The sequence below is a fragment of the Malus sylvestris genome, chromosome 6, assembly GCF_916048215.2.
Source record: "Malus sylvestris chromosome 6, drMalSylv7.2, whole genome shotgun sequence".
Classification (NCBI taxonomy): domain Eukaryota; kingdom Viridiplantae; phylum Streptophyta; class Magnoliopsida; order Rosales; family Rosaceae; genus Malus; species Malus sylvestris.
The window spans coordinates 20,195,782-20,267,870 of NC_062265.1; the positions used below are offsets into that span (position 1 = coordinate 20,195,782).

The 72,089-nt window shown below is 38.7% G+C and overlaps 3 protein-coding genes and 1 long non-coding RNA gene across 5 annotated transcripts; 2 read left to right on the plus strand and 2 right to left on the minus strand.

Annotated features, from left to right (window-relative positions):
* Positions 1-11,854: 11,854 nt before the first annotated feature.
* On the plus strand, positions 11,855-16,500 carry LOC126624943 (transcription factor EGL1-like). The gene is made up of 8 exons (XM_050293996.1): positions 11,855-13,180; positions 13,612-13,866; positions 14,104-14,200; positions 14,348-14,362; positions 14,527-14,583; positions 14,677-15,543; positions 15,623-16,066; positions 16,210-16,500. Exons 1-8 carry the CDS (start codon positions 13,080-13,082, stop codon positions 16,276-16,278), a joined length of 1,905 nt encoding a protein of 634 aa, XP_050149953.1. The 5' UTR covers positions 11,855-13,079; the 3' UTR covers positions 16,279-16,500.
* Positions 16,501-29,244: 12,744 nt separating this feature from the next.
* LOC126626416 (uncharacterized) lies at positions 29,245-30,326 on the minus strand. The gene has a single exon (XM_050295743.1). It carries the CDS (start codon positions 30,214-30,216, stop codon positions 29,368-29,370), a length of 849 nt encoding a protein of 282 aa, XP_050151700.1. The 5' UTR covers positions 30,217-30,326; the 3' UTR covers positions 29,245-29,367.
* Positions 30,327-35,227: 4,901 nt separating this feature from the next.
* Positions 35,228-38,385, minus strand: LOC126626415 (uncharacterized). The gene is made up of 6 exons (XM_050295741.1): positions 37,674-38,385; positions 36,763-37,013; positions 36,278-36,653; positions 36,042-36,173; positions 35,775-35,950; positions 35,228-35,622 (listed from the first exon to the last, which is right to left on the minus strand). The coding sequence occupies exons 1-6, from the start codon at positions 38,217-38,219 to the stop codon at positions 35,499-35,501; spliced, it is 1,605 nt and encodes a 534-aa protein (XP_050151698.1). The 5' UTR covers positions 38,220-38,385; the 3' UTR covers positions 35,228-35,498.
* A 2,908-nt stretch (positions 38,386-41,293) lies between these two features.
* LOC126626417 (uncharacterized) lies at positions 41,294-43,528 on the plus strand. 2 transcript variants are annotated; one of them, XR_007624677.1, is made up of 5 exons: positions 41,294-41,633; positions 41,717-41,794; positions 41,888-41,967; positions 42,072-43,009; positions 43,188-43,528. It is a non-coding gene; the product is annotated as an uncharacterized LOC126626417 (long non-coding RNA). The 2 variants fall into 2 exon arrangements; XR_007624678.1 differs by having other exon boundaries at positions 41,302-41,633; positions 42,072-42,690.
* Positions 43,529-72,089: the final 28,561 nt, after the last annotated feature.

Genomic DNA, 72,089 nt, shown 5'->3' on the forward strand with positions numbered 1-72,089 from the left:
TTTTCACAAAATCACCCAAATGTTAATCCTCAGATTCAGTATAGGGGTTGCAAAGTGTATGTATAGAGTTATTGATCCACAGTGGCTTGTTCTCGAACCAATGAACGCTACAAGAGTTAGACTTATGGCGATGGAAGAAGTATAGCACATGTTGGGGTGCTTGATGGTTCTTCATGAGGTGGCAAAGAATGCAGAGAGTTTTCTAAGTTTTCTGAATGCGTAGAGTGTTTGAGCATCTAGGAAAGTGTGGATGTCTAAGTATAGAATGTGTATCTGAAGACCCCTTCTTTGTCTTGGAGCTTCATATTTATAGGCTCTCCAAGTCTTGATTAAGGCTTGATTTAATTTTGATTTGGGACTTGATTAATTGACGAAAGAACCCATACTTGATTTAAACTTGGTTCGTGATTTAACTTCACAAAATAGTTTTGATTTAATCAAATAATCTTTTATTTAATCAAAGATTTGGCCCAAATCTTTCCCGATTTGACTTTTTTTTTTATAGATTTACCCCAATTAATTAATTTGTTTAATTTAAATTAAAATTAGTTAAAAGTTTAACAAAGATAATTCTTTAATTATTTTCATCCAAATGTCAACGCGGGTCACTTTTGATGACTCATCTGGTTTTGAGGAATCACATATCATGTATATGATTTGTGAGACACACAGTGCATACCATGTAAATACTGACATATTGAACTTTTAATGTATTGGTAAGTCTTTATTCACCAAAATTTGCATGCCCAACTTCAATGCAATATGAAGGAATCAAATTTTGAACAGAGATTTGATATTACAAGTTTATATACATGGACATCATTAATTTGCAAAAGTACTGCCGGCTTCTTGTGGATTGATTAAACATTACTGCCTGCTACTTGTCTCACAATCATAATGAAAGGGATTAGTCCTAAAAATTCCACTTAATGCTGTGAAAAGAATGGTACTAGCGTTTTTGTTTTATTTTTTATTTTTAAACAAACGATATTATCTATCTTGAGAAGTTGGGGTGGGTTTAACCTCACAATGAACTAGTAATAATTATTTGATTCAAATTCACTTTTAGCAAGAATCGAACCTAAGGATGATACTAGTCTAACATAGAGGGGGTGAATAGATTCCAACTTAAAAACCCAGTGTCAATTTTAATTCTCAAGTTAATTTCCACATGCCCAACAGAGAATAGGAGTAGGATTCTCCCCCTTCTTTTTTCCCTCCCCTTCTATTTGAAGGGCCACGATCAAGTCATGTCAATATCTTATATTAATTTTTTTTTATAGAGAGAGAAGGACAAAGTAAAAAGTGTGAGAGGAGGAGATGGAAGGGGAGGGGAATAAGAAGGGAGAGAATCCTACTCCCAAAAAATATCCTACACATATGAAGATAAATAAACAAATAAAATGTGCATACATGATGTAGGATTAACCGAGGCAACTAGAAAAATTTTCGGGCTCTTGAGCCAAGATAAACACTAAGAGAAAAAAGTACAGAAAGAAATACAAAACTCATCAACTAGACACACGTATTAGTAGGCAATTTTGTCTCATGATTTGCTACTTGATCTGTCTTCAACCTTCGAGTAGAAGTGACACGACATTAACATGGTCGTCAATTACTGTCTTCTCAAACTTTGCAAGATACTAACACGAACATGTAAAAATTATGAATGGTATGAGGAAATGATTATGAAAAACAATCAACTACGAAAATCACAAGGCATATTTCTAATGATTTCCAATTAAAGCTTAAATGAAAATAACATGAAAAATATTATTTTCTTTAAAAACACATGTTGACAAACAAAAAACCATAGGCAACAGTAGCACCAATTTGTTTTTGTATTCAAAACCTAAAAGCAACAACAACCTTTTCTTTTAAAACAAAATAGCAGCAGCAACTTAAAAAAAAAAAAAAAAAAAAAAAAAAAAAAAAAGGTCTTGGCTAGGCTCTATAGGTTTTCTTTCTATCCCTAAAAGAGATGCTGGCGACGAACGGAAATCTTGGGATTTCATTAAAGTTTCTGGTTGCTGTTTCAGTGCAACGGCAAAGGAAAGATTCGGCATTCTTACGGATTCTGGTTAATTCATGGTTTGGGGAAGGATCCACAAGGGTATCGTGTGGTGTGTTCAAGTCAGTGTGTGAACATGGGATTTGGTTACGAACAGTTTCATGGTAATGGAGGATCTAATGGCAAAGTTTACAGGACATTTTGCGATCACGAAGGAAGAGAAAAAGGTCATTGTCGTGGAGAAGTTGGAGGTGGCTACCTTAAAGTCTTCGAGAGTCTTCCTCGTGGGAAGGGTGTTATCACCCAAACCGGTGAATAAGGAAGGGTTTAATCGACAAATGCGAAACCTCTGGTAGCCTAAAGCAAATGTCATAGTGACAGATTTGGAGGATGATCATTTTGCATTTGGATTAAATTCCATGCAGGAACGTAATGCCATTCTCCGTGAAGGGCCTTGGTTGTGTAATAAACAATACTTATTGGTGCTAGGAGAGGCAGATAACCTGGCTTCCTTGACTCGGATATCGCTCAATTCTCGGGAATTTTAGGGGCATTTCAAGGGTTTACCCTTGTGCTACATGACTCAGCCTATGGGGAAGTTTTTGGGATATCCTGATAGACCAAAGTCGCAAGGAGTAACAGTTTAGAGGTATCATTCGAGTACGAGTGCGACTGGATTTAAGGAAGCCCTTGAGAAGGTTTGTGAATATCCAGTTGGAAGGCAGGCCGATGCAGATTGATGCTAGGTACGAGAAATTACCACTTACCTGTTTTCTTTGTGGAATGATGGACCATGTTGAAAACCAATAAGAGTGCTATAAAAGACATTAATTTGATGATAAGGAAAAATCGTATGGTAGATGGTTCCAAATGGATGTGCTAGATAAGGATTATTGATGGTCTACTGGGAAATGCTTTGGTTTAGATGCGGAAGGTGGCTGGGTTATGAGGGCTTCGCCAGTGGAAGAGGTAAAGGAACCCATGGATGAGGATAAGAGCGAACTGGTGGAGACAATGACACCGGGGATAGGAATGGACTCAATACTGGACTTGAATGAGGCAGTGTACATGGAAGACAGCGAGGTCAATAATTTGGCATTGATACCTTTTTTACCAAGAGAACATGATGGACAATGCATAGGGCTTATGAATGCTATGAGGGAGGGGAGTGTATCAGAGTTAAGGCAGCCAGTATGATTGTTTGGGTCCAAGATTGAACCAAATGAGGGTGATGAGGGAGCAAGTTAGGAGTCGCCGATGGGGTGGAGAGGAAAATATTGTGCTAACCTTGATAAGTGGTGACGGTGGGGAATTGGCAAGGAAACGGGGGGATTCCCCTCTGTCCATAGACTCCAACTCGTTTAATTTGGCACCATTCATCTTTGGCATGGGCTCAAAATATGGTCATCAATCATGAGGAAGGGTAACTCGCAAGAACAAGTATAGACAGTAAAAAAACAAACGTGTTATTATCCCGGAATTAGGAAAAAGGGGACAGCGTGAGAAAGATGAGAGGGGGTTACTCCTGGCCACAAAGAGGCGTGTAGTTTCTGGTTCATTGAATTTTACAGCGGCGGAGGCTGACGGAGATCAACTCCGTCGAGTCCAATGAGTTGTATTAGCTGGAATTGCTGGGGGCTTGGGAACCTCCGGGCAATTCGGACGAATGAGCATATGGAGAGGTTAAAATCACAGTTGAAATTTGATTTTTTGTTTACTGTTCCGAGTTCGGGAAGTTCCAGTGGGCTGTGTGCTATGTGGCGAGAGGAGGCTAACTTTATGCTAAGGTCATATTCGCCTAATCATATTAATTTGGAGGTAGGAGGTATAGGTGATGTTAATCATTGGAGACTTACTTTCTTTTATGGCTTTCCAGCATAAATGGAGAGGCATAAATCTTAGAGTTTGCTTCAAAGGTTGGGAGATAATTCGGAGTTGTCGTGGTGTTGTATGGGGGATTTCAATGAGATTCTGTATGCACATGAGAAGGAAGATGGTGATATCCGTAGTGAACGTCAAATGGAAGGTTTTCGAAATGCCTTAACTGGTTGCCAACTACAAGATTTGGGGTTTGTCGGAAATAAATTTACATAGGTTACTACAAAGTGTGGGGGGAATTAAAGTAAGGTTAGACAGGGTTGTAGCGACGCATAAATGGATGGATATGTTCTCTAGGTTTTGTGTTTCTCATTTGAAGCCAAATTCGTCTGATCATGTTCATATTCTAGTAGAATTGATGCCAAAAAAAACCAAGTTAAATTCAGTCGCAGAAATGGATGGATATGTTCTCTAGGTTTTGTGTTTCTCATTTGAAGCCAAATTCGTCTGATCATGTTCATATTCTAGTAGAATTGATGCCAAAAAAAACCAAGTTAAATTCAACAAAACCTTTTGGTATGAGGAAGGGTGCTCAGTGGAAAAAGGTTGTGGAGCAACGGTACAACAAGGGTGGGCGACAGAGTTTCTTGACTTCCCAAAGTTTCGAGTCACGGAGAAGATTAAGGCAACTCAAATATAGTTGGCTAATTGGGCCAAATCAACAAAGCGTTCAATTCTGGGGGAAATTTCTGAAACGGAAGATAAGTTGAATGCATTACTTAGAAGACCATTTACTTAAACAACTATAGCACAAAGGCATGAGTTAAATACTCGGTTGCAATCCTTGTTGCACAGGAAGAAGTATTCTAGAGGCAGAGGTCAAAAGAGAATTGGCTAAAACTGGGGGATCAAAACACAAAATTCTTTCACCATAAGGCTACTAGAAGACAACGAAGGAATACTTTGCCAGGGGTTATTTGATGAGGCCGGGGTATGGCATGAAGATAAGAAAGGTATGGAAACGGTGATTGTGGATTATTTTTCAAATCTCTTTGAATCCCAAGGTGCAGTGCATATGTCGGACATCTTGAGGGTTGTTACTCCCAGATTGTTGGCAAAGATGAACAATGAGCTAATACGGTAGGCTTCAAATGAGGAAATTAAAGATGCGTTATTTCAAATGCATCTAACTAAAGCTCTGAGACCTAACGGTATGTCACTGGATTTCTATCAGAAGCATTGGGAGATTGTCGACCAAGATGTGTGTGATGGGGTAAGACATGTTCTTTCATCGGGTCATATGCTTAGAAAGATTAATTACACCATGTTGTTGGAAATGTGCCCTAAAACCAATCATATGATGATACTTTACGGACATTTCACATGTTAAACTAATCTAGTTTAATATCAAGGGCAAAAATTATTGTTTGAGCCGTCTCATATAAATGTTATACGCTTAAACGATAAGTCCAAGGAATTTGTGATTGGGAGAATGAGATCTAAAGAAGTTAGATTCATGAGACCATTCTTTCGTAGACACATCCTAAACGTTCCTGATCATAGGATTGCCAATTGGGCATTGACAGTCCGTTAAGATCAGTACGTGCTGTGTCTTCTCTCAGGGAGAGTGACTAGTCTCGAGTCATTGGTGCGTGTGACATCAAGACAAGTACGTAGGTGCTCAATAGAGAATGAGTTCACGGAACACTATCAACAAAGAGTTCTCATATTCATGTCACATGAGAACTTATGGTTGGGATAATGCAAAGTAGTCCTTTGACCTGAGGCATCATAATTGTCTTGTGGTTAGGTACTTGATCTTTGATTATGTCAAAGTCACCTCATCTGCGGGTGTCCACGGCATCGTCGGGGTTAAGCCACTTAGCCATGGAGGCAAGTGAATGCGCAACAAGGGATCTCTAACCTTCAAACCGTTTGGGGGAGAATACTCTATGATATGATTAAGAATCTCTGGCCAGAGTATGAATGAGATTTAGGAAGTCGTTCCAAATCACATTCAAGGTAATCATATAAGCACACGAATCACATTGGATAGTAGACATGAATAAACTATCAAACCAAACAATGTGGTCAAGAGTATTGTATTAGAGAAAGACCGTATTGCATTTGTAATCCTAAACTGAATAGGTTCTCCACCTCTTCTGATTAGCTTGGGTAACCATGATATGCTGCTAGGTGTCACTCATGGTTTGTGGAAGCCCTAAACGTGTATAATCACTAAAGGGAGAATTGAAAGTAAGTTTCAATTCACAATCGATTTGAAATGGTTTTAATCGCCCACTGCCTCGCTAAAAGGAACCTAATGGATCGTACACCGTGTAAGGTAAAGATTGAAGAAACAACGGAGATGAGTAAGAATAATTAAATGGTTTAATTATGTATGGCAAGGATTAATTAATATGTTAATTAATCAAACGAATAAGTTCGTTAAAGACCTCGGGATAGTTTTGGACCTTAAGGCCCAATGGGCTTCGAACGTCAAGCCCATTGACTTAAGTTGTATGACAACTTAATGAATAATGATTCACAAAGGCCCAATTAGCCCAATAATACCCTAAGGCCGGCCATTTAGAGATGGAGTGAGTTTTGGACTTATTTACAAGTTTGCCACTCCAATGAATTAAGGTATAAATATGACTTTATAGCCAAAATTCATTTAGGGTTTTCTTTTGGGGAAAGGATGAGAACATAAGCTCTCCTTTCTCTTTAAAGTGGCCGGCCTCCTTGGAGGGTTTAGCTAGCAATCCTACTACTCCAAGGTCACTCATTTCTTCTCCAATCTAACCTTGGTGAAGAGACTTAGAGGTTCTCAATTTTGGGAACTTGGAGAACCATTTCATCCATCCAAATCCATAGATCTAAGATGCAAGGAATAAAGGCCCTCTCTTTGGGTGATTAGCCTTTGCTTATGCAAAGAGGAATCTACAAAGGTATAATTTCTCAACTAACAAATGTTGTTTTAAGTTGAGTCAAGGTTCACCAATCTACTAGGCTTTGAATTTAATGGGTAATGTTTTGTTTTGAGTGCATGCAAGCATGATTCCACCTTTAATTTGTTAATTGCATGTTATAGATGTTGCTCAAATGAACATGTTTTTCACAAAATTTCCTTCACATGTCACTTTGATTCCAAAGAAAATTGATCCTACTGAAATAACTCAACTTCGGTCGATTAGTCTTTGTAACGTGATTTATAAGATTTGCTCTAAGCTTCTTACTAATAGGTTGAAGGTTATTATCCCAGACATTATCTCACCCTCGTAAAGTGCATTTATACCGAGAAGGTTAATATCCGATAACTATATGGTAGCTTCGGAAGTTGCACACTATATGCATAAGAAGAATAATGGGTGGAACAGGGTAATGGCATTGAAATTGGATATCAGTAAGGCCTATGATGAAATCGAATGGAGTTTCTTAGAACAAATGATGAAGAAATTGGGTTTTACGGATGAATGGATACAGTGGATAATGATGTGTGTTTCGCGGTGTCTTATTTGTTCAAACTGAATAAGGAGCCTATGGGGCTAGTATACCCGAAGCGGGGGATTCATCAAGGTGATCCATTGTCACCGTTCTTATTTGTTCTATGTGTGGAAGGTTTATCAGCGTTGTTTGATTCATGGGAAGCACAAGGCTGAATTCAGGGGTTCCAAGTTTGTAAAGGGGCACCAAGTGTTCATCATTTACTATTTGCAGATGACAGATTTATATTTGCCAGGATATCTATTCATGAGTGTTTGCAGTTGAAGGAATTATTATGTACTTATGAATGGGCTTCGAGGCAAGCAGTCAACCTGTCCAAAAGTAGTGTTGTGTTTAGTCGGAATCTCATGGAGATGGATGCCTAGTTATTAGCCGATTATCTAGGGATGAAGAGTATGGAGTACCATGATCGTTATCTTGGTTTTCCAGTGTTTATCGGTAGGTCCAAGAAAGATATTTTTGCTTTTATTTAAGATCGGTTGTGGAAAAAATTGAATGGTTGGCGTGGATCATTGCTTAGTAGTACAGGTAAGGAAATTTTAATAAAGATGGTGCCATAGGCAATACCGTTGTATACATCAAACTTTCTTGCTCCCAAAGTCTTTATGTGATGAACCAAATCAAATGGTGGCAAAGTTTTGGTGGGGAAGAAAAGCAAGTAAGCACAAAATACATTGGGTGAAATGGCAGCGATTGTGTAAACCCCAAAGGTGAGGGTGGATTGGGATTTAAGGATTTGTAGGCGTTCAATCTTACTTTGCTTACGAAGCAAGCGTAGTGCCTTCTACCGCAACCTAATTCCCTTATTGGACAAATTTTCAAAGCTCGGTATTATCCTACCATTAAGTTCCTGTAGGCGCCTATTAATCCCAATTCCTCCTATTGCTGGTGCAATTTGGCGACATCTTGGTTGATTATTTTTTAAGGTGCGAGATGGAGAGTGGGGGATGGTCTACAAATCTGCATATGGGGAGATAGTTGGCTACCACAGGATCACTTTTATCACATTCTCAACCCCCTAGAGTCGAGGGTACACCCATTTGTTACAGTGAGATCTCTAATGGTGAAGGATGATGGAGTCCTTTGGAACTCGAATTTAGTGCGTCATTGGTTTTTGGAAGAGGAAGCGGATTTGATTTTAAGCATATTCCATCGTGCTGATTAATTGATTTGGGCAAAAGAACCAAAGGGATTATTCACCACTAAGAGTATGTATTTTGTGGCACAATCGTGCCAAGGGATGGGTGGTGATGAGCCCATGGGATTGATGGTTAGTGAGAAAACAAAGTTTCTTTGGAAAGCACTATGGTGTGCAAAAGTTTCGGGGAAAGTGAAAATTTGTGTTTGGCATGGAGTTATGAATGCATTGCCTTCCAAAGTAAATCTGAAGTAGAGACGAGTACTTACGAAGCTACTTGCGGATTTTGTGACCAAGAAGAGGACACGGTAAACATGCCTTGTTAAAATGTCCTAGAGCGGCAGTTGTGTGGTTTGGAAGTCTATTGGGACTTCGGTATTTTACTGGCAGTGAGAATGGATTTGGTGGGTGGCTGGAGCATATGGCGCAGGAAGTTTATAAAGAAAGCTTTGAGTTGCTCCTTATTCTAGTTTGGAGTATTTGGAAGGTATGTAATAACTTTCTTTGGATTGGTGTTGATGTTTCTCCGTTGGATACCCAAATCAAAGCACAAACATGACTGACCGAATATAGAAAGTGGAATGATACTATACCCCAACACTCCTCGATATGAATACTTCGTTGGCAAACTTCGGCTTCTGGGTGGATAATGTGCAATTTTGATGCTGCATAGGATGAAAATTGGTCAATTAGAGGTTTTGGATTGGTAGTTAGAAAAGCGGATTGAGGTTTTCTAGCGACGCATATGGGCAGGGATTAAAGAGTGCAATCTGCACTTCATGCTGAGGCTGCTGCTGCACGGGCAGCAACCTTGTTCTTGTGCAAGTGTCGCACGGAGCAGGTCTAAGTGGAAGGGGATGCGTTGTTAGTGACTTCAGCAATCCAGAATGTAGGTGCTGCACATAGTGGTGATTATGAGCATCTATTTGAAGATACAAGAAAGCTTCGGCAAGAGTTAAGACAATGGAAAATTACATTTGGTCTACGAGAGACGAATAAAGTGGCTCACCGCCTTGCAAGGTTTAGTGTAACTATTGATCACCCAGTCTCTTAGTTCGAAGAGCCTCCTGATGTAATTTATGAATTATTATTGGAGGATAGTACTATTAGTTAATTGGTGCGGAACACTTTTTTTCCCTTCAATTGGGTTAAAAGCCCCGACATTATAACTTCTATAAACCTTTCGCATGCATTACACTCTTAAAAAAAATGTCCACTCTCACTGCATATATGTGTGATACGGAAGCCACCCAAAGAGATCAAAACAAACTCCAATATATAAAAGGATTGTGCTAGGGTTTCTCTTGTGCAAATAAAAATACATGAAGATAAACATGCACACAATAATATTAAATTGAAAAGCACTTGAAATTATCATTTTGATTCTAGTTATTCTACCCTATTAGGACTTGTATTTCTTGGAGGAGAAGGATTTCTTCTCTCCTTAATAAAGGCAATGCATAGTGGAATAACATCCTCTACACAACCCTACAAACACATGTCTCTCTATATTTTCTCTCTGTGCCACTGGTCCCTTCTCTATGTCAGTTAAATATAGGTCACAACACGTTATCAGCACGCTCCTATAGCCGATTACCCCCCTGAATTCTTATAATTAGCCAAATTCCCCCACGCCGTTAGATTTCCTAATTTTTCATCTAATCTTCCGTCCATCTTGAACAAAAAGGTCTTTTTATAGGCAGGCTGACTCACTCAACTCAACTCACCACAACCTCCTCCTCCTCCTCTGAATATCTTACGAGCCCTTTTTCATTTTCTATGCTTTTCTCTCTCCAAAGTTCACAACATATTACACACAGAGCAATCAGAAATGCCACTCCTGCAAAATTCCCCACCAAATTCGATAGTTAAATCCCATTTCCAATTCTTTCCAACCCACGTCTCTAAACCTCAATCTTTCTCCCAAAACCACCTCCAAAAATTTACTTCCACCAATTAACACCCCAATCCCAACCTGCCCACCACCCCACCAACACCCATCAATTTCCACTTTTACCCACCTCTTTCCCCATATTTCCCACAAACTCCCGCATCCTTCAAACCCAACGCCACTTCCACTCACCGACCCCATGACCTCTTCACCACTAACGCCTTCACATCCTCATCCTTCCAAAACTCTAAAAAACCCTCTTCCCCACTGCCCGCTACGTCACGTCACTCCAGCTTCGATGGTGACCCCAATTCCAATTCCATGGTCCCTTGACGTCCGTCATTGCGTACTAGCTTCCACCTCCCCCGTTGACTTCTTGCAGAGGTTCAAGAAAGACCAGAAGATCGTGCTTCCCAACCCCTACTTCCAGAAACTTTGCGTTCAATAGTTAGACCTCTTTTGCCAAATCGTCGACCCTGATACTTTCTCTCGGTCAGTTTGGCTTTGCTGAGTGGCCAAATTCCTTTTATACTCGTAGAATTTTCTGCGTTGACAGAGATGGATGTAATATTTGAAGAAAAATTAGAAAATTTAACAGTATGGGGGATTTCGGCCAATTATAATAGTTTAAAAGGGAAATTGGTTAAAATTAAAGTTCAGGGAGAAACTGATAGCGACTTACAAGTTTGAGGAGGAAATTGACAAATACCTCAAAAAACAAAAAAAACAAAAAACCTAGCAAAGGAGACAATTATTTTTGTTTATAATTCCCAAGGTTCTAAAGACGCTAGACCCTAGTCGAGAGGCAAGTTGGGGTCTAGTGCTTAGGCGGATATAATTAAATCTATTTTATTTTTTGTAAATAAGTGTTTGTCTATGCTTAAAATATATATGATTTCATCATAAACTACAAAATAGAATGACATATCTATTATGAGCTATTGAAACATAATAAAAACGTGGGAACAAGCATATAATGTGTATTCATTTAAGTATTAAGCAAGTCTCTTACAATTTATTGAAAAAATAAAATGCAAAATGAAAGTTATTTATTTTCTTATCTAAGTGAGTCACAATCTAGATGGGTCTTGACGGGCTAGACACCTAGGTGGTATAGACGGGCACCTCAGTAGGTCTAGGCGCCATTTCTTAATTTTCAAACGCCTAAGCACTAATTGGGACGGTGACCAGCCGCTTCCGCTTAGACGGCGCTATGTAGGGATTTTTAGAATAATGATAATCCTTCGCCAAATCCCACCATTAAGCACATACGATGTCTGGAGAGATTTTTCAATATGACTAGTATACGAAATGGTATATCATGTGTCACTATACAAATGATGAGATTTGTATATTAAAAAATTAATAATTTAAAAAATAAAATTTCTTACCATTTATATAAAAATACGTGATGTCTTATTTATATTTCGATCACATTGAAAAATTTATCCGACCGCTACAAACAGCGACTGTTTGCACTTGTTCATTTTGCTGCACCACGACTCCTCTCTCTCTCTCTCTGCATCTCCATGTACTTTGGGTCAAATAAAATTCTAACAGAATCTCTCTCTTGCGATTACATTGAAAAATTTATCCGACGGCTGCTAGCAGCGACTGTTTGCACCTGTTCATTTTGCTGCACCACGACTCCTCTCTCTCTCTCTCTCTCTCTCTCTCTCTCTCTGCATCTCCATGTACTTTGGGTCAAATAAAATTCCAACAGAATCTCTCTCTTGCCACTCCATCATCAATCTGTACATCTCTCTTTTGGGTTTTGAGGGTAAAAATCCATGAGAGTAAGTAATGCAGGTGAAACTGGGACAATCATTTCCTACCCGTTTTCCCAATCTTCACAATCTTGGATTTTGAGCTGGTTTTGAGCTTTCTGTGGTGACAAAAAAGAACCCAGATTGTTTCAAAAAAAAAAAAAAAAAAAAAGAACCCAGATTGGGAAAGTTGGCATTTTGGTTCTTTGTTTTGTGTTTGTAGGGCCAAAATGTTTCAGTTTTGGGGGGTGATCAGAAAATCCCAGATCATTAATTGGTGGGTTTTATTAACCTATTAATTTTATGTTGGTGTTAAAAGCTCCAGTGTTGCTGTTGCTTCTGCTGCTGCCGCCCCCACCTCCTGCCTCCGTTACCAGATAGCTTGTACCTCCTTTTACAGCAAAAAATAAAAAAAATTAAGCAAATCAAATTCTTTGATTTTCATAAGATATTGTTTGCTTTTCTTTTTTTTTGTGTTTTTTTTTCTTGAAAGTGAGTGTTGTGATTCTGTACAAAAAGGGAAACTCATCTAATACTGGTCCAAGTGATTGCCCTTATTACTTTCTATTAACCAGGTTTTTTTTTTTTTTTTTGTATTTTTGATAATAATAATAAGCATTAGCTGCTCCACCTTCCTCTCTGGAGTACCATTTTAGAACCAAATCTTCTCTGAAATTTCCAATCTTGGGGGCTGTTTCTGCTTCAGTAAGATCATGCTGCTGCCTCTGAGAGTCAAACCCGATATCGGTTCTTAGTGTATGAGAAATACCATCAAGAATTTGAGCTAAAACGCCAGCTCTTCTGAGTCTTTTGACAAAAGAGCAGAAACCAATATATTTGGGTTCTGCTGCTTGGAAGTGAATAATCAAAGGGAGATTTTATCTGCATCTGGTGGTGTTTGAGTGGCGTTTATTTCAATTTCCAAATTCAAAGTTTTAAGCTTTGCATATGGCGGTGTCTGAGAACCTGAGAAAACAGCTTGCTCTTTCTGTGAGAAGTATCCAGTGGAGCTATGGAATTTTCTGGTCCATTTCAGCCAGACAACCAGGGTACTGACTTTTCATCATATTTTTCAACTTGGGTTATTTGAACTTTAACTATATATGTATTTTGGCCTCCAGAAAAAAAAAAGGTCCAAATTTGTGTACAAAGTTTCCCAGAAATCTTTGTTGTTTGTTGTTGTTGGATGTGTTTGTGTTTTGAATGTCTAATTTTCTGCAACTTTTCCCTATCTTTTTGTTCTCTTGGTTTTGTTTGTCACAGTTCAAATAACTCCTGTGCTTCTGCATTATCGGCAGGATTTGAACTTCCTCAAATGAAATTGATTTTTGTTAAATAATTGGACTAAACCCTTCACATTAAGACTAAATCCTTCAGATTAAGGCTAATCCCTTCACTCCCTGATATATAAATCTCTTAAAATCTTATTGCATTGTCCTTATCTTATCTGCATTACGAATTGTAATGTTTAACTTTGTAGGGTGTTAGAGTGGGGTGATGGGTACTACAATGGAGATATAAAGACCAGAAAAACAGTTCAAGCCGTAGAGCTTGATGCTGACCAAATGGGTTTGCAAAGGAGTGAGCAACTGAGAGAACTTTATGATTCCCTCTCAGCGGGCGAAGCAAGTCCGCAGGCTAGAAGGCCTTCTGCATCATTATCACCCGAAGATCTGGCTGATACTGAGTGGTATTACCTAGTTTGTATGTCGTTCGTCTTCAACATTGGCCAAGGGTAACTTCATTCTTCACAATTCTTCTGTACTCAAATAGAATCTCAGGGCCTTTCTGATATTATATGCATTGACCAGCCATAGCGTCAATTGTGAACTGTAGAAGTTAAAGCTTGAAAAGAGATTTCGATTTGGTTAGACAAGATGCACTGTATTTTGTAAAAGACAGACTATAATTTGTTCTACATTCATGTCTTCATGGTTCATATAACTTACATTGCTCTTCCCGAACTTTTCAGGTTGCCAGGAAGAACATTAGCAAATGGCAAACCTACCTGGCTATGCAATGCTCACTACGTGGATAGTAAAGTGTTTTCTCGTTCACTACTAGCAAAGGTAGCTTGCTGTTTCTTTGTTCATATAAGTATCATGATTGATTTCTGATTCGTGTTACTTGACTAGTTTGCTCAGAGTGAAGAACTAAAACATCTGTTTTCTGTTTGGTTTTCTTTTGATGCCTGGATTTGTACCTGTCACCCTCAGAGCGCATCCATTCAGGTACGGATACAAGCATAACAATAATTTTCTGGTATATGTTGTCACAGTTTCAGACAGCAGATTCTGAATTGTCAATCAAGTTTTCTGCAGATTTATATTGGGCTGAATCAATGCACAAAGATTATTTCTTAATCTAAGCATGTTTTTTTTTGTTTTCTATCCAGACTGTTGTATGCTTTCCATTTTTGGGAGGAGTGATCGAGCTCGGTGTGACTGAACTGGTAGGTATTATTTGCTTTAGAATATCTAATTAGAATTACATATTTTTTTTCCAAATTATGATCTACTGTGTACTTTTTGCATTCTTTTTGTAGGTTCTAGAGGACCCTAGTCTCATTCAGCATGTTAAAACATCTTTCTTGGAGGCTCCATATCCCATAATCGCTTCCAAGAGAACCAATCCTAGTGCAGGAAGCACAAGAAACGACAATGATCTTGCTTGTGCCATGCTTGATGATGGTATAGTCGACACCAAATTAATTCCTGTTGTAGAGTGTCAAGAAATGGATGTGACTTCACCTGATGACAATTCAAATGGTTTGGGTCCTAATCAACCGGCTGATGATTCATTCATGGTGGAAGGGATGAACGGAGGAGCTTCCCAAGTGCAAAGCTGGCAATTTATGGACGATGAGTTAAGTAATTTTGTGCACCATTCCATGGATTCCAGTGATTGTATATCTCAGACTTTGGTGTATCCGGAAAAGGTTCTCTCTGGTCCTAAGACTGAACAGGCAAATGATCACTGCCCGCATGAACATAAAGAGTGCAATAGCACTAAAAAGACCTCTTTGGATCCTCAAGGCAATGACTTGCAGTATAAAAGTGTTCTTTCTGCTCTTTTGAAGAGCTCACACCAATTGGTTTTGGGGCCACACTTCCAGAATTCTCATCAGGAATCCAGCTTTACCAGTTGGAAGAGAGGAGGGTTTGTAAAATGCCTGACACAAAGAGGTGGAACCCCGCAAAAATTATTGAAGAAGATTTTGCTTGAAGTTCCTCAGATGCATGTTGACTGTGTGCTTGAGCCCCCAGAAGATACCAGCAATGTAAATGGAGTTTGTAGACCAGAGGCTGATGATATTGATACAAATCATGCATTATCTGATGAGAGGAGGCGGAGGGAAAGACTGAATGAAAGATTTTGCATTTTGAAATCAATGGTTCCCTCGGTTAGCAAGGTAGGTAAATCTCCATTTAAGATTTTTGTTTACTGACATCAACTGCGAAGTAATTTGTTTTTTGACTTTGTTTACACAGGAGGACGAGGTATCCATTTTAGATGATGCAATAGAGCATTTGAAAGATCTTGAGAAAAGGGTTGAAGAGTTGGAATCGTTTTGGGAGCCAACAAATTCATACTCAAAAATGAAGAGGAAACTCCAAGATACAGTTGAGAGAACATCTGACAACTGTTGCAACCCCAAAATTAGCAATGGGAAGAAGCCTATAGTTTACAAGAGGAAGGTCAGCAACGTTGATGAAACAGAACCAGAAATCAATCACATTGTATCGAAGAACATTTCAAGTGATAATATAACAGTTAATATGAACAACAAAGATGTTCTAATAGAGATGAAGTTTCCTTGGAGGGAGGGAGTGTTGCTAGAGATCATGGATGCCACAAGCCGGCTTCATTTAGATGCTCACTCGGTTCAATCATCCACCGCGGATGGAATTCTTTCCCTGACCATTAAATCCAGGGTATGAAATTTTAGTTACATGAATATGATCAATCATTTGTTTTTCTTTGTTTCAGTGGCTCAAGGGAACTGATTCACTATCGTGTTAAACACTCGAGTTCCTGGAGGCCTATTGCAAATAACTAAGAATTTCTTAATTTGCAGTTCAAGGGGACGAGTATTGCATCAGCAGGGACAATCAAGCAAGCACTTCATAGAATTGCCAGAAGCTGACGAATCTCGCTTTCTTAATTTTCTCTCGAATTCTGTTATTGTACAATTGCGTAACGATGAAAGGTTCTGTAGATTTACAGTGTAAGAAACGCGAGCCTCACTGAGGATTTTGTTTTCCTGCAGGTAGTAGTAGTCTAGTGAAAGGAATTAGAACTTGTGTTACATGCATAATTTTCTCCCAAGTATTTATTTATGTGATGACAGAAACAAGCATTATTGTTACTTGCATAGAGGAAGGAGATAACATTGCTTATAAGAATGACATGTTAGACATTTCAAAAAGTTGATTGTCCGCCATACGAACACGCATAACAAATATATGAACACTGTCTTAGCCGTTATATTGGCAGAATTACATGCAGAGAGTGCCAAAGTTCTGTTGTTGATCTAACGGCTCAGGCAAGTTCATATGATACATGTGTGTGTGAATTTTTTAACGATTCAGACAGTGCTGATGCGACATAATTTATATGCTTGAGGTAAGTATAGAACTTGAAAGATAATACCACCAAGAATGGAGTAGACAGAAAAGCCCGAGGTTTTCTGTAGTCCATTATTTGACGACACTCGGACAAAGAACTGAGGGAGAGCCCCCCATTAGAACGTGTCTGAATCATAATTGGACTCGGAAACTCTCTCTCTCTCTCTCTCTCTCGCTCTCATGGGGACCTATGTACTGCATGCCAGTCTGCAACTTGATATTGTTCACTCAATCGATTCGTACATGACATCAGATTTGGAGGACTGAATACGGTGCATGCAGTAATTTCCTTTTTTTTTTTGTCACTTAACATTTCGATCTTGTAGTATTTCTCTTCACTTGTAAATGAGATGTCTTATTGTAAGGCTTAACCCACCTCCTGCCCCCATTGTAAGGCTTAACCCACATCTCTCTCCCTTAATTTAGATAATATCGTTTGTTAAAAAAAAATCCAACTTTTTAAACCAATAGTAGGAATAGTTTAGTTTATTAAAATAAGTCTAATTTGTTATATTTAATTATTTAATTATCAATAGGTTATCAATGATAAGATTTATTATAAAAAATCAAATTTCTTTCCAATTATCTCTTTTGCTTATTTCTTTTTATTTTTTATTTTGTTATTTCCCTCATTTATAGATTTTGTTTTTAATTTTTATATTCAACTTATATCACGGATTAATTATATTTATCTACCTATATGACAGATTTTTTTTTATAATCAACCTATCACAGATTAATATGTCTTACTTATAGGTATGTTATGTTTTTTCTACCTTTTAATTATGTTTCATATCTCACATATAGGTATAATACAACAACAACAACAAAGCCTTTTCCTACTAAGTGGGGTCGGCTATATGAATCATAGAACGCCATTGCGCTCAGTTTTATGTCATGTCCTCCATTAAATCCAAGTACTCTAAGTCTTTTCTTAGGGTCTCTTCCAAAGTTTTCCTAGGTCTTCCTCTACCCTTTCGACCCTGAACCTCTATCCCGTAGTCACATCTTCGAACCGGAGCGTCAGTAGGCCTTCTTTGCACATGTCCAAACCCATTTTGTGTACGTGTTGATGCTTCACCGCCCAACATTCTGTGCCATAGAGCATCGCCGGCCTTATTGTCGTCCTATAAAATTTTCCCTTGAGCTTTAGTGGCCTACGACTGTCACACAACACGCCAGATGCACTCTTCCACTTCATCCATCCAGCTTGTATTCTATGGTTAAGATCTCCATCTAATTCTCCGTTCTTTTGCAAGATAGATCCTAGGTAGCGAAAACGGTCGCTCTTTGGTATTTCTTGATCTCTGATTCTCACCCCTAACTCATTTTGGCCTCCATTTTCACTGAACTTGCACTCCATATATTCTGTCTTTAATCGGCTTAGGCGAAGACCTTTAGATTCCAATACTTCTCTCCAAAGGTTAAGCTTCGCATTTACCCCTCCTGAGTTTCATCTATCAACACTATATCGTTTGCGAAAAGCATACACCAAGGAATATCATCTTGAATATGTTATGTTAACTCATCCATTACCAACGCAAAAAGGTAAGGACTTAAGGATTATTGATGCATAAAATCAGTGAGGACTTTGGTACAACAAAAAGTATTACGTTTGTGATCTTTGCTAGATTGCTCCGGTCATTAGTGTAGATAAGTATGTAAATGGATAGAGACAAGAAAGCAAACACAAGATGTACGTGGTTCACCCAGATTGGCTACGTCCACGGAGTAGAGGAGTTCTCATTAATTGTGAAAGGTTTACACAAGTACATAGGTTCAAGCTCTCCTTTAGTGAGTACAAGTGAATGATTTAGTACAAATGACATTAGGAAATATTGTGGGAGAATGATCTCGTAATCACGAAACTTCTAAGTACCGAAATGTGGTATCGTCTTCACTTGTCTTATCTGTCTCATAGGTAGATGTGGCATCTTCTCTGGAAGTACTTTTCCTCCATCCAGGGGTGGTATCTTTAACTGGTGGAGATGCACAAGGTAATGTATCAATTTCACTTGAAGCTTACTTGTAGTTTCACGCTTGGTCAAGCGCAATACAAACCCTGTAGTAGGAGTCCCCCAAGTCGCCGAGCTAGGGGATCTGCTGAAAGAGGTGACAGACAAGGTAAGCAATCAGAGCTCCAAGCAATCAGTCCCAGATCAGAAGTTTGATTTCGAGTTCCGGCTGATTGTTCTCATTCTCCCTATCTTGCAGGCAGCATGAAGGATAAAGAGAAGAAAAAGGAAAATGGATGATATGAGATACTTTTTCTTTTGAATAAGTAACTTTCCACAGACTTATTCTTGAACTGGGCTGGAGGGTTTTCTGGTTTCCTCCAGAGTATAAGGCCGACTGAAGAATTTGAGGGTCAAAACAAGTCCATCAAATCTAGAGTACGTTCGACCCTGCTGATATGGGATACTTTTGCTGTTGACAAAGTAGTGGATGTATCGGCACATGTTCTGTTACACTTGTCTCCACATGCTTCCTTGTATCCTTCTCACTTTCCCTATCTGTTCCTCAGGCAGATGTGGTATCTTCTCTGGAAGCATAAGATATTGAAGATGAGTACTCGAGAGCAATGCCAAGTAAGTAATCAGGTAAGGGGTTCCAGGCAGTCAGTTCTACGGCCTCGTCGAAGTTCGCCGAGTTGCAGAGATGAGAAGGAGAGGGAGAAAGACGAGGTTGCTGATGATGATGGGTGTGCATGTGTGTATGTGGGTCTTGGACCCTCGGTGCAGAGAGAAAGAAGAGAGATGACGGCGGCTACGAGGGAGAAGCAGAAGCCGATCTGCCGATGTGGGTCTCTGTGTGTGTGTGGGGGAGTGGGAGAAGGATCGAGAAACCTTGGGTCTCTGTGCATGTGTGTGGGGGGGGAGAATGATCGAGAGACGTGGGAGATCTGTGTTTGTTGTTTTGGCCCGTGGGAGAATGGAGAATGGGGAGAAGGGACCTCAGAGTCAGAGAAGAGAAGAGAGAAGGTTCGAGAGTTTGAGAGAGAGACTGTATGCGTGTGAGGTAAGTGTGCGTGGGTTGTGTGCGTGTGTGGTGTCATGTCGGTGTGTGTGTGTGGTTGGGTCATCTCATCTGAGATGCCTGACTGATTTCACAATATGTCAATAACTTTTTGCAGTTTCAGACCATGGACATCAAATAATACTACTTTTATAATGAAACCGTGTCCGTGTGCCACTGTGATTCCGTGATATTCTTTCACATGCAGAACAGTGTGTCATTGTCTATTATATTCTTTCACCTTATCAAAGGTGGAGTATCACTATCAGAGGCATTCAGAGCATTTTCGTTTCTTCTTCTTCCCTTACCATTTTCAAAGCCATTCCAGATCCATTCCAAAGCTTGAACACAAACGGTTCCATATTTAAGGTAAGTTTACAAACTTAAATTTATATTATTGTAATTTATACAACAACAAATAAATTTGTGTGGACTCGTATGTTAATTTTTTTAAGTAATTAATACTTGCATGTTAATTTTTGTAAGTAATTAAGTAATGTTAACAATTACATGTTAATTTTTTTAAGTAATTAAGTAATGTTGTATAATTATTCCCTAGGATAATTTTAATATGTTTAATGTTATTTATTATTTTATTAATATTAGGTTTTATTATCAAATTGGATATTTATTCATTAATATTAGGTTTTTTTTTATTATCAAATTGGATTATTATTCATTAATATTAGGTTTTATTATCAAATTGGATTATTCTTCATTAAATTGGATTATTATTCATCACCATGTTTTATATTAGGATTATTTTTTTATCAAATTGGATTATTATTCATTAATATTAGGTTTTTTTTAATTATCAAATTGGATTATTATTCATTAATATTGGGTTTTATTATCAAATTGGATTATTCTTCATTAAATTGGATTATCCATTAAATTGGATTATTCATTAAATTGGATTATTATCAAATTGGATTATTCATTAAATTGGATTATTCATTAAATTGGATTATTATCAAATTGGATTATTATTCATCACCATGTTTTATATTAGGATTATTTTTTTATCAAATTGGATTATTATTCATTAATATTAGGTTTTTTTTTAATTATCAAATTGGATTATTATTCATTAATATTGGGTTTTATTATCAAATTGGATTATTCTTCATTAAATTGGATTATTCATTAAATTGGATTATTATCAAATTGGATTATTCATGAAATTGGATTATTCATTAAATTGGATTATTATCAAATTGGATTATTCATTAAATTGGATTATTATCAAATTGGATTATTATTCATCACCATGTTTTATATTAGGATTATTTTTTTATCAAATTGGATTATTATTCATTAATATTAGGTTTTATTATTCCATATTATTTGTATAATTACTTAAATTTTTACAATCATTTTCTTTACTTCATATTTAATTCTTCTGTAGAATAATTTTATTATTTAGGTTCTCTTATTTTATCAAAAAATAATTGTCTAATTTTCATGAAAAATAAATGTAGGTACATTTAAGATGTCCAGTGAAGTTACTAAACGTGATCCAGCTTGGGAACATGGAGACCCAATAGACGGAAACAAACATGGCACAATTTGCAAATATTGTGGTCGGATAATGAAGAGTGGCGGAGTGACACGACTTAAGTACCATCTTAGTGGATTAGATCCAGCAAAAAATGTCCAACGATGCAATAATGTCCCCCCAGAAGTGAAGGCATTCATCAGCACATTATTAAAAAATAAAAAACAGCAGAAGGAAAAGATAACACATGGAATGGAAAATATTCGAGCTGAGCTACGAGGAGAAGTCATTGGCCAAGCGGTTGACAGTGATGATGATGACGATAAGGACGAATGTGATGATGACATGAGACCTGAAGAACGACGCAGTTTGAAACAAGCATTACGTGCCTCCAAACAGTCAACATGGGAAAGAGAACACCTTCATAAAATTCCTAATAGAGCACAAGGTTCCGGGACAAGTGGTGGTGCACAACTGAGACGGGGAGGCAGTCTTAGAGAATCACAACCAACACCACCAATAGCCCCAAGTTTATATAAGTCATCCAAAGCACGTCAAAAGAGTGTTTGGAGTTATTTCACTGGAGGTAATGTGAAGGAGGGAATGGGGCGTCTAATTAGCAAGTTCTCTATCTATGAAAATGTCCCTGCTGAGAAAGCATCATCACATCATTTCAAAAATATGGTAGTGGGATGTCAACAGGCCGGTGTTGGAGTACAACCTCCCACTCCCTATGAGATAAGAAACAAATATTTGGATATGGAGTATAAAGACATTGGCGAGTATGTTAACAAGTTGAGGTCAAAGTGGGAAACTAATGGTTGCACAATCATGTGTGACGGATGGACTGGCCCGACTAGATTGTCTATCATAAACTTCATGGTATACTCCAAGGGAAAGACAATTTTTTTTAGGTCTGTTGATGCTTCAGACCATATAAAGAACTACAAGTATATTTACAAATTATTGAGGGATGTAATCATGGAGGTGGGAGAGCATAATGTTGTCCAAGTCGTGACCGACAACGGTTCTGCATTTGTCAAAGCTGGAAAAAAGTTAATGAAGCATCATAATGTGTTTTGGACATCATGTGCAGCACATTGTATTGATCTCATGTTTGAGGCAATAGGGAAGAGAGAGAATGTTGCTACTGTGGTCAAAAGAGCTAGAACGATCATAAATTATATTTACAATCACGGTTGGTTGTTGGCAAAGATGCGTGAATTTTGCAAAGGAGAAATTATTCGTCCAGCTACCACTCAATTCGCCACCAACTATATTGCATTAGACAGCATACTTAAGAAGAAAGCAGGGTTGAAGCAACTATTCACTAGTGATGATTGGGCCAACCACAATTTCAGCCGCTCAAATACAGGTCGTACGGTGGAAAGTATAGTGCTTGATCATGATTTTTGGACTCAATCAGAACATGTGTGCCAAATGTTTGAACCTCTTTACAAAGTTTTACGGATCGTTGACACAGAAGTGTATCCTACTATGGGGGCAGTATATGAGTTGATGCGTGTAGTGAATGATGAATTGGAAAGAAAACATGGTGCAAGGTGGGTCATAAAGATAATTGAAGACAGATGGTATAAAACATTATACCACGATTTGCATGCAGAAGGTATAAATTATGTCATAATTTGCAATTCATTTCTTTAGTTGCATAATTTTTATTTCTCTTATTAGAGTATGTGTTTCTTTGAACAGCATATTATTTGAATCCTCGATACCAATACAGACCCGGTGTTGGAGATGATGGTACCCTTATACGTGCTGTACATAATGTATACTCTAAATTAGACCCTGCATCACCAGCAGTTGGCCAATTTGGAAATGAGGTACACAATTACTTAAATTATAATAATTACTTTGTTGGATTAAACTAACACGATTTATTGAATTCAGCTAACATGGTTTAAAGATACAAGAAGAACTTTTGGAGAACCAACATCAATTGCTGCTCGAACAACAATGTCTCCTAGTGAGTGTAAACATATTTCACTATAAGTTTATAATAGAATTTGTTCGAGTTATTAGGCTTATCAACATTGTTTTTCATTGTAGCTGAATGGTGGATCATGTATGGGACCGATGCACCAACTGTGAGAAAGTTAGCAATCAAAGTATTATCACAAACAGCTTCCTCATCTGTTTGTGAAAGAAATTGGAGCACATTTGCACTGATACACACAAAGCAAAGAAATATGTTGGCTCATAGTAGGTTGGAAAAATTAGTTTATTGCTACTACAACATGAAGCTTCAAATTCGAGATAAGGAAGCAGAAATAGATCATGTCGACCGTGGTGACCCACTAGATGTGTTTGATATTGTTGGTGAAGATGATGATACAGACGGTAACCAACTTTATCAATGGATTAGACCTCTTCATTTAAATGATGATGAAGGCAACCCAGCTTCTAGAGTTGCTGAAGAAGCACGTAATGAAGGGATAAATGTAGAAAGAGTATTAGAGGATGAGGTGGGATCTAGCAGCGCTGACTCTTTGGAAGAACTTTTGCGCCCAAGACCAAGAAACACTGGAATTCCACCTTCTTCCAATCCTACACAACCACAACATCGTGCTGATACTAATGATAGCTCTAGTACAAGATCAGGAGACTCACCTACCACCGAAGGTGGGAATGATGAAGGATACAGTGAAGCTGGAGGTAGTGGAGCTGGAGGTAGTGGTGGTGGATATGGAAACTATTATGGACCACCTCCCGGATTTATGAGCCCCTTCACTGGTGAGGCAAACTTCACGCATGCAATACAGGATGATGACCATTGCAGTAGGCGGGCAGGACCAGGAATTGGTGTCATAGGGAAGGACTATACTCGTAGAGAAAGAGGGAAGGGGATTTTGTCAAGTCAAGAAGATGACTCGTTATCTAGAACTTCGGACTCTGTTGGAGTGGGAAGTAGTAACTATGGTTATACTCATAACCAACCATTTCCCTACCGTTCATATCCCATTCCTGTTGGGATGGAATCGAGCGACTCATGGAAACAATCCCAGACTCAATCTTCAAATTATTTTTCTTATGGACAACCTCAACCAATCTTAGATCCATATGGGTGGCATGTTAACAATTACATGCAAAACTATTTTGGGGATTTATCATTTGATAACTACTCTTCACAATACACTCACTCTACACATAGAGATGATGAAGATAGTGAAAAATTTGAACCTCATAGGAACTTTATGTAGTACTAAAGTGTAAAATATTGTACTAATTCATTATATATAAATGATTATGGTGTGTTTAGACTTCTTTCATTAATTACTACATATTTTCTACACTCACAATGTTTGTCAGCTCGCTATATAATCAACTTGATAATGTTAAATCCATCATGCAATGCATTTCCTTCCAATTTTTTGTGATAAACTAATAGATAATTGACTAAATAAACATCCTGCAAAGTTTCAATAAAAATTTCCGAGTATTTCTTACAATTTCCGTGGTTTCCATGTAATTTTTATCGATATCGATATTATCCCGATATTTCCATCGATATTTCCGTGTTTTCGGACTACCGATATTTTCGATATTACCGATATTTAATACCTTGGTTGAGGATGGAGGTCGACATATATAGGAGTCTCCCTAACAACAAGTAGTAATGCTATTCCTTTACCCTGCTTGGTCATAGCACAGTAGTGGGAGCTGCCAACTTCACGTGTGTCAGAGTACTTTGAAAAAGTGGTCTATAGTATCTGGAAAGCTGATGTTGCGTGTGAAGATTACAGACAAGCTTTATCCAAGAAGATCTGGCTCTCGAAGTTGAGAAAGCGGTGCCTCTTCAGTTTTTTAACAAGCAATCCTGTCGGGGATCTGGCTCTCGGGATTCGAAGAACAGTGCCTCTTCGATTTTTGAGAAAGCAATCCTGCTGGAAGTCTGGCTCTTGAGATTCGGATAGCGGTGTCTCTTCGATTTTTGAGAAAGTAATCATGTTGGGAGTCTGGCTCTCGAGATTCGGAGGGCGGTGCCTTTTCGATTTTGGAGCAAGCAATCTTGTTGAGAGTGTTTTCTCGAATGTGAGTAAAGGTTGGGCATGTTTGCTAGTCTACCTTGCCACGGAGCACAGAGGTTGACACACACGGACTTTCCAATTATCCAGCAGTGGTGCTGTTCCTTTAACCTTGTAGGTAATAATATAGTAGCTAAACCTTCAAAATTTATGTGTTTAAACTTTGTTAGTGCTGTTTCTTTGCTATTCTTTTACCCTTCTTGGTCATAACGATGTAGTGGGAGCTGCAAGCTTCACGTGTCTAAACTTTGTCAGAGATCTTTGGCAAAGTTATATGTGGTACCCATGAGCTGATGGTGCGTGTGGAAAGTGGATGATTGAACAATAAGATTCACGTGCTTTCTACTTCACCAGAAATCTTCAACAGAATGCCCGTAATTTCAGCAAAGCTGAGTGTGCATGTGACAGGTGCTGACGAGGCTGAAAAAGCAAGTGCCTCTTCGATTTCTGAGATTGGCCCTCGTGGTCTCTGAGCAGCCCAGCTTTTGAGAAAGCAAGCGCCTCTTCGATTTCTGAGATCGGCCTTCGTGGTCTTTGAGCAGCCCAGCTTTTGAGAAAGCAAACGCCTCTTCAATTTCTGAGATCGACCCTCGTGGTCTCTGAGCAGCCCAGCTTTTGAGAAAGCAAACGCCTCTTCAATTTTGGGCAGGCGCTTCTTCGATTCTGAATCTCTATCGAGTGCATATTTTTATAGAGGCTGGCATTAAGTTCCAAAGCATACTTGGATCTCTACCAATAGAAGCTCTCTTCTTGCACTTCTAAGATCTTGATTTGTCCGACCTCTTCTCTATTCAACACCTTTGAAAATGTCTGGCCCCTCCGACCGTCGTTTTGACTTGAACCTTGTTGAAGAGGCAGCCACGCCTTCTCCAGACAACATATGGCGCCCATCCTTCTTATCCCCTACTAGTCCTCTTTCCGGTGGGGATTCCGTGATAAAGAATGATATGACCGCTGCGGTGGTGGCCAGGAACCTTCTCACTCCCAAAGATAACAGACTATTTTCCAAACGGTCTGATGAGTTGGCGGTTAAGGATTCTCTGGCTCTGAATGTTCAGTGTGCAGGTTCTGTGTCTAATATGGCCCAACGCCTATTTGCTCGAACCCGCCAAGTTGAGTCATTGGCGGCTGAATTGATGAGTCTCAAACAGGAGATTAGAGGGCTCAAGCATGAGAATAAACAGTTGCACCGGCTCGCACATGACTATGCTACAAACATGAAGAGGAAGCTTGACCAGATGAAGGAATCTGATGGTCAGGTTTTACTTGATCATCAGCGGTTTGTGGGTTTGTTCCAAAGGCATTTATTGCCTTCGTCTTCTGGGGCTGTACCGCGTAATGAAGCTCCAAATGATCAACCTCTGATGCCTCCTCCTTCTAGGGTTCTGTCCAATACTGAGGCTCCGAATGATCCCCCTCCGGTGCCTTCTCTTTCTGGGGCTCTACCTACTGCTGAGACTTCTCCTAAGCAACCTTTGTGAAGGCTCCATCTTATTTGTTTATTTTGACTCATGTATATGTACATATTTGTAACTTATCGGAGATATCAATAAATAAGCTTTGCTTCATTCCAACGTATTGTGTTAAATACATCAAATCCTTCTTCACTAAGTTCTTTGATTTTTTCTTTTGTTAAAGCTTGTATGTTGAAGCTTTGTGAATGGAGCATGTAGGTTGAGGTAGTGTTCCCTTAATTTCCCGAGTGAGGAAGACTTCTCGGTTGGAGACTTGAAAAATCCAAGTCACTAAGTGGGGTCGGCTATATGAATCTTAGAACGCCATTGTGCTCGATCCTGTGTCATGTCCTCCGTTAGATCCAAGTACTTTAAGTCTTTTCTTAGAGTCTCTTCCAAAGTTTTCCTAGGTCTTCCTCTACCCCTTCGGCCCTGAACCTCTGTCCCGTAGTCGCATCTTCTAACCGGAGCGTCAGTAGGCCTTCTTTGCACATGTCCAAACCACCGTAACCGATTTTCTCTAAGCTTTCCTACAATTTCGGCTACTCCTACTTTACCTCAGATATCCTCATTCCTAATCTTATCCTTTCTCGTGTGCCCACACATCCAACGAAGCATCCTCATCTCCGCTACACCCATTTTGTGTACGTGTTGATGCTTCACTGCCCAACATTCTGTGCCATACAGCATCGCCAGCCTTATTGCTGTCCTATAAAATTTTCCTTTGAGCTTAAGTGGCATACGGCGATCACACAACACGTCGGATGCGCTCTTTCACTTCATCCATCCAGCTTGTATTCTATGGTTGAGATCTCCATTTAATTCTCCGTTCTTTTGCAAGATAGATCCTAAGTAGCGAAAACGATCGCTCTTTGGTATTTCCTGATCTCCGATCCTCACCCCTAACTCATTTTGGCCTCCATTTGCACTGAACTTGCACTCCATATATTCTGTCTTTGATCGGCTTAGGCAAAGACCTTTAGATTCCAACACTTCTCTCCAAATGTTAAGCTTCGCATTTACCCCTTCCTGAGTTTCATCTATCAACACTATATTGTCTGCGAAAAGCATACACCAAGGAATATCATCTTGAATATGTCCTATTAACCCATCCATTACCAACGCAAAAAGGTAAGAACTTAAGGATGAGCCTTGATGTAATCCTACAGTTATGGGGAAGCTTTCGGTTTGTCCTTCATGAGTTCTTACAGCAGTCTTTGCTCCTTCATATATCCTTTATAGCTTGGATATATGCTACTCGTACTCATTTCTTCTCTAAAATCCTCCAAAGAATGTCTCTTGGGACCCTATCATACGCTTTTTTCAAATCTATAAAGACCATGTGTAAATCCTTTTTCCCATCTCTATATCTTTCCATCAATCTTCGTAAGAGATAGATTGCCTCCATGGTTGAGCGCCCTGGTATGAACCCGAATTGGTTGTCCGAAACCCGTGTCTTTTGCCTTAATCTATGCTCAATGACTCTCTCCCAGAGCTTCATTGTATGACTCATTAGCTTAATACCCCTATAGTTCATGCAATTTTGTACTTCGCCCTTATTCTTGTAGATAAGCACCAAAGTGCTCTTTCGCCACTCATTTGGCATCTTCTTCGTTTTCAAAATCCTATTGAAAAGGTCAGTGAGTCATGCTAAACCTGTCTCTCCCAAGACTTTCCACACTTCGATCGGTATATCGTTTGGGCCCACTGCTTTTCTATGCTTCATCTTCTTCAAAACTACAACCACTTCTTCCTTCCTGATTCGACGATAAAAGGAGTAGTTTCTACACTCTTCTGAGTTACTCAACTCCCCTAAAGAAGTACTCCTTTCATGTCCTTCATTGAAAAGATTATGAAAATAACCTCTCCATCTGTCTTTGACCGCGTTCTATGTAGCAAGAACCTTTCCATCTTCATCCTTGATGCACCTCACTTGGTTTAGGTCCCTTGTCTTCTTTTCCCTTGCACTAGCTAGTTTATAGATATCCAACTCTCCTTCTTTGGTATCTAGTCGCTTATACATATCGTCATAAGCCGCTAACTTAGCTTCTCTCACAGCTTTCTTCGCCTCTTGCTTCGCTCTTCTATACCTTTCACCATTTTCATCGGTCCTATCCTTGTATAAAGCTTTACAACATTCCTTCTTAGCCTTCACCTTTGTTTGTACCTCCTCATTCCACCACCAAGATTCCTTTTGGTGTGGAGCAAAGCCCTTGGACTCTCCTAATACCTCTTTTGCTACTTTTCGGATACAACTAGCCATGGAATCCCACCTTTGGCTAGCTTCCCCCTCTCTATCCCACACACACTGGGTGATTACTTTCTCTTTGAAAATGGCTTGTTTTTCTCCTTTTAGATTCCACCATCTAGTCCTTGGGCACTTCCAAGTCTTGTTCTTTTTTCTCACTCTTTTAATATGTACATCCATCACCAACAAGCGATGTTGATTAGCCAAGCTCTCTTCCGGTATAATTTTGCAATCCTTACAAGTTATACGATCCCCTTTCCTCATTAGAAGAAAATCTATTTGTGTTTTTGACGACCCACTCTTGTAGGTGATCACATGTTCTTCTCTCTTCTTAAAGAAGGTGTTGGCTAAGAAGAGATCATATGCCATTGCAAAATCCAAGATAGCTTCCCCATCCTCGTTTCTCTCCCCAAACCATGGCCACCATGAAAACCTCCATACTTGCCTGTCTCCCTGCCCACGTGTCCATTTAAATCTCCTCCTATAAATAACTTCTCCGTCTGGGCAATTCCTTGCACCAAGTCTCCAAGGTCTTCCCAAAATTTCTCCTTCGAACTCATATCCAACCCTACTTGAGGTGCATACGCACTAATCACATTGATGAGTTCTTGTCCTATTACAATCTTGATTGCCATGATTCTATCTCTTACCCTCTTGACATCTACAACATCTTGTGTCAAGGTCTTGTCCACGATGATGCCAACACCGTTTCTCGTTCTATTTGTGCCCGAATACCAAAGTTTAAACCCTGAGTTTTCTAGATCCTTTGCCTTAAGACCAACCCACTTAGTTTCTTGTAGGCACATAATATTTATCCTTCTCCTCACCATAACTTCCACTACTTCCATAGATTTTCCCGTTAAGGTTCCTATATTCCACGTTCCTAAACGCATTCTACTCTCTTGAACTCTACCATTCTGTCCTAGCTTCTTCACCCTCCCCCGTCCAATAGGATCAAAGTACTTCTTTTGTGTGCCCTGTGTAAAGTTGATAGGAGCATATGTTCCCAAACAACTTTGAGTGGAGTCGTTCGAAAAGAAGTTTCTATGGCCCCCTTGCTCATTTAACACTGCATCCGGGTGCCGATGGAGATACAGCGACCCTTGCTCACTTATCACTGTGCTCGGGCCACACAGCGCGCCACTTACGGGTGATGCCCTAGCTTTAGCCCGATTTCGTTCTGGATTCATTTTCATAAGGATTCGACGTAACCGAAGAGTGCCGGCTGTCGACTACCTAACGCCTTCCCCCTCCTCCTTTACCCGGGCTTGGGACCGGCAATGTAAGATAAACTTACACAGGCGGAGTTACGTATAGGTATAATATACATTCATAAATTTGTTACTTTTTTTTTTCGAAATATATTTGTTACTTGAGTTAGGGTAGAATGTTTTGCAAATAAATTTATGTTAGTATATTAATTTTTTTTGTTATAAGATATTAATTAGATTTTTGGAGTTCGAAAATGAATAATATTAGAAGATTTTAATTGATTTTTAATATTTTTAGAAAATATAAAATGAGTATAAAAGAAATACATACATACATACATATATATACATACATACATACATACATACATACATACATACATACATATATATATATATATATATATATATATATAACTGAACTTACTCCTAAAAACACTCTATATTTTTGGACCTGAATCTAAAAGTCCCTTGACTGGCTGATGCTATTGAAATTATCTATTTGAGTTTTATTTTATAAACTACATGATATATCAGTTGATGGTTGGTTTCTTTGTTTAATCATTAAAAAATGCCACATTATGTGGTTCACAAAATATAGTCTCCTAACTTTTTCCGTATGACTATATTTGACTGTTAGATAGTGAATATATTAAGGAAATGCATGTGTTGAAACAAAAATTCTAGAGTTTAGCAAATGTAGGACGCTATGACGCTTTTATTTATTTATTTATTTATTTATTCTCTTTATACCTATGTACAGACACTCAACATGATACATAGACCTGACATTCGTGTCATATTTCTTGTGTTCGTGTCATTTTCGTGACATACCTGATATCTTAACGGGTCGCATTGTGTAAGACCAGTTAAAGTACGGGCAATATGACCTGACTTGAAATCAACTCGTTAATATTATCAGGTAATATGATCTAGCCCGTTACCCGTTAAAAAAAAATATTTTAAATCAATAAATAATGAAAATGAAAGACATAATTTGACCCCAAAAAATGAAAAATATAGTACCAAAGTAGTATATGCATATCACATTGTCACATAAGTATTACTTTCAAAACATATAACAAAATATTTGTCTTTCAAGTACTACATATCCCAAAATAAGAGTCTAATGAACAAACATAGGTACATTACTACAAAATACCAAATGTTCAAGGATATGCAAAATCAAAGGAATTGCATTTCAATGTTGAGGAACCTTGCACGTTTGTTTTTTTTTAATACATTTTTTTATGCATGTTTGGTATTTTTATTTTTAATGTGTTTTATAATTTTTTAATCTCACCCCTTGCCTATAGTATACTATAAAAATAAATAAAATTTATTTTTTCAATTTATAAAGAATATAATACAATAATAAATATTTAATATACATATATACATATACACTATGGCTATTATATTTTAGAGTATTTTTTTAGTAGTTTAAAAAGTTAAAATAATCAAAATAACTTACGGGTTACCACGTGTCATCCTTATGTAAACTTGTTAAAAAACCGTTATTAACGTGTTCTTATGGTGTGATCTAATAAATATCCTTTTTTTTTTTTTTGAAAATTGTATAGTTTGTTTCGATGGAAAAAAAAAATTGAATTAGCCTCAAAAAGTGAATATTTCTCAACGTGACATAATTTAGATGGTCAAAAAGGAAGTGCCAGGTGAAAAAAGGATTTTGATATTGTAGATACGAAAGCTGACAAGTTACAAACTGGCACAAAAAAGTTACCAGCGTAAAAAGATTCAGCAGCTATTTAAAATCACAATAGTTTATATTTTAATTTTATGATTTTGTTAAAAAAAGATTTTGATCACATGGCCTAAAAAGGTGGTAAATATTATTTCGGTGGCAAAGTGGATGTAATATTTAAATAAAAGAAAAATTAATAAAAATTGTTAGAAAAATTTTGAGTTTTAACGAAAATGATAAAATAAAAGTTAAAATGAATAGTATCATGATTAACTTTTTAGTTTTAAAATATGATTTTTCATTAAAGTGAACAGTACTGAGATCTTTTCGTTAAAGTTTCCTTAAATAAAGTGAAAGCAGTTGAGTTGCTGCAGGAGTGTTGTACTTATTTACCATCTATAAACTCACATTTTGAATCCATGAGAGCTTGTAACTTTAGTGGTTAAAAGTATTTGTTCGGAAGCACATATTAAGGTCACAATTTTTTTTTATAGAAAAAAGGGCTTATTAACAAAAATAATCATGTGTTTATACATATCACACATTCCAAAGATACCAGAGGATCTAAACTGACACCACATTTTCCCAACCCAACCATAAAAGAAAACTTTATCCTGAATCAAGTAGTAGGACAACTGTATTTAATAGGATTTGGATCCTCTCTTGAGGAGAGGATCCGAATCATCCTGACCAGATAATAAAAATCGTTGGATCATCCAACGGTTACAAATATGAAGTCCTTTTAAAAATTATAATAATTGTAATCGTTGTATCAAAATTCAATGGCCCATGTTATCTGATCAAGAGGATTCATACCCCCTGCTCAGGAGAGGATCCAAATCCTATTTAATACTTAAGTTGTCACGTGAGTCATGACGAGAATCATATAAACATGTGTCTCATTTAAGGTTCTAAAAAACGTTAGACATTAGTTGATCAGTCGGCTGGGGCTTAATGCTTAGGCAGATTAAGTAAATTTAAGTAAATTTATTATATATTATACGAATAAGCGCATATTTATACTTTAAAAAACACATAACTGTATGGGCATGCATAAATTGAAAAATAAAATGATATATAGATTATAAAGTATTAGAGTATATGAAAAGCATAGTAACAAGCATATAGTAAGTGTTCATCCAAGTATTCAATAAGTATCTTACATTTTATTGACAAAATAGTTATTGATTTTCTGTCTAATTAAGAATCGCGACCTAGGCGGGTGCCAGAGCAGGTTTAGGCAGGGTAGGCGGATATCTAAGCGGGCTAGGCGGACACCTAAACGGGTCTAGGCGTACTTTTTTAATTGTCAAACACTTAGGAACTAATTGGAATGATGGTCAACTGCCTAGTGCCTAGGTGCCGTTAGACGGGAATTTTTAGAACAGTAGTCTCATCACTTAGTAGGTATTAAAATCCACAATTCATAAAAAGGGTTAAAATCCACGAATCACGAGATGATGAATTTGACCTATAGGACCCCTCCGTTAATCACATTTTTTTTTATGACTAAAGTCGCACATCAATTAAATCATTGACCTATTTGTCTTGTTTTCAAAGTTGGAACCCAGATCCTCTCCGGATCTAAAAAATATGAGCATAAGAATCAAATGATCAGAGTTGTTGAAATTTGATCTAACGAGTACAAATTATTATAACTTTTAGAAAGACCCCCTATTTGTAACTGTTTGATCAAATTTCAACAGCTCGGATCATTTGATCCTCAGGCTAAAATTTTTTAGATTCGGAGAGGATTTAGGTTCTCAAAGTTGGGCAAGAAGCAACTGTTTCTGTGCATGTGTAAATTTACTAGTGGCCCTCCATAATAATGATGGGTTATCATCCAAGTTGATGCATCATTTTCTCAATGTTTAATCAACCTAGGATATCTTTTTAATCCTAGATTAGTGCTCCAATCAAAATTCCAAATCCTGAGTTTGAAGGACGGTGATAAGGTTGGTGCACTCATGATTAATCTATGAATCTCTATCATTACCAATCTCAAGAGTTCCCCACTCCCACTCCCGTCTCCCATGTGATCTAAAAAATTCTTTCATCCAAACACCTGGACGACATGGTTGTTTGGTCAAATCAAAGACATATTGAACGGGATTAGAAAGTGTTGATTGAAGAGAGCAACTTGCATTGAACGAATTCACTATCACGTAGTGTCCCTATCATATCATGTGCCAAATATTATAACTAGGAGGAATAGACCAGAGTTAGATGTTTTCAAGTCCAAATTTTGTGTGTTTAACTAGAGTTATTTATACGAACACCTCTTGATGTTTTCCTTGTTTTAACAAAAACCCCTTGAAGTTTAAAAGATTATACTATCATCTTTTAAGGTTTTAAATTGTTCCACATAATCCATTCTGTTAGGCCATCTTCAACCGACCTGCTCAAAGGGCTATAGGGCTAAAAATAATCCGTTTTGACACGAAAATCATTTCCAACCGAAGACTAGGCCAAATGATGTGAACCCCACCCGGCCAAAAATCTCAAAACAGGCCAGCGGGCTGGCCAAGATCAGCCAGCCAGCCAGCGGGCTCTCTGATTGCTTTCTGCACACTTTTCTCTTCTCTTTGTATATATGAAGAAAACCCATTACAAAACAACCAAAATTAAAATTACCCATTAATCCGATTTCTTGATCCATGAACCTAAACCATCAAGTGAGTTAATATTCTTTGGGTTCGTGTGGCCCGTTTAATATTAATTTGAGTTAATCAAGTGACTACAGCCCAAAATAGTTTTGTAAACCCAAAGAAGGATTTTTTATTTTAAGTTGTAGTTTTTAAATTAAAATAATAAATTATGTTTGATCCTTTCGGTTAGAGATGATTTTTTGTCACAGGGCTATGTTTAGCCTATGGCCCTCTGGCCTCTCGATTGGAGATGGTAAGGTCTGACACTGTTCATTAAAATATTAATTTCTTAGAAGGCTATAGGGCTAAACGAGCCCTCTGCCATCCTTCAGTTGGAGATGCCTTAATTTCCCATCCAAAAACTGTCGATGTCATCATAAATTTTCTCTAAATGACAAACCAAATTCGAATGATTTGAGGGTTGGAAGTCGACTTCGTAAGATAATTTGGGCGATGAAGAGAAATCCTTGAGTTTCAAAGAGATCAAGATCATACGCAGGCGTGCTAAATAGCGTGAAAAAGGTCTCGGTTAGCAATCATTTGATAAGTTATGGTCTATCATGAAGGAAGATGCTAGCATCAATCGTGCATAACCACGTAATCCTGACACCACTCTTATAGAGTAAAAGTGTAAACCGCAACAGAAATAATAATCAGTGCTACCTATTCATATGCATTGAATAATCATTTTCCCTTTCCCCAACGGCACTTCAAGAGTATCTTTACGCCGATAATGCCCGACAGAAAATTACTTCACCCAATGAACAAGATTTCTGATGCCATCCCCAAAAACAAACATAGAATACAACTTACAATCATGATGTTTCACATAATGTTCATGGAATTACCATTCAAAACCCCATCGAAAAAATAATTCCACAAGTGCAGGCCCGATGCATCGAACAAACAAGACATCACTCCCACTCAATTGTTGATGGGGGCTTTGACGTAATGTCTTGAACTATTCTGTTTACACCCCGGACACTATTGCAAATCTTTCGGGACACATCATCAAGGAACTTATGTTCAAAATAGTACCTGAAATTATCAAAATGGTATTCCATATCATCAGGGAACTTATGACATCGACAACTGATGCTAGCATGCCTAACGACCTTAGAGAATATAACCAACAAACATAAAAGTAAGAAATGATAAATAACACGATATTGGCACAATTGAGGGCGTACCAGTCAGCTGTCATCCCATCTTGACTTGTTACAGCTCTGAGGGCAACAACGTGAGAATGTGTTCTTTGATCGCCCTGAACCCCAACTGATCTTACAGGCAAAAACACTGCAAATGCTTGCCAGATTGTATCGTACAACCCAGCATCTTTGATTGATTGTATGAAAATCTCATCAACCTAAAAAGAAGTAAACAAAGAAAAATGTGACCCACAAATATTAGAAAACCAAAACAGTCAAGCATTTAACTCCAATGACAAGCAAATATACCTGGCGGAGGATATCCAAGGCATTGCCTTGAGTTACATCACCCAAGACTCTTACTGCAAGGCCAGGGCCAGGAAATGGATGGCGCTTTAGAAATCCCTGAGGAACATCTAAGATCCTCCCTAATTCGCGAACCTTTACATGTCAGGGAAAGAAAGACGACAAAATCAATATATGTGCACCAAAGGAAGATTAAAGCATAGCATATGCAATTATAGTAGGAAGGTGGAAGCTGAAACCTCATCCTTGAATAAAAGTTTAAGAGGCTCAATGAGCTTCAGTTTCATGTCTTTGGGAAGCCCTCCAACGTTATGATGGCTCTTGATGGTGTGGGAGTGGGTCCTTCCACTTCCAGGTGGTGGGCAAGATTCAATCACGTCCGGATACAGGGTCCCTTGGACCAAGTAAGTAGGCCTCTTCCCTAATTTTTGCTCCAAATCATGTGCAAAAGCATCGAATATGCAAATGAACTCCTTTCCAATTATTTTCCTTTTCGTCTCAGGATCAACAACACCTTTAAGCTTACTAAGAAATTGTTCTGTGGCATCCACACAAGTAACAGGCAAATGAAGATCTTTTTCAAAGGTTTCCATCACACGTTCTCTCTCCTTAAATCTACACAAAGAAGAAATTTTTATTAGGGAAACACAGAACATACAATTTAAGTCTACAGAAAACGCAAAGTGTTAAGCCTTCCATGTGGTTAAACTGCTTCTGCTCTCACCTCAATAAACCATTGTCAACAAAGATACAATGAAGCCTACCGCCAATTGCCTTATGAACAAGAGTTGCGGCAACTGTGGAATCCACACCTCCTGATAATGCGCATATGACATGATCTTCAGTCCCTACTGTGCTTTTAATCACTTTTATTTCTTCATCCAATACATTTTCCATACTCCATCCTGCACTGACTTGACAAATATCAAACAAAAAGTATTGAAGTGTCTCCATCCCTTCAGGCGAATGTGTCACCTACAAAGGAATTTCAAATCTCATTCACTGAAGCAATTTTAAATTGCCAATAACATTTGAAATTTCCACCGAAAATACTCAAATTTTCAAATGCTAGTACATACAAGAATGACAATAGGCATCCAAGAGCAGTTACTCTTAACATTTCCTATCACATTTTATACCAGAAGATGACTAAGTTCCAAACAAAACAGATTTCTAAAAAATTGATATTTTTTTATAACAATCCAAATGAATGAAAAAGGATTTTATTATAGAGGAAAGCCATTCGTTTGAAGCAACTTACGAAACTTTACATCAGAGTAGGAACATAGCAAAGATAGTTAATGACGAAAGTTATTTTGATGCTTATCCAAAACAAGCATAGCCATTCCACAATAACCAAATCAGTAAAACCCAGTTTAATAGCATACCTAAAACCAATAATCCTAAAAAAAAAACCGATTGACACAAATTTTTATAATTAACATAATCTAAGAACACTAAATTAAATGTACCAACAATGGAAAGCGTTCAATTTCTTATTACCAAATGATGACTAACACCAAAGGGATTCAATGAAATAATAACATAACCATGCCAGCATCACACACCAAATTTCCAAATCAAATAACTATCCAAAAACCAATTAAACCAAAAATTCAAACCAAACCCAATTACCTCTGGGTGGTACTGCAACCCATAGAACCTCCTGACCGGGCTCTCAATTGCAGCCACCGATCCCTGCTGGCTCCGCGCCACGACCTCAAAACCTTCCGGCAGCTTTGCCACCTCATCCCCGTGGCTCATCCAAACCACTTGCTTATCCCCAATCTTCTTGGACCCAAAAATCCCAGAGTTCCTCTCCACCTCAATCTCCATCCTCCCATATTCCTGCTTCTCCCCAACCTTAACCACTCCGCCGAGCCTCTGCACAATCAACTGAAGCCCGTAGCAGACGCCGAGCACGAACACGCCGTTGGCCTCGGCCCACTCGGTGAACCCAGCAGGGAAGCTGGGGGAGTCCAGGGTGTGGACCGAGTGGGGCCCGCCGGAGAGGATTACGACGCGGGGGTTGAGGTCGGTGATGGATTTGAGAGGGCTTGTGCCGGAGATGCAGAGGGAGAAGACGGAGAGGGATCGAATTCGGCGGGTGATGAGGTGGGTGTATTGGGAGCCATAGTCGAGAATCAGGACCAGCTCCGATTTCACGGCTTTTGGGTCCATGGATTTGGCGGCGGTGGATGAGAGGTGCCTAGGGTTTATGCGGAGGTGTGGGTTTCGGAGGTTTGAGTGTGAGTGGCTGTGCTTAGGTTGGAGGGTAGGGTTTAAGGAAATCGACAAAAATGGGAAATTAGGGTTTTTGTGGGAGAGAACCACGCCCTCGGAATGTTTGGCGGGAAGTGGGCCTTCGTTACGAAATTTTTTTTATTATGACGGAATACAAGTTTACATCATGTTTTTATGTAAATGGTAAGAAATTTTATTTTGTAAGTTATTAATTTTTTAACACATATATCCCATCATTTATATTTGTATAGTGATCGCCAAATCTCTCCTTGGTCACGTATCCTGCTCTCTTTTTTATTCTTGTTTTCTTTTTTTCTCCTTTTCTTCTGAGTAATGATAGTAGCGTTTTCATTTGTTATGAGGCAATATTTCTACTATTCTAATTTATAAGAAATAAGGTTTGAACATAAGTGCAAATAAGCGTACACATTATAAAGAGATGATCACTCGCTGGATCCTTTTTGTGAGGATTTCAGGAATTCTCCAATCACATTCGTTTATTGTGGTACCGTTTGGTACATAGATGGGATTGGACGGGACGGAACGGAGATTTCGTGTATGTTTGGTACGCGCAGGACGGAACATATAAGAAATCTTTCAGACCAATTTTGAACAAATCGTTGGGAAAAACCAAATGGGTACCTCTCGAATCGGCGAGTGATAGTAATTTGACAAGATAGGTTTATCATCAATATCCGAGCGAGCTTCGTCCTACATTCTGAGCCATAGATCTTCATCTGGGTCATGATCGTCCACGAATCTGCACGTATGAGTGGTTTTCTTTCGGTTCTGGCAAATGGGTGCACAGGAAACTTGATTGGAGAAGCTGCGGCGGTAGAAGTTCATGAATTGGCAACGGTCTTCGTTAGAACTGGACTTATTGGGATCCCAAGAAAGTTGGTTGGTCTGAGTATCGATGCAGGCAGCCATGGGAGATGAGGGGTTTCGAAGATTTGAGTGGATATAGAATCGGCGATTTGTGTTCCACGGATGTGGAAAGAGTCGTTCCAGGGGGTGAGGCGGAACGAAAATTCACCAAAAACTCGTCCCGTAGAACAATGAGTTCCACCTGTTTTAGGCGCACCAAATGCGGAACAGAACACCTCGTCCCACTCTGTTCCTTCCTATCCCACGTACCAAATGGTACCTGTACATCGTGCGGTCAGTTTTTGGCAAGTACTGTTTATATTCAATTTAAATAAAAAAATTTACAATAATTTCTGACCGCACGATGTACAATGAACATATGTGATTGGAGGATCCCCAGGATCCTCACAAAGAGGATTCGACGAGGATCCAATTTTTATTTTGCTTGCCATTTATTTTTTAGAACTCTTATTGGCACTCTAAAAATCTCAATTTCCACTTCTCACAAATTTATTTTCCTTTCTAAATATATAAAGTTTAGAAAGAAAAATGAGAATTTTGAAGTGCCAATTAGGAGTATGTTTAAAAAATAAAAAAATAAAAACCAAACTGAATACTAAATTGAAACTGAAAAAACCCAAAAAAAAACAAAAAAACAAAATCAAAACCGAAATTTAAATAACTGAACCAAAATTGGTTGGTTCAATTTTCGATTTTCAGTGGTTAGAAAACCGAACAGAATTAACTCTACCCTAACGTTGTTGTTTTTTGCACTTTTAATCCTAGGCTAAGCCTTGGTTTGACATTAAGGTGCTTAAAAAAAACAGCTGCTTATTTTTAAAGTTTTTATGTTGAAGGTGTTTGGTAAACTAAAAAAAAGGGGATTATTTTGGAAGCTGTTGTGATTGACAATTGAAATCATCAGAAAAGCCAAACCAGCTAAATGCTGCTTTGGAAAACTGGTTTTTTTTTTTTTTTTTCAAAGCACGCGGAGCTACAGTGCATCTTTAATGAAACTTTCTAAAGTCCAATAACACCCTCGAACCAGAAATGGCTCCATCTACCATCTTCTCTAATCACCAAACCAGAAACGGCTTCGCCGATCTCCAACGTCCCTTGAACCCAACCCCTTCTTTGCTTTAAATTGATTTCTCTCTCTCCTATGAGACCCGATGGATTTGTCTCCATCATTCGATCCAACAACCTCGATCTCATCAAGATCCGGTGAATTTATTCAGAGAGGGGGTTGGGGAGAGAGACAGGTGAGAGAGCTTGAAGAACAACCCATCAAAGACGGCGTTGAGGTGAGTAGTGCAATGGGCATAGCCACAACGTTGGAGTGCAGACTTGCTCCGATGGCAGCTGCCATGTCAGTTAGATGAAGAAGGAGGAAATTAAAATAAAAAGATGAAGAAGGAGGAGAGAAAAAAAAAAGGACAGAAAATTGGGGAGTTGGGGGAGAGTCGGGAGACTTCTACATAGATTATTAATAAATGAAGATGGATAAAAGAAATATATGAGACTTTTAGAGAGACTATGAATAAATAAAATAATTATTATTTTACATTTAACATGATACTCATTTTATACCATTTTTTGTCATTTCATAATCACAACTGTTTTATACAAAAATTTATCAGATACTATTATACTGTTTTTTTTTCTTCTAAAAGCACTTTTACAAAAAAGTTTACTAAATATTCTACTGCTTTATTTCACAACTGCTTATTTTCACATCACAGCAGAAACAATTTTTTTCTTCAAAGCACAGCAATACCAAATCAGCCGTAAGTGGGCTTACGCTATTCCTCCCCAGTTCTTCACTTCGACATTTCCTTTTCCCCGTTCTTGCTCTTTGTCTGCGGCCGTTATTCTTTGCCCTCTGGATTCAAGCTAAACCTTCCCTCTGGGTTTTCTTTCTCGGTTTCAATTGGTTTTGTCATAACTCATGTCTTAAAAAAATGTGTTTTAATCCCAATAAGTATGAAATGACCAAAATAACCCTAATTAAGTGGAATAATTATAGACCTCTAAGCTAAATCCCAATTTCTCATGTTTTTCTATTTTATTAAATTATTTTTCGTATTCACAAGTGCGTGGGAGAAAGTGAAATCGATTTTGGAATTACGCAGGTCAAGTTAAATTTTTTTAATGAAGGAGGGCATTTAGTAATTTCACTTTGGAAATTTTTAAGTAGAACTTAATCCACTCTCGGTCACTCTTCTTCCTCATTTGCATCGATACTCTTCTCCCTAACCTAAACTCTGCAACTCTCTCTAGCCACCAAGAACAGCCTTTATCACCACCACCAAATCCGACTGAAATTCACCTCATCACCACCATAATCCAGATCTCTGTGACACAAGGAGCTTGGTGGAAATGTGCAGAGCTCACAAACTCGAGAGCTTCGAGTTTCCCGGTGAGTTTCGAGTTTAAACAAACGAAAGGTTGATTGGGTTCGAATTCGACTGCTTGTGATTCCAGGTAATTTTTCCAGGTTGTGTAGTTGCTTTTGAACTGAAAATTGTGGTCTAAAGCTCTGTAATCTCTCTGTTCTTCATTTCTAGTTTCCAGCGAGGAGGTCCGACGAGAACTTGTCGAAACCGAGGTGGATTCGACCTCAACCTGTCAAATTTTTTACCTTGGTAAGCTTCTCGAGCTTTCGGTACGAAATTGATTAAAATCTAAGCTAAATTCGAAGGGTTTGACCTCTGCTTGTCTCGGTGTTCTTATTCCAGAAATCGGTGGAGTTCTCCAACGAGACCTCGTCGAATCCACTTCGGTGGATTCGACCTCTCTTTGCTCAAATTCGATCCAGGTGATATTCTTGAGCTTATGATGAGGTTTTGGTGGAAAAATTGATGAAAAAACGGTTGAATTTGAGCTTGAACAAGCTCTGATCGGTTTCTGGTTTTTCTGTAGAATCCAGCGGCGGAGCATGGCGGTCGCCGTTAACCTTAATGGCGGTAGCGGTAGATTCCGTTAGAGTTAACAGAATATCTAACAGCGAAGGTATATTCTGTTGAGTTTTATAGATTTTTCGACAAATGGTGCGTGGCCACAGCGACGACGATCAGTACAACAGCGCGTCTGCTGGCGGTAGCGTCCATCGGCGACCATCTAGCGTGTGATGTCACTACGACGGCGCAAAGTGGGCCATGGCGGAGCATGCAGCAACGTGGGGCGGTGCATGTGGCGGCCCGTGGGGACCTGAGACCTAACCTAAGGTTATTCAACTGTTGGATCCTCTCCGAGGCAATGCCTCGAGATCCTACCGACCAGACAACATGGGCCGTTGGATTTTGATCTAACGATTACAAACAGAGAGTTCCTCTAAAAATTATAATAATTATCGCTGTTAGATCAAAATCCAACGACTCATCTTGTCTGGTCAGTAGGATCCCGAGACATTGCCTCGGAGAGGATCCAAAGGTATTCGACGTTCCAAATCACATGGTGCACTTTATTTATACAAACTCGGAGTCATTTATCACATTTAAGTGAAAATACATTAAATTGAAGAGAGACGCTCGAAATTTAAGTGAGTGGATCCCTTCAACGCTCAAGTTTTTTATTAATTGTTTTTGATGAATTTAACTGTTTTGAAGTAGTCATCGATGGGAATTAAATAGAATTGGTTGATGACCATGTAGTTGATTTATTTATTATGATGATTAGTTTTCACCACATGGTCTTTTATATGTCAAGTATAGATAATTGCGACCATAGGACATGTGCATGTGATATGATACTTTTGGTAGAGGCTAGATATGCGAGTGGATGCTAGCAATGCACAGGTAGACGCCAGTGTAGCCATGCACTCTTACTAGTAGATGCTAGTATTATTATTGATCGCCCCGGTATGATTTCTGAATTATTGACTTGAATGTGGTTTCGTTTGACTATATATTGTAGTAGATACTAGTATGTATGTAGTTTGAAACTATATATGATTTCCAAAATGGGGGTTAGTATGGTTGAAACGATTTTGACTACATAAATGATTATGACCGCTCACACTTTGTTTTCGCCCTTCAGGACCTAGTGAGCACAAGGCTACATTTGAGGACGAGTGGGCTTGGCAGTATTATAGTCTTCCTACTGTGTAGGGTGCTTCCCTTCTGTTTATGTTTATCTAGTTTTGTAATAATGTATGATCATATTTTTTATTATGCTTGGCATTACAAATACTTTTGTTGGAAAATATTAAGTTTAGGATTTGGGCCCAACTCATTAGAATTAGGTTTTCGTTAGGGTTTAGTTTACTATAAATAGAATGCTTGTAATTCACTTGAGAATAAGTCCGTTACAATGTAGTCTTCAGTTTGTCGTCGTCTCGGCATTCTTCATTATAAATAATATCCGTAGTTTAGTATTAATTGTTCGTTTGTAATGCATACTTTAGTTTTCAACTTGGTATTAGAGCATGCTTGATTCTTTGAGATTTAATTTGCTTTAGGTGGCTATCAATTTATTCGTTCGTTTGTCCTCCGTGTATTAGTTCAAAGATGTTTGTTTTCTTGGTTTGTATGTCTCGTAGTAGTTAGGTGGCTATCCACATGAACTAGCTGCCATTGTCCACATCCAGACCCAAGATCCCGTTTGCCCATTGCTCTCGACCACACCAAACCTGATGTGCACCACCACCATCTCGCACTAGACAATTAACTAGAAACTAGATTCCTATCTGCATGTTGTCACTGCAATAAAAAACCCAACACATCTGCCGTCTGAATCCACCCTTGCCGCCAAGCCACCCAATCAACCTCCACACGCCCTCGTAGTGACCCGTACCTGACCCACAACCTAAATCGCTACCACGCCCACCAGAACCTTTACTGCCCTTGATCGCTGTTAATTCCTTGCCAACCCTAGTCCCCGGGTTGACTCGGTTTGTTTTGTTTTACGTTTGATGAAGTTTCGTTTGCATAGAGCTAAAAAACACAAGAAGAAAAGGGAAGGAAAAAAAAAGGAAAAAAATGAAAAATGAAGAAAAAAATGGAAATTGCTTGAGGTTTTGGCCCACGCGGAAAAAGAGAGGAAAAAAGGTTGTTGTTTTTCCTGTTTAAAATCTTTGAAGTCTGTTGGTTGTATATGTAGTTTATTGTTGCCTATCATATCGATCGCTTAAGTGTTTGGATTTGTAACCATTCGAGTGATGTTGTGACAAGAAGAATGTCACAGTACCAATCATTGTCTTGGCCAGGCAATTCAGTAATGTAAGGCTTCCATCTAAGATTGGCCTGAGTTTGAAGGTAATATCGAGTATTATTGCTCCTCCGCAATGCATAAAGAACAAGGAATTCAGGGAGTCTTAACTCAGCACTGTACCATTCATTTAGGCATTCAAAGCAGGTGGTTTTCCGGAAGGAATATGGGGTGAGGTTGCAGAGGCTTATTGGAAAGAAGACCAGAATTCCCCTTAGAAGGGGTGATAAAGGGAACTTTAAACCTAAATCAAGGTAATAGGGATGAATCCTTGTACATGGGCGTTTAGGGTGTGAGGGAAGTGGAGGTTTTGCAGCAACATCACAATTATCTTCCTACTGAACTTTGCATCCATTCAGAATATGGGTGTGACCAGCTAAAAAAGCTGCCTTTTCTTCTTTATTGCAAACCCTTAGCATTGGAAGATCTAGAGAATAATTGTTACTACCAAGGGAAACGGAGTGGGTAGATGGAAGATCAGCCATAAGGTGCAGAATTCTAGAGAAGTTTTTTGCGAAGAAAGGCAGATGCAGATTGGGGCAAGAAAGAGAAAGATACGCAGGATGATGATTAGCTTTGTGTAGAGATAAAAATTAAGGTACCATTGGAATTTAAAAATGAGCATTTCAAATCATCTAGCTGTTGAATAAGGAACGACTCGTCTTTGGGATCATCGAATCTGACGAAAAGGTACGTCAAAAGTGATTTCTCATTTCCTGTGTATACAAAACAAGATATGTAATTTCACCATTACTTCCGTTATGACACGGAACTAGAAACTACACGTCTGAAGCTTAAAACGTCTCCACCACTTTTCTAGTAGTCGGACTACCGCAAAGCAATGGAAGATCAAATGGTATGTATTCTAGCTTACTCAGAAAGGCATGGTCTTTGGATAATTATCCATCCTCAATGGGAACAAGTTGCTTTTTCAGATGCATAGTTAGGGGCAATTGTGGGATCATGATTTTCTAAGGCTGGAGTAAGGCTGATCGGAATAATGTTACCTCAGAAGTCCTGTCATTGACTCAGCAACTTCGAATGGAGTTGTATTAGATGGAGTAGTGGTGCCACTATCATCTTGGTCTGGGGCAATAGGCGAAGTCTAAGCGACTCTGCTAGAATGACCATGCTTATTCTGGAAGACATGTGATTTGATCCGAATATGGACACAATAAGATCCTTATATGTCTTGGAATTCCTACAATCTAGGGATAGCATGCGCCGCAAGTAAGTACACTCCTACAAGGATGCAATATCTAATCCTAGATATCCTCTAGGATTATTCTCGTTTTTAGAATGAGGATTATATCCTAAAAACAACTCCCACACAGTCAATATAAATACACCCAGTTAGGGTTCATATAAGGTATTGCATTCTAAGTATCCTAATTCTCTTGCCTACTGCTTGAGTCTCAAATCATTTACTAACTTGATCGTCGGAGAGCCTTTGACTGACAAATCGCCCTCCAGTCTAAGGCTTGCTCACGGTTACTTCTGTTTTGCAGGTTGATTGAGTTCGTGCTTTCTCCGTTCATGGTGGTGCTTGAATTAGATTATCACACTATTCTAAGTTTACATAATCACACTAATTGTAAAATACTATTCGCAGCATAATAAAGGGCATTAAAACTAATGTCAATCAAATACCAATGTAAATCGTTTGAAACAAGTAATATTGTTATTTTAATTTAGGGTTAATATCAGTTTACTACCTTGAAGTTTCGTGGTTTTCAACATTTGGTACATGAAGTTTTTTTCATTCCAGAGTCATACCTTAAGTCTTAATTTTGGGACAGTTTCATACCTTCGTTAAGTTTTCTATTAGTTTTTCTGTTAACCGATGACGTGGTGTCTACGTGGACAATGACTAGGTGCCACGTGGATATTAAAAAAAATTAACAAAAAATAAAATAATAATAATAATTAAAAAATAAAAAAAACCCTAAAAATACAATCAATCCACAACCACCTCCTTTCCTTCTTCCCTCTGCAACCCCCTCCATTTCTCTCTCTCTCTCTCCCCTTCCCTCCCATAGCCAAAAACCCTTCCCTCCCTCATTTGGTCTTCCTCTGTTTTCCCGCATCATCCAACAGTTGGACTCGACGTCTCTTTCTTTTTCTTCCCCCTCTTTGCTCTCTTTACCGAACCCTAACCCCCAAATTCCAACCTCCCACCATTCAATCCAACCCTAATCCCCCCTAATCGGACCCCAACATGACCCAGTTCACCTCCGATTGCCTCCAATTCCACTCTGCCCCAGCCTATTTGTTCAAAATTCCAGCCATGCCCAAGACTCCGAAAGCTTCGCAGAGGAGTAGGCAGAGGCCGCACTAGGGTAACAAGCAAATTAAACCCTATTGGTGACACACAAATTAAACCCTATTGATGACAATTATAGTAATGATGCAAGTAGGGATCGTTCTAGACCGGGGATTAACTAGGGATGCTAATCAACACAAATAAGACTCAAAAACACTAAACTAGACTCTATAAACTCAAAACTAACTTAAAACACTCAAAACAGCAAATAACAATAAAAAAGACTCAAGTCTAGACCTAGAAAGTGATTTGGACGAAAATAGAACTTCAAAGACTCAAAAGACTTAAAAGAAACAAGTTTTGACTCTAAAAACAAGACTTAAAAGTAAAGGGTTTGGTTTTGACGAAATTGAACTTTTAAAACATAAACTTTGTAAACAAACTTAAAGACTCACGAAATTGATGAAATAGAATGGTGAAAGGCTAGTTAGAGGGTTCCTTCTCCACACATGAAACATATGCATACGACTCGATTTCCAGTTACTCTTTCAACAAACCATGAACGACAATGCCCCAAATTAACTAGATTGCACCAATTAATTCTCAAATTTCCCTAGATTCATTGAATTGAATGGAATACACATTACAACCAAATTATTCTTATCAAGGACCCTAACTATGGAATACGCATGATAGAGACACATATCAAAGATCATTAAGTTCAATGGAAATCATAAGCATTGACGAGGCATTCATAACTATGGAATACGCATGTTACTCTTGCCAAGGATTTACTTAACACAATCGTGACTAGCGACTTTTACTACTTATGAATATAAGTTAATAACGATTAGGTGAAATTCCCTTATACTCTAGCATCAAATTCATGCATGCAAACTAAGTGTCGACCCTCAATCAACATACATAAACATGTTATCAATCAAATAGATAAGTAAACCACATTCACGATTTATGAAATCATAACTGGAGGAAATCAAGTCATATAAAACATATGATCATGGCTTTGAATTCCCCTCTAACTATAAAGAAATTAGTTCCTCATGTTCACAAATAAACAAAGATAAATAAATCTAAACATTGACATAAAGATAGAAAACACCTAGAAACGCTCCAACAATCCAAGCTCCTTGAATGGCATGCACGGCTCCAAGAGTCTCCTTCTTTCTCCTTTGCAAACTCACGGCACAAGAGGGATGTTTGGGTGAATGGTGTAGTGAAAATATGGTAGAGGGTGGTGACTAAATGGTGCAGCAAAGGATGGTATTTATAGGCTGAAATTCGCAGCCCCTATGTAGCAAAGGAAAATGATTTAAAGGCCTAATTTGTATAGGATAATAACACACAATCCTTGAAGGAAAAGGCTAAGGCTTTTAGAAACCAAGGGGGAAAAGAATAGTCAGGTTTCTAGAAGTTCTAGAAAGGTTTGGGGCGTCACTTTTGTAGGACAAGGGATAAGGCCTTCTAGAAAGGTTGTTTTGTGGCTGATTTCTAGAAAAACAAGGGATAAGGTGTGGCACCTTTGTAGGAAGGGATAAGGCTTATAGAAATCAGGTTTTAAGCATCCTAATATAGCTAGGAATCCTCCCAAGTAGCTGAAATATAGGTGGATTAGGATTAGGATAAGATAGGATAGGATTGGATAGGATAGGGTTTGGATAATGTTTTGGATAAGGTTTCTTCACTTGAGCTGATTCTTTGGCTTCAACTTCCCTTCTTCAAGTAGGAAACCTTGTTTGAGTAGGAAACTTCAATCTTCTAGGAATCCAATTTCAACTAGGAATCCATCTTCAACTAGGAATCCATGTTTGACTAGGATTTCATCTTCAATTAAGCACTTTCCCACTTCAATTAGGAAACTTTGCATCTTCAAGTCTTCAACTTTGAAACACAATCCTAGCTCTTCAATCCTTCAAATTCGTCCATTCTTTGTGCTCCACATGCATGAGCTCCATTCTAGCTTAATTTTGCTCCAAAATGCTCTAAATTGCATCTTTTTGCTTACTTTGTCCTTAAAACCTGAAAACACATGAAAATAGCTTAAAAAACTAACTTAACTAAGAAAACACAACATAAATGCATAAGAACTAACTAACTAAGGCGCATAAATATGCTCCTATCAAGTAGGCAGAGGCCGCACTAGGGTAACAAGCAAGCCCTTCGACCTACCGCTAGAGAAGCTGTCGCCGAGGCCGTGGTAAGGCCCAGAACAAGGTTGAAGGGGTGAGGGAGAGAGATAGAGAAATGGGAAGAGGGATGGGGAATGGTGAGTGCAATGGTGAGCCCATCATGTCGAAGAGGTTTCGATACCAGACGTCGGTGGTGAGGTCGTCTCAGAATTCGAATGGGTGTTCCTGAAATAGAGGAAATCCGATCGGGATTTCGCTACGTATCTTGTAGAGGTTGTAGGGGTAGAGGTTGATCAAGAACGAGGAATTGATGTCGCTAAGGAACTGGAGGAGGGGCCTGATGATAGTGTCGACGGCCGGTTCTTGGAACTGGGCATTGGAAGGCGGGAACGCCATGCTAATGACGTTGATGACGGAGAAGGTGGTGGCGATGGGGTTGGATTGGAGGGTGGCTAGCGGTGAGGCTGGATTGTAGGATGCGTAAATGGGGACTGAAAAGATGGTTGCAGATTGATTGTATTTTTAGGGTTTTATTTATTTATTATTATTTTTTAATATCCACGTGGTGCCCAGTCATTGTCCACGTGGGTACCACGTCATCAGTTAACAGAAAAACTAACGGAAAATTTAACGAAGGTATGAAACTGGCCCAAAATTAAGACTTGAGATATGACTCTGGGATGAAAAAAACTTCATGTATCAAATGCTGAAAACCATGAAACTTCAGAGTAGTAAACTGATATTAACCCTTTAATTTAGAGTGCTGTTAAGCTCATCCCAGTGTCTTATTTCCATACTCACTATAAATGATACTCTTATTGACAAATTTATCCTAGTATAAAATGACCTTTAAAAACCTAAAGATCAACTAAAATATCATAAATAAGAAAAAGAAAAAAGAAAAAAATATAATGAACCCCACAAGCTTTCCTGGGGGAAGGAAGTTCAGAAATTAAACTTATCAGGCAGAGGGTGAATTCGGACTTGACAAAGCAAAGTCTCGAGGCTCGCAATAAAGCGCATGTTGTGGAAGGTGTGATCAAGCTTCACCAGAGAGTAGAGCAAGTTAGTCTTCAAGACTATTAGAATGTTGAGATAGATGAGGAGAGAAGCTCATAGTCCATATTACATTAGGGGACCCACAGATCCGACACTCGTTGAACTTTGATCGTGTTTGGTGTTTTGGAACAATTTGGATACCTACCATATACTGAATTTGGAAGAATTTGATGTTAGGGAAAGCCAGTGCAACACCAAACTATGAGTGAAGCTCTTCCAATTTAATCACGCCATCTCTTGTGTGGTCTGAATTCAAATTGGAAACGATAGAAATTAGGTACTGGAGTGGTTTTCGAGACGTGGTGGTGCTGCGATGGTTGGCGATAGAGGAGGGTGTTGGAAGTATGCCCACAAAGCCACTCATTTGATGTAATAGCTTTTGGAATACTTAATGTATTAAACTTTTATATGTTTAATGAAGGGCAAAGCTTATTGTTAATCACTATTTATTGTATCATGTGTTTAAGCAATAAGTGAATCCAAGGAATGTATTTGATCTAAGAGACAAGTGATCTAAGTGAGTTAGATTATCAAGACCATTCTCTTATGTTCATTCCTAAAACGTTCCTAGCCATAGGATTGCCAATTGGGCATTGACAATCCGTTAAGGTTAGTATGTGTTATGTTGACTCAAGCGTGAGTATGACTAGTCTCAAGTCATTTGGTGTTGGACACTAAGACAAACACATAGGTGCTCGAAAGAGTAATCGAGTACACTGAACAACGATCAAAAGAGAGTTCGAACATACATGTCATGTAAGAACTCTAAAGTTGCAATATGCAAAGTAGTCCTTTGACCTGAGGCATCATAGATGTCTAATGGTTAGGTCCTTGATCTTTGATCATGTCAAACGGCATTCCATCGGAGTGTCCACGGCATTGTTGGGGTCAAGCTATCTAGTCATGTAGGCATATGAATGCACAACAAGGGATCTCTAACCTTCCATGGTGGAAGGAGAATACTCTAAGATATGATTCTAAAGTCTTTGGCCAAAGCATATGAATATGACTTAGGAAGTTTGTTCCAAATCATATTCAAGGGAATCATATAGAGATGTATCACATTGGATAGTAGACATGAAACAAACTATCACTCAAACAATGTGATTAAGAGTATTGTATTAGAGAATGACCGTATTGCATTGTAGTTGCAACTGGATAGGTTCTCCAACCAATTCTACTTAGCTTGGGTAACCATGACATACTGCTAGGTGTCACTCATGGTTTGTGGAAGCCCTAAATGATTAGCAAACACTAATCATTAAGGGAGAATTGAAATGTGGTTTCAATTTCACAATCGATCGTTAAGAGTAACAATCGCCCACTACCTCGCTAATTGGAACCTAATGGATCGTACACCGAGTAAGGATGTATGTGAAGAAATCAAATGAAATGGATAAGCAATTAAATGGTTTAATTGAAGAATGGTCAAGATTAATTAATTAGTTAATTAATTTTACGAAAAGGTTCGTGTTGGGCTTATATGTTGGTTTTGGGTTTCGGGGCCCAAAAGCATTTTGGTCCAAAAGGCCCATTATGTTTAAGTTGTATGACAACTAAAGCAAAATGGGCAAATAGCCCAATAACATCAAAGAGGCCGGCCATTAGGGTGGATGGGCAAACTTGGATTAATTACAAGTTTGCCACTCACTTGTAATGAAGTATAAATTCAACTTTATAGCTTTATTTTCATAGAGGGTTTTCTTGATGAAATTGGGTGAAACATTTTCTCTCTTTTTCTTCCAAGAGGCCGGCCACTAAGGGGAGGGACATCTAGCAATCTCTTCTTCCCTAAGTCATCCATATTATCTTCACAAAATACATCCTTGGTGTGGAGACTTAGAGACATCAAACTTTTGGTGTTTTGGAGAACAAATCCTCAAATCCTCAAAGAATCAAAGGAGCACTAAAAAGAGGAAAATCACAAGGAATATTCAAGGAGCTTGGAGGTGACTTGAAGGCCCTCCACTTGGGTGAATCCCTTGTGTAAATAAGGATGAGCTTCAAGGGTAAAGAAACTCTAAATCTTTACTTCTCTTTAATGTTGTTAAAGAGTTTATTGGTTCACCATATACTAGGCTTTGAAAGTCATGGGTTTTATGAATTGTTTTTGGATGCATGCCTACTTTAAAGTGTTTATAGCTTGCATATGTATTCAAATGTTCATACTTGTTCTTAGCTAGGACAAAATTTTTCCTTTAGAGGGGCGCTTGGTGTTGGGGATTTGGGGAGTCGATAGTGTCGGTTCTACAAATTTTCTAGGGAGAGGCTATTGCTGGTGATATTTGGAGTGCTTGGGTATTTTCATTTAGTGATAATTGTTTTTTTTTTAATTTGTAATAATTTTTTAAAGCAAGAAAAAATTGAAAAAGAAATATGTAGGGTTATTTTGAAAATAATGGTGGGTGGGAAAAAAGTTGATGTATTTTTTTTCACTTTTTATGGTGGGTGTAAATATAATATGAGTGGGGAAATAAGACATTGGGGTAGGCATATCACCACTCTTAATTTATATTTAGGAAAAAAAAGTTGGAACTCATTGTGGAAGGCCTTAGCATCAATTGTGAATGTTTTGTTTATTAATGCCTAACCGTCAAGACTATCCATTATATGCAAGAATAACGCCGTAATTACTCTCTATTTACTTTCTCCTTAGGAAGCTTTGTCTCTTCTATTATATTATGTTATATTTTATTGTTGTTGATGTTGTTTATGTTATGTTTTGGGCTTCAGCCCCTATGGGCTTAACTTTTTTGGGCTTACATTTTGCTATCTTATGGATTGACCTCCATCTGCTAAAGTTCTTCTTAGCTTTATATGGTTATGTATCAACTTTAACTTCATAATGTGAGTGCGTTCCGAATCTTACAAAATGATCCATTTATATGGAAACATGCAAGACGGAAACCAACATATCAATCAATGCTACCGAGCTGCAAGTGCCCTTTATCATAGTGGTGAAAATGAATATTGTTCTTACATTACGGTATGAATTCGAATCCTGTTGGTTCCCTAATCTAGCATCTAATCTACCAAATCTATTATTTGACAGAAAAAAAAAAAATTAAATAAAGGAAAAAAAAGAATGCTACGGAACTTAATTTCATATATAGCAAGCAGTAAAAAACGATGCAGTACTACCCCTTACTATTTCATTCACCATTTAATTATGGCATTTGCCAAAAGCGAGGGTATTTTAGATGACTCCTTAACCCCATCTTGTTCCCATTTGATTTTGTTTTTGGTTCTACTTGTAGGGGCATGTGATGGTGGTTCACATCTGGTGGCTCTCCACCTGCATGGCAATTTTGGTCCCAAAATTTGGTTGAGGATATTTCCTGTTGCGAGTTGAAAAGTTTTGTGACGTGATACCTTTGTCGAATTTAACGCAGAGATGGTTTTCTTAGGGCATTTACCATTGTAGCTGCTAGCAAGGTGGTAGCGGCGGTAGCTGTGCTCAGCCTTTGCGGGATAGGGAATATGGTTTCTTTTTTACTTTTTAATCTTTCTGCTAAATATGTTTTTGGCTATCCTCAAATTTTAGTGAGCTTGTTGTAACTTGTACTAGGTTGTCTCTCAGGGAAATTTTATTTGGACTCATATATCCTTTTTTTACACCCAACTTACCTTCTACACTGATATTACTTTTAATTAATCGACCAATATCTCTTTAAACCTAAATTTACTACTTAAACTACCCTCACAAACTTAATTCAGTATGTAAATTTATCTTTACACCCATTTAGAAAAAGACAAATCCAAAATCAAAAACTGTATAATACTTGAAACGAAGCATTAAGAACTGTACCATCTATGAAAAAAATCCCAGCAATTAACATGGTTAGCCTTTGCCCTAGCATTTTGGTAGTGTATGTTGAAAAGAAGGTCGTTACCAAAGTAGCAAGGTACAACAAAGAGGTGAACAATTGCAGGCCTTGATTGTTAAATCATAGATTGATGTCAAGGAAATTAAAATTTTATAGTATAGTCTCCATCTTCATGTTCTTTGTTTCTTTTTATGTTTTAAAATACGAAAAAATTATTGTAAGTGTTGGTAGTCATGATCACATTCTGATGAGAAAAATAGAGTATTGACTAAGAATTTAATCCAATTGGAGTTTTGGTTTTTAATTTAAAAATTTGCGAGTCATGATTCCGAACTTGTCATAGTGTAGATCAATGATCTTTTTGGATAACTTATTTAGAAATTTGTCTCTTATTTTTTCTCTTGTAACTCTTTATTTTAGCCATAATATATAAGATAAAGATTGCGTTATGGTAGTGTTTGATTATTGAGTGTGGGTTTATTGATAAATTTTAGTTTTATTGTTAATTTCATCTTGTACTTAATGGTAATTATGCAATAGGAAAAAGTAAATTATTCACATGTAAAATTTAAATTGGGTGTAGAGGGAAATTATATAAGTTCAAATAAAATTTCTCTTAATGAAATCATATATTTTTTTCGACAAAAAAATTGTTAGCATTTACTTTTGGTTTGAAACTTGGTGATTGGCATCCACACATCTATAACATTACAACTATTTAATTAAATCATTCAAATTATTCTTACTAGCCTTCATGCACAGCACGCTATGCGTTACTTACCATTTTTAATGTATACGTGAATTGCTTCAATTTGTTTTTATTTCATTATTTTCTTTTTTATCACGGGCGCTACGCGCCTCTTAAGATGTTTTTTTTTTAGAGAAACTGTCACATCCCGGCCCGGGCCCCTACCACTTCCCGGGCTCGACTCCACCCTCACGGTTTTGTTTCTGGGAACTCACATGAGAACTTCTCAGTGGGTCACCCATCATGGGATTGCTCTAGCGCGAACTCGAGCCCGGGCCATCTACCACATTCCGGGCTCGACTCCGCCGTAGCATGATATTGTTTGCTTTAGGCCCCGACCATGCCCTCATGGTTTTGTTTCTGGGAACTCACATGAGAACTTCCCAGTGGGTCACCCATCCTGGGATTTCTCTCGCGCGAACTCGCTTAACTTCTAAGTTCCGATGGAATCCGAAGCCAGGGAGCTCTCAGAAGGCTTCGTGATAGGTAGAGATGAGAATATACATATAAGGCTTAAAGATCCACTCTCCTGGGCAATGTGGGATGTTACAGAAACGATATTAATTCATAGGATAATAAAATCAGTACAAAAGGTAATGGGCTGCCAAGTCAAGCTCGGGGATTACAATATGAAAACAAAACATCTGAAATGATATCTGGTGGTTCTTCAAACCACGAACAAGAAACCAAACTTGCAACAGCATGACGAGCCAACCGATGAGCAACTTCGTTGTTTTGGCAGCGAGTATGGGCCACAATTGCTCCAGTGATCAAAGACAACAAAGCCTTGGAATCCTCCACAATGATCACGATGGGGGAGTCATTAGGAAGTTCACAACGAATAGCTGAATTTGAATCTTATGGATGGCGAATTCGATACCAAATTAGGCTGTCCATTGTGTGGCTTAGCCGAACTCCCCATCTCTTTAGTGTAAAAATATCAATGTACTAAAAAAAATAGAGAAAAAAAATATTTAATAAATAATTGATTGTATGATATTCGATACAACAATTGCAACTTTACATAATAAGTCATAGCTCTTATAGATTCAAAGAGTTGTACAGTTGGACTAAATGAATAATATTAGACCACGCTAGAAGAAACCCGACTATATTCCACATAATAGTGAGATACTAATTATTAAAAAAAAATGTTTTTTATGACCAAATTACCAAATTACCCCTGCATTATTTTATGTATTATTTTTAGCTGTTTTTGAACTTTTTTGTTTGAGGGGGGGTATTTCTGTCCCATTATTTTTTGGTAAAGCCATGACCCCAAAAGGGGGCTTCCGGCTTTATATATAGAGGATGACAAGAGGCATAGAAATTTACAAATTAATTAAAATGTACAATTTCCAGGCCCTTCAAAATAAACATGATGTCCCAAATCAGCCTTCCCTATACTATGTGTGGCATTATAGCAGTAACATTTATCAGCATAAATTTTCAGATGACTATGGGTCTTCTTTAGTTAATGTGTGCCTTCAGGATTATTGCGTGCCAAGTTCGGCTATGGTTGCTTTTAGATTTGATTGTTTTGCCAATGGTTGTACTAGGTTTTCGATGCAGACTTTCCACGACCTTCTTGTGGAAAATGGCCGCTTCACATCGCAGGGCTTACGTCAGTTGCTGGGCTGTAAACCTCCCCTCACCATGAAATACAAGATGGCCTTGTAGAAAACTAGTGAATATTGCTTTTGGATAGGGGGAAGGGATTCTCTCTAGTCCCTTCCACCTAATCCTCCTCATCAAACAATCCGAATCCTTAAAATTTGATCAAACAGCTAAAAATACAGGCCCACTTTAAAAGTTAGAATAACTTTAGCAGTTGGATCAAATTTCAAAGGTTCGAATTGTTTGATGAGGAGGATTAGGTGGAAGGAATCTGGAGATGATTATTTTCCTTGATAGGAACCAATTAATGTATTTGTCTTTAAACATGAACCACCAGTTCCCTGTTGCACCATCATACGTGAAGCAAATGATGAGTTAAAGATTAGAATAGTATGATTTGATGGATAACGATCTGATACATATACCCAAAAAAAAGGTGAAATAGGCATACGTCACAATAAGTGATTGGCCATGTGAGACGTCATACTCTATGTCTCGTATTTTGAAAGGAAAACTAATGAAAAGGGCTTGAAAACTTTGAGTTTTAACGATAAGGACAAAATAAAGGGTAAAGTGAATAGTACCAGATTGACTTTTTAGTGTAAAAATATGGTTTTTCGTTAAAGTGAACAGCACCATGGGCTTTTCGTTAAAACTTCCTTTTGAATGCACTGGTTGAAAGAAATATGGTTGATAACTTGTCTATAAACCAATGCATTCAAAATACAATCCGTCTAATTAAACTAAAGTATTTCAGTCTAATTAAAAGATGTTGAATTTTTCACGTCGACGGGTCGATGGCCCTACACCACCAACATCGATATTGTTCTTAACTTAGTATTATCACCTGTCTAATTTGTCAGATGTGGAGCTTTATCACATAAGGTTTTGATATTAGTTTCCAACATCGATGTTGTCCCCAACTTGGTATTACCACATGTGCAATTCGTCAGGTGTGGGGTTTTATCACATAAGGTCTTGGTATTAGTTTTTTTTAGCATACTGTTATTTTTACACTAAGGGGAGAGGAAGTTTGGCTAAGCCACACAATAGGTAGCAAATTTGGTATTGAATTTGCCATCCACGAGATTCGAACCTAAGATCTCTCACTTCTAAGCAAAGAAGAATACTATTAAATTGTAGTACTGAGTAGTAGACCTCGGTACGGGGGGCCAATGGGGACCCACCCAATCTCGTGGCAACATTGGCCTACATGGAGCCAAGTCGGAACTCACCTATCGCGTGGGGCCAAAGGGGACCCACCCAATCATATGGTCATTGATAGACACGTATTTATTATAATTGTTACCCTATTTTCAGACTATTTTGAGTAAATTACTTTAGTTTTGTAATTTATAAGGATTAGGATGCTTGTTGATAAAAGTGGAATTTAACATGGTCTTAACACATTCTATACGTTTTAGTCTTCCTAATTGCATTAGCTTTATCCATTTAATCAATTATTATTTTATTAAGCGGTGAGAGTGGATGCAATTTCTTCATGCCACGTTTGGAGTCTTAGTCAAGTGAAAGCAGAGAGAAAGATGGGAAAGTACTTTACAAATTTTACTTCCAATTCATGTGGTTTTGAGTACATGGAGATGGACCGGGCATTCTTGATTTTTAATCAAATTGAATTTTGGCATGTGTTCGGGCCCAAACATTGTCCCCTCGCTTCTGAGGTCGTCGACCTACATTCCTTGGTTCGAACCTCGGCCTTGAAGAAGTGAAACCGTCCTAAAACAAACATTGAACCCTGTCGAGAAATACCACCATGCGTATTTATAAGACATGACCTCACAATCTCGATTCTCCCAACCGTCCTGCCACGTGTCAGTCCATTGGTTAACCCATCAACCCTTAATCATGACCCTCGAAAACGTGCGACAGCCGAAACGTCTCTTTTACATTAAATCCGCCACAACACGCAATCGTGCATCTTCAAACCGCGAAAACCTCGGTTTTTTCGCCTGGATTCTCTTAATATCTACAATGATTAGCAACTTTCCCGCTTGATTCTCGATTTTATCCCAAATTTTGAAAATCAAACTTTTAACCTTCCTTCCAAAACACCTATAAATACCTGAATCCTTTCCATTCGTACTTTACGCTTTCCAAAACCCTAGAAACCTTCTTGCCATTTTGCTTTCAAAAACCCAAAAAACCCCAAGCTTTTAACCCAGAAATCATTGAGTCTTCATCAATGGCCTCCTTCATCTCCTAGCTTTCCGACGAATGCAACAAGTGCAAAGACTTCATCCACCGGAGCACCGTCAAGACTCTGCGCTTCGAGAGTGATTTAAGTGCCACTCATCAAATCTTGGGACCATTTTCAAGGACGCAATGCCATAGTCCATCACCAACCTCCTCAAAGACCACTGCCTGACACCTTTTTTGCAAGGGTTTGATTGGTCAACGTGGTGCCTGACGAAGCCCCAAGGAGCTTGGCCTTTGACCGACGCGACTTGGGCGGCCTGGGTCGAATGGATGGAAAGATTCTTCGGCAAAAAATGGGAGGCTCTTGGCATCTACGATGCCATTAAACTTTTGACCTTGGAGATTGCCATGGATAAAGAACTCCTTGTGGCAGCTCTGAACTTCTGGTGCTCGGCCACCAACACCATGATCCTTCCTTTCAGCCCTATCAGCCCCACCATCATCGACATCTCAGCTATCATTGGGACTTCTCCTTCTGGCATCCCAATAGATGCCGTTCTTTTTGGGTGCCAATCGAATCTCGACCTTAAAGCATTATTTGACGAACGGGCCGTCGAGACGTTTAGCCAAGAAGGTCAAGAGCTTTCAAAAGAAAAAGTTCAGAAGTTGCACAAGAACTTCTTCAACTACAACACCCTCATCCTCCATTTTACTGGCTGAGGGGAGGCGAGTCTGCGAAAGGGAGAACACGAAGCCTTTTTATTTTACTGGTACAACAAGTTTATCTGTTGTACCAACTCAAATAAGTGCTTGGTCAAAAATATGCCAGTGGCTGAAGCCCTGGCTAGTGGTCACTCCCTGGCACTCAGTCCAGCTATCCTCGCCAACCTCTTGCCTTGCCTGGCTGAAACAACCATCAACAAGATTGACCCACACCAGGACGGATCTCTCTGGGTATTCCAATTATGGCTGCAGGTCTATTTTTCCACACTTTAGCCAGAGATCCCCAACTTTCAATCTACTACAGCGCTCGGCCTTCAGTTGGCCTCTCGACCGATGCCTCCTCACCGGGCTGAAGAAGTTTTCAAATACTTCTTCGGCCTAGATGTTCTCTCCGACGATAAATTTTTAATATGTTATCTTCAAGAGTACTTCTCTTCCATCAGGCTTCCAACATCCACACGGAGTGAAAGTGAAGATGTCAGTCTTCATCAAAATTGGGGGTTGTTCGTGATAACACGCGACCTTCCTTTTGGCTGCGACGCTCGCCGAGTGAACTAAGAGGTCTACCACCCCCACTTCGTTGCCCGATAACTCGGCTACCTCTAAGGTTGCCCGGTGCCTCTACTTACTTCTCGCTCCCTTTTAAGCCGAGGATGCCTCTTTGGTTCCTCAGAGAGGGAGTGCAGAGATACCGAGAAAGAGTTTCAGGAACGGTGCAAAAAATTTCATCTCCGACCCACTGTTCCTGAATCTCTCGGCACTGACACCTTCGGCGACTAGTGAGAAGGATACACTCATGACTTTTTTGGCGTTTCGGTTGAAGATGTGGTTAACAAAATTTTTTGGCGACCGACCCAAAAAAAACTCCTGCCCCATAATCCAAAAAGACGACCCAAGGTATATGGCTATCTCTACCTTTATTCTTCAAACACTTACTCAATTTTACTAACTTGAGTTAGCTTTCTTAGGCGGTCGAGTACTAAAGCAAGTAGGCGTGATCGCTGTGGCTATGGCCAGGAAAAAGTTACCCCCTTCCTCCAAGAAACTTTGCTAGAGGAGGGGGAAAAATATCCTCTAAGCTCTCTCTCTCTTGTAGGGTAGAATAAATTGCTTTCCAAAGTTGATTTAATAACCCACTTAAGGTGGACTTAAATAGGCTTTGAGAGAAATTTATTTCCCTTTCTTAGAATGATCTGATTTCCAATTAAAGAGGGAATCAATATCAAAATAGGAAACAATCTTATGTTTCCTCAAGCAAGAAGATCTCTACACCTGTTGCCCTTTCCTGCGAGCAACCCAACAGGTGTGGGAGCATTTGTGGAGCCAAAAATAATCAAGAGGCGACACGTGGATTTTTGGGTAAAAAGGACAAAATTACCCTCGAGGCACACCGGGATTCCTACGTGCGAGCAGTGGACAATCATCTGTCAATCAAGTCAAAAATGCCCAAAATAGATAACACATTCAAAGTTATTTCATCCATCCTCATCCTATATTTTCCATAAGGTAATTATTTCATAACCTTCAAAACATTCCATATAAATTGAGTTAATTGGCTAATTAATGGATTTATTCATAATTAATCCATTAATTACCAATTAAATCACCCATTTCACACAAATATACCCCAAAAAGCCGGCCACCTTTTCTCAAAAGGGGGATTGACCATGCTCTATATATTGAACCCCATTTTCTCTAAAAACCTAGGTCCACACTCTTACAAAACTCCAAAAACTCTCTAAACATTTTTCTCTCTAAATTCTAACTTTGGCATCAGAGGTTCTTCGGCCAAAGCCCCCCATTCATCGTGGGCGCATGAGGCTTTAGGCCTTAACCAAAAGTGTTAATTGTTTTGTAGGTGCAATTTGTCCAAGATCAAGGAGGAAGAAATTTGCATCCACAGTTGTTTTCTCCTATTGGTATTTGCATGATCTCATATTTTTCTTACTTCTCGACAAATGCCTTCGCCTTGTTTAGGTAGAATCCTATGGTAGGGTGATGAGCAGCAGAGTCTCCCGTGACCTGGTTAACTGTGAACATTAAATTGTAGTGAATTAGTAATTCTTTTGCTTGGAGTTCTTCTGCAATTTCAAGTCCTGCTAGGAGGGCTTCATACTATGCCTCGTTGTCCCTTACTTTGAATCCAGCTTCAAGGCTTGTGCATGTATGAAGTCATCCGATGTTTGCAGTACCATTCTTGTGTTGGCCTCGTGTATGCTGGATGACTCGTCCATGTAAATCTTCTAGAGATGAGGATTTTTTTCAGGGATTTTGGGAACCGATTACCTCCCTAGTACTTTGTGTTGTAAGGGTGAACTTTGCTACGAAGTCAGCTAAGGCTTGGGTTTTGATTGATGTCCTGGGATGGTAAACTATTTCATGCTGCCCCAGTTTGATAGCCCACTTTGTGACTTTGGATAAAGCATCAAGGCTGTGTATGATGGACCTTAACGGATACTCCGTTTCTAGTGCTAAGATGAGTTTTTCCATCTTCTAATATCTTGTTGCTGGTTTGGCTTTAGACAACTCAGTCCTAATCCTCTTACATTCCTAGCAATGAAACATTTGGGTTCAAAGCTTCAACATGAATGCTTCCAACATGAAACAAATTCTAAGTATATGTCAACAAGACTATACAAATAAACGAATAGCTTCACAGTATATTCGTTCAATTATACATTCCAACACATTCGTACATAAGCCAACTGTGCTTTGAAAGGGTTCAACATACTTTGTGTCATTCGACACTTGCTACAATGTGCCTAGACACCTTGCCCTTATTCTCACCAACCAGGTGATGAAATGTGAAGAAGGAACTCATCTTCATGCCACCAACCAGGTGATGAAATGTACAACCCGTACTCTCCTTCATGTCACCAACTAGGTGATGAAATGTACAACCCGTACTCTAATATCATTTGGCAACTTGCCACTCATGCCACCAACCAGGTGAAGAAGGAATTCATCTTCATGCCACCAACCAGGTGATGAAATGTACAACCCGTACTCTCCTTCATGCCACCAACTAGGTGATGAAATGTACAAGCCGTACTCTAATATCATTTGGCAACTTGCCATTCATGTCACCAACCAGGTGAAGAAGAAACTCATCCTTGTGCCACCAACCAGGTGATGAAATGTGATGAAAGGTGATGAAGGAACTCACATTCGTACCACCAACCAAGTGATGAAAGCAACTTACCATTCATTCCACCTACCAGAAGATGAGTGTTACAACTTGTACATCTGAACTCCTAGCATTCACAAATAATAAAAAACCCTGAAGCTTAACAACTCAACTAAGGGAGCACTTATGCCCAACAAGAGTTATAGTCACCAACAAAGTCTTATTGCAAGCCAACAACAACTTCAGTGCATGGCATACGAAGATCAAGCTATTCAGCCTTCTTACATCTGCTTCAAACATTTCCCCTCTGTAACAGTGCAAACACTACAACTCGTAGAAAGCTTCACACACTCTTGATCAAGACAGTATGAAGCAAAACTAATTTATGGTGCCAACAAGAGCTTCATCAAAGGAGTTTAACCACAATTCTCAAAAACTTCACACACTCTTGATCAAGACAGTGTGAAGCAAAACCAATTTATGGTGCCAACAAGAGTTTCATCAAAGGAGGGCAACCACAATTCTCAAAAGACACACTCTTGATCAAGACAGTGTGAAGAAAAACCAATTTAAGGTGCCAACAAAAGCTTCAACTCCCAACTCCAAAGCTTCACCTACAAAAGCTTCAACACAAAAGCTTTACCCACAAAAGCTTCAACACAAAAGCTTCACCCACAAAAGTTTCACCCAAAAAAGCTTGACCCACAGAAGCTTGACCTACAAAAGCTTAACCTACAAAAGCTTCACCCACAAAAGCTTTATAAAAGCTTGACCCACAAAAGATTGACCCACAAAAGCTTGACCTACAAAAGCTTCACCCACAAAAGCTTCACCCATAAAAGCTTGACCCACAAAAGCTTTACCTATAAAAGCTTGACCCACAAAAGCTTCATCCATAAAAGCTTCATCCATAAAAGCTTCACCCACAAAAGCTTTACCTACAAAAGCTTGACCCACAAAAGTTTCACTTACAAAAGCTTGACCCACAAAACTTCACCCACAAAACTTCAACACAAAAACTTTACCTACAAAAGCTTCACACTATCTTGATGAAGATAGTGTGAAGCAAAATCAATTCATGGTGCCCAACAAAGCTTGACCTACAAAAGCTTTACCTATAAAAGCTTCACCCACAAAAGCTTGACCCACAAAAGCTTCACCTACAAAAGCTTGACCCACAAAAGCTTCACCTACAAAAGCTTGACCAACAAAAGTTTCACCAACAAAAGCTTCACCTACAAAAGCTTGACCCATAAAAGCTTAACCCACAAAAGCTTCACCTACAAAACTTCAACACAAAAGCTTCACCTACAAAAGCTTCACACTATCTTGATCAAGATAGTGTGAAGCAAAATCAATTCATGGTGCCCAACAAAGCTTGACCTACAAAAGCTTCACCCATAAAAACTTCACCCACAAAAGCTTGACCCATTAAAGCTTGACCCACAAAAGCTTCACCTACAAAAGCTTAACCCACAAAAGCTTCACCTACAAAAGCTTCACCAACAAAAGCTTCACCAACAAAAGCTTGACCCACAAAAGCTTCACCTACAAAACTTCAACACAAAAGCTTCACCTATAAAAGCTTCACACTATCTTGATCAAGTTAGTGTGAAGCAAAATCAATTCATGGTGCCCAACAAAGCTTCAACCTCAAAGCTTTACCTACAAAGCTTCAACACCAAAGCTTTAAAATATATATACATATATATATTTATTTTTTTTTTCAGAAATTCAAAAATTCAAAAATTCGAAAATTCAAAATTTCAAAAATTAGAAAAAATAAATAAAAAAAATCGAAAAAAAAATTGCCTAGGCCTCCTCTTTTTCGGGCCTAACAACTTTCATAACAAATATATATGAAGAAGGAATTTTGGGCTACCACTTAGAAAGGAAATGCCTCATTCGTCAACTCCCTCGACTGGAAACTTGGGGGATTCCTGCTACTACACCTTGATACTCCAAAGTCTCACGACCACTTAGTGACTTGGATTTTTCAAGTCTCCAAACGAGAAGTTTTCCTCACTCGGGAAATTAAGGGAGCACTACCTCAACCTACATGCTTCACTCATAAAGCTTCAACATACAAGCTTTAACAAAAAGAAAAATTCAAAGAACTTAATGAAGAAGGCCTTGGTGTATTTAACATAATACGTTGAAATGAAACAAAGCTTGTTTATTGATATCTCCGATAAGTTACAAATATGTACATATACATGAATCAAAATAAACAAACAAGAGGGAGCCTTCACAAAGGTTGCTCAGGAGAAGTCTCAGCAGTCGGCAGAGCCCCAGAAAGAGGAGGCACCAGAGGGTGATTATTCGAAGCCTCAGTACTAGGCAGAACCCCAGAAGGAGGAGGCACCGAAGGTTGATCATTTGGAGCTTCATTACGCAGTACAGTCCCAGAAGACGAAGGCAATAAATGCCTTTGGAACAAACCCACAAACCTCTGATGATCAAGTAAAATCTGACCATCAGATTCCTGCAGCTGGTCGAGCTTCCTCTTCATGTTTGTAGCATAGTCATGTGCAAGCCTATGCAACTGTTTATTCTCATGCTTGAGCCCTCTGATCTCCTGTTTGAGACTTATCACTTCAGCCGCCAATGATTCAACTTGGCGGGTTCGATCAAATATATGTTGGGCCATATTAGACACAGAACCTGCACACTGAACACTGAGAGCCAAATAATCCTTAACAACCAACTTATCAGACCATTTGGAAAGTAGTCTGTTATCTTTAGGAGTGAGAAGGTTCCTGGCCACCACCGCAGCGGTCATATCATTCTTCATCACAGAGTCCCCAACGGTAAGAGAACCAGTAGAAGATAAGAAGGATGGGCCCCCATATGTTGTCTTGAGAAGGCATTGCTGCCTCTTCACCAAAGTTCAAGTCAAAACGACGGTCGGATGGGCCAGACATTCTCAAAAATGATGAAGGAGAAATGAGGTGCAATAAATCTCTGAAATAAGGGGAAAATTCCTACAAGTAATAACTCTCTGAATGTACTTCTTGCACACAATTGGTGCCCTTATAAAAGAAAGGGCAACAGAGTCATTGGTTCAAAAATCGAAGAGGCACCACTCTCTGGATTTCGAAGAGGCATCACTTTTCACACGCAACATCAGCTCCTCGGGTACCACAGATAACTTTGCCAAATATCTCTGACAAAGTTTAGACACATAAATTTTGAAGATCCAGCTACCCTATTATTACCCACAAGGGTAAAGGAACAACACCACTGCTTGATAACTAGAAAGTCCCAATATGTGTCAACCTCCGTGCTCTGTGGCAAGGCAGACTGGCAAAAATGCCTAACCTTTACTCATATTCGAGAAAACACTCCCAACAAGATTGTTTGCTCAAAAATCGAAGAGACACCACTCTCTGAATCTCGAGAGCCAGACTCCCAATAGGATTACTTTGTCAAAAATCGAAGAGACACTGCTTTCTGAATCTCAAGAGTCAGACTCCCAACAGGATTGCTTTCTCAAAAATCGAAGAGGCATCGTTCTCTGAATCTCGAGAGCCAGATCCCCAACATGATTGCTTGTTCGAAAACCGAAGAGGCACCGCTCTCCGAACTTTGAGAGCCAGATTTCCTTGGATAAAGCTTGTCTGCAATCTTCACACGCAACATCAGCTTTCTAGATACCACAGACCACTTTGTCAAAGCGGTCTGACAAAATTAAAACATGTGAAGCTTGCATCTCCCACTACATTGCTATGACCAAGAAGGGTAAAGGAATAGCATTATTACTTGCTCAAAAATCAAAGAGGCACCGCCCTCCAAATCTCGAGAGCCAAACTCCCAACAGGATTACTTTCTCAAAAATCGAAGAGGCACTGCTCTCCGAATCTCAAGATCCAGACTCCCAACAGGATTGTTTTCTCAAAAATCGAAGAGGCACTATTCTCTGAATTTCGAGAGCCAGATCCCCGACAGGATTGCTTGTTCGAAAACCAAAGAGGCATTGCTCTTTGAACTTTGAGAGCCAGATTTCCTTGGATAAAGCTTGTCTGCAATCTTCACACACAACATTAGCTTTCCAGATACCACATACCACTTTTTCAAAGTGCTCTGACAAAGTTAAAACACGTGAAGCTTGCAGCTTCCACTACATTGCTACGACCAAGAAGGGCAAATGAATAGCATTACTACTTGTTGTTAGGGAGACTCCTATATATGTCGACATCCATCCTCCACGGACAGGCAGATCTGCAAAAATGCTCAACCCTTCCTCAAATCTGAGAGGGCACTCCCAATGAAGCCTCTCGAAATACTCAGCTTTCTTCCCCCCTAATAATACCTATGTAAACCAGTCACACCAGAGCAAGAGTATCTCATATCATCAGGGTCAAAAGCAAGAGTATCCTATATCATGCTTTTTCCCTGTCTTTTCCTTTAGCCTTGTTCTTACCTGCAAGACAAGAAGAAAGAGAGCAATCAGTCAGCACTTGGAATTAAGCTTCCAGTCAGGAACTGACTGCCTAGAACCCCGCCTGATTACTTACCTGGCATTGCTCTCGAGTACTCATTTTCAACATCTATGCTTCCAGAGAAGATACCACATCTGCCTGAGGAACAAATAGGGCAAGTGAGAAGGATACAAGGAAGTATGTGGAGACAAGCATAACAGAACACGTGTCGATACATCCACTACTTTGTCAAAAGCAAAAGTATCCCATATCATCAGGGTCAAACGTACTCTAGATTTGATGGACTTGTTTTGACCCTCAAATTCTTGAGTCGGTCTTGTACTCTGGAGGAAACCAGAAAACCCTCCAGCCCAGTTCAAGAATAAGCCTGTGGAAAGTTACTTCTTCAAAAGCAAAAGTATCTCATATCATCTCTTCTCCATTTATTTCTCCTTATCCTTAGTGCTATTTACGACACAAGGAAAATGAGAACAATCAACTGGAAGCCGAAGTCGAACCTTCAATCCAGGTTGTTTGCTTGGAAGTCTGATTGCTTACCTTGTCTGTTACCTCCTTTAGCAAATCTCCTAGCTCGGAGACTTGGGGGACTCCTACTATAAGGTTTGTATTGCACTTGACCAAGCCTGAAACTACATGTAAGCTTCAAGTGAAATTGATACATTACCTTGTGCATCTTCATCGGTTAAAGATACCACCCCTGGATGGAGGAAAAGTACTTCCAGAGAAGATGCCACATCTATATATGAGACTGATAAGGCAAGTGAAAATGATACCACACTTCAGTACTTAGAAGTTTCGTGATTACTCAATAGCTTAGATCTTACAAGTCCCCAACCGAGGAGCTTCCCTCACTCAGGAACTTAGGGGAGTACTATTTGTACCATACTTGACCAATCCCGAAACTACTGAGCATCGGTCAACTTTATACCGTCAAGGACCCAGAAGAGTTTCCCTCCAACCAGGAGACCAATCACAGCGTGACACATGTCGACATCAGAAGCCAATCATAGCGCGACACGTGTTAACATCAGAAGCCAATCACAACACAACACATGTCAATGTCAGAATGAAACTAGAAACTCTTTTCTATAAATAGAGATCATTCTCTCACAATATTTCCTAATTTCATTTGTACTAAATCATTCACTAGTACTCACTAAAGGAGAGCTTGAACATATGTACTTGTATAAACCCTTCACAATTAATGAGAACTCCTATACTCCATGGATGTAGCCAATCTCGGTGAACCACGTACATCTTGTGTTTGCTTCCTGTCTCTATCCATTTGCATACTTAACCACACTAGTGACCGGAGCAATCCAGCGAAGGTCACAAACTTAACACTTTCTGTTGTACCAAAGTCCTCACTGATTTTATGCATCAATAATGATTACTCTAGAACTACTTGGTTGTATCTTTTAAAGTTTAAAAGTGAAGTGTTTAATGCCTTTAAAGACTTTCATAATCTTGTTGCAAACCATTTTTCCTCCAAGATGCATAAACTGAAGTCAGACATTGGCACTAAGTATACATCCAATATCATGTCAAATTATTTGAGCACACATGGCATTATGCATCAAACAAGTTGTGTGGGTACACCACAACAACATGGTGTAGCCGAGAGAAAAAATAGGGACTTGTTGAAAAAAACCAGGCCCTTGATGTTTCAAATGAATGTTCCCAAAATGTTTTGGTCTCAAGGCATTCTTGCTGCCACCTACACCATTAACAGGTTGCCTAGCCGAGTATTGAGTTCTAAATCCCATTATGAGATCTTGAAAGGAAGAACCATGGATGTATCTCATCTCATAACCTTTGGAATTACTTGCTTTGTCCACATTCAAGCTACTCATCATGACAAATTGGAACCAAGAGCTACCAAGTGTGTATTCATGGGTTATTCTAGTTCTCGAAAGGGTTACAAGTGATATAATCCAAGTACTCGAAAAATGATAGTTTCCAAGGATATGAGGTTTGATGAATTCACTCTTTATTTTTTGGAGAGTTTCTTTGAATCCTTTCCACTACCTATTTCGACTGAAGTACATAAGTGTAGCTCTCAATTGCCCCCATTGACCACACTGATGACCATGTGATCAGTGAAAATGTCACCAATCTTCCCCAAGCTCAAGATCAAATCCAAGAACTTGTGATTGCTCCAAGAAGAAACCCTACCAGGGATAAACAACCACTGCAAGGTTTCAAGAGTATGTTACTTATACTGCAAGGCATCCCATTTCTCAAGCTATTACTTATAAAAATTTGTCTCCCTCTCGTACATTTTTCCTTAGTCAGTTGTCAAATGAAACTAAACCAAAAAGCTTTCAATAAGCTAGTGGCAAACCATTATGGCAGGGAGCAATGAACAAAGAACTCAACGCCTTGAATGATAATCACATCTAGAGTGTTTTCAAGCTTCCTTAAGGGAAGAAAGCTATGGGAAGTTGGTGGATTTACAAGACTAAATTTCACTTTAATGGTGCAATTGAAAGGCATAAGGCCAGACTAGTAACTAGATGATTCACTCAAACATATGGCATTGATTACACGGAGACATTTACTCCAGTTGCCAAGATAAACACTGTGAGAGTTCTACTATCTGTAGCTATCAATCATGAATAGCCCTTATTCCAAATGGATGTGAAGAATGCTTTTTTTTCATGGTGATCTTGAAGAAGAGGTATACATGAGACTACCACCAGGACATCCCCAAGAGAATGAACCCAATATGGTCTGCAAACTTCACAAGGCCATATACGGACTCAAATAATCTCATTATGCATGGTACTCCAAATTGAGCTCAGTTATTGAAGCTGCATGATTCAAAAGAAGCCATGCTGATTCTCCCTTATTTGTTCGAATTGGTTCAACTAGTAAGCTTATGGTACTTATATATGTTGATGATTTGATCATTACAGGAGATAATGTTGATAAACTTAATACCCTCAAGCAATAAAAAACTTGGGAGTTCTCAAATACTTTCTTGGGATTGGGATAGCTACTTCTATTAAGGGCTTATTCTTAAATAAAAGGACATATGTGTTGGATCTCATTGATGAGGCAAAGATGATGGACTTTAAACCTGCTCGTACTCCTTTAGCCAGCAAGCTCAAGTTGGATGTTGAAGGGGAACCTTTATCTAATCTTAGTACCTATCAAAGATTGGTTGGGAAACTCATTTACCTCACTATTACAAGGCCAGACATTGCCTATGTAGTGAGTCTCATTAGTTAGTTCATGCACTCTTCTACATCACTTCACTGGGAAATTGTCAAAATACTACTCAGGTACCTCAAAGGCTCAGTAGGAAAGGGCATTCTCATGAAGAAAAATGGTACAAGTCACATTATGGGCTATAACTGATGCTGACTGGGCAGGTAATGCCCTTGATCGCAAATCTACCACAGGTTTTTGCACCTTTGTTTGAGGTAATCTTGTTACATGAAAGAGCAAGAAACAAGTTGTGATAGCTAGGTCAAGTGCCGAAGCTGAGTATCGTACAATGGCATCCACTGCTTGTGAGCTTATTTTGTTAAGAAGTCTTTTTTCAAACCTTGGTTTCTCAAGCACTCAACCAATGTACTTACACTGTGACAACCAAGTTGCCATGCACATCACGTCGAATCCTGTGTTCATGAAAACTAAACACATTGAAGTGGATTGCCACTATATCCGTGCCCAAGTTCAAGCCAAATTGATCAAAACTATTTTCACTCGAAGCCATGACCAACTTGCAGATATTTTCATAAAAAACCCTAGATTCAACTCAATTTCAAAGGTTGTTGTGCAAGCTTGGATCAATCAGTCCCCTTGATCCAGTTTGAGAGGAAGTGTTGAAAGATGTCACTCAGTGAATAGGGTACAAGTTGCATCTGCAACTCCAACTACTCACATGTTGAGTTGCAGCCGGCATTGTGCATCATTTCCCTAGTTTCAGGGTTTATGTTCACCTAGAAACTTGTAACTAGGATTAGACTTGCTTTATCTTTCTTGTAACTTGAAATTAAGATTACCTGGTTTAACTAATGGTCCATTCAGTGGCATGTTGATGTTGTTGTCCATTGGCTTTCAGCCTTGTACGGTCTCTAAAGAGAGAGAGAGAGAAAGAGAAGCGAATTGGAAATAGGGAAATGAATTTAGTGGATAAGTTCGTTGAAATGAGGATGGGGATGAATGCGGGTTTGGTCAAATCTTACCTTCCCTCGCTCGCTACGGCGCAAAGCGGTGGTTCGTCAGATCTAATTTGCAGATAAAGATGGTTGAGCGGAAGCCTTTCTTTTGGAAATTGGGAATTAGGGTTCTAAGCTGGTGGTGTATTGGTTTGGGGGCGCACACAGTTCATTTGGTTTTTCTTAGTTTTTCAAAAATTTTAATTTTTTTTAAATTTGTTCTTCATTCCACATGTCAATTAATGGGAGAATCCATGTGTTTAATGATGCCAGCATAGAGTTCAGCAGGATGAGTAATGGGCCTTGCATTTGCCACGAATGCTGACAATAAACTGACGGAGTTCTTGTATTGCAACGAATTCATAGTTGAGGTATGACATTGTAATATTTAAAAGATAAGGTTTGAGCTTGTTAGGAGAACCATAGTTGAGTTGGTTTATTGTAATTTACCCAAATTTATTCATTAACTCGTTATTTTCATGATGAAGATAAGATTTTCAATAAATCTAGTATATTGCTATCACCCAAATATATTGTTCTAGGGATAGCAGAGACATCCTTATTTATAGCTATTACGGTTTCCTCCACTACCGCCCATCATAGTAATTGGATTCATACACCTAATCACGTAAAAGGCTGATTACCTGCCTATTAAGCAACTTCCCTCTTATGTGATTCGTAACATTACCTTGTTCAACATGGCTCTTAAAGGTAAAGTATCTAGAACCCTCACATGAGGGCATTAGTGGAGGAGTGCACTGGTTCAATATTTTCAACAAATTTAGCATTATGAGTTTCCTGTATTCTGGTATAAGAGTTAGGACAGTAGAATTTGTAGCCCATGGACTTCTCTAAATATCCAATGAATTTGCAGCTCATTGTTCTTGGATCCAATTTATTTCCCTATGGATTTGTTAAGTGGTTAGAAAACCTATCTAGTTACAAGTACAATGCAATACGGTCCTTCTCTAATACAGTACAATTAATCACATTGTTTAACGTTTAACTAATAGATTGTTTCATGTATACTAACCATTGTGATACTTCTTCATATGATTCAATTGAATATCATTTGGAACACGTCATATTCATGTGCTTTGGGCAAAGACTCCCGAACCACATCTTAGAGTATTCTCCTCCCACCATGGAAGTTTAGAGATCCCTTGTTGTGCATTCACATGCCTATATGACTAGATGGTTTGACCCCAACAATGTTATGGACACTCTAAATGGAATGTCTTTGACATATCCAAAGATTAAGGACCTAACTGTTAGACAACTATGATGCCTCAGGTCAAAGGTCTAGTTTGCATATTGCAACTTACGAGTTCTTACATGACATGTATGTTAGAACTCATTTATGATCGTTGTGTGCTTGATTACCCTTTCGAGCACCTATGTGTTTGTTTTAGTCATACTCTCGCTTGAGTCAATTAACACATACTAAACTTAA

Bases quoted from the DNA above. Each gene is read 5' to 3' on its own strand.
- LOC126624943 (XM_050293996.1), top strand. From the start codon at position 13,080: ATGGCGGTGTCTGAGAACCTGAGAAAACAGCTTGCTCTTTCTGTGAGA. The intron at 14,584-14,676 runs GTAGGTATTATT...TTCTTTTTGTAG, and splicing joins AGCTCGGTGTGACTGAACTG to GTTCTAGAGGACCCTAGTCT. The intron at 16,067-16,209 runs GTATGAAATTTT...CTTAATTTGCAG, and splicing joins CCCTGACCATTAAATCCAGG to TTCAAGGGGACGAGTATTGC.
- LOC126626416 (XM_050295743.1), bottom strand. From the start codon at position 30,216: ATGAAAATGAATCCAGAACGAAATCGGGCTAAAGCTAGGGCATCACCC.
- LOC126626415 (XM_050295741.1), bottom strand. From the start codon at position 38,219: ATGGACCCAAAAGCCGTGAAATCGGAGCTGGTCCTGATTCTCGACTAT. The intron at 36,654-36,762 runs GTGAGAGCAGAA...TTCTTTGTGTAG, and splicing joins GTTGACAATGGTTTATTGAG to ATTTAAGGAGAGAGAACGTG. The intron at 35,623-35,774 runs GTACGCCCTCAA...TGATAATTTCAG, and splicing joins GATGGGATGACAGCTGACTG to GTACTATTTTGAACATAAGT.